We start from the raw sequence: 61,702 nt of genomic DNA on the forward strand, positions 1-61,702 counted from the left end.
AGAGATTACCCTGTGGTATTCTCCAGGCTTTTCTCCTTTTGGGCAATTTGTATTCATTAGCATCCCTATCAGAGAGAGGACCAGGAAAGTGCTGGCATCCCCAAGAGTCCCTTCTCCTGGTCCTGACAGTCCTGTGGGGGAGGAGGGATGGCTCAGTGGTTAAGAACACTTGCTGTTCTTACAGAGGACCCATATTCAGGTCTCAGCATACACATCAGGAGGCTTACAACTACTGGCAACACCAGTTCCAAGGGATTCAACATCCTCTTCTGGTTCTGGCTTCCTTGGGCTCTGCACATGTGTGGTGCACATACATATAAGCAGGCACACATATACATATAACAAATATGTATAAATACAATAAATAAAAATAAAAAATAAATTAGAAGTTTTAAAGAAGAGGGTGGAAGACTGGAATGAATGCTTAAAATGAGATTTCAGAAGTTCCCCACTGTATTTTCCTCCCTTCTGCTTTTTGCCTGTTTCTATCAGCACAAGTGACCCAGAACTGGCTCTATGGCCTTGTCCCCGCCAGCTGCAGGAAGACATGGTGTTGGCTTCTGATTCCGCCAGATCTCTTTGCGGGACTTGTGGAGTCTGATGGTGCAATCAACTGTTTCCCACACTGAAGAGTGAGAAAGCCAACACAAAAACTCCAATAGGCCATCTGCCCCTCTATACCCCAGAAGGATACATGCAGTGACCCCGGTGGAGTTACCTGAAAATCTCAAGGAGACAAAACCAGGGGTTTTGGTGAAACCATGGCAGGGGAGGTGTCATAAATAGGGGACTCCAGGAGGTGACAAAATAAATTGCTTTAATGGGAGGCTTCCTGAGATGGCTGTCAGCCAATCAACGTCCCTGTGGTAGGGTTTCTTGGGGGATGCACTGGCTGAGTCCCAGGCCCACAGGAAGCTAGGCCATCACAATGACACTATGTCCATCCCTCTAGGCATCCAGAGGTGTGTCTTAACATCAGAGAGCAAAGCTAGCTGGCAGTCTGTCCAAAGTACATCATCCCTGTGTGTCCAGGCTGCATGGGGCAAAGAGCTTCATTTCCCACGTCAGGTGTTTTGCCATGGGAAAGAGAGAGGGGGCAAGTCACTTTTGAAATTTCAACTCTGACCTTTACAAAGAAAACTAATAGACACTTTAGTATTATATACAGATAATGTGGAAGGGAAATTGCACTTAATTACAGTAGTTTATAGTTTACACCCATTGGACAAATTTTACTTCTTTGAAAGAAATCTTGAGATTATCTGGGAAGGGGGCAGGAGGAGTTCGTCAGTATTTACAGTGTCTGGCTCAGTTCAAAAGCATACATCCTCCTTATCTCGTTTCAGTAACAGATTCAAGTTTTTGCATCAGTTTGTTCGATGAAAGATCTCAGCATAGACTCAACCACTTTCTGGGTTCCTGTTGCACTGTTTCATGCCGCCCTCCTCTGGGACAAACAAGAGCACTTGGCATCTTGGGAGAAGCATTATGACAATACTGCAGAGAAAGGAAGCTGGGTTTCCAGCTGCACTTCCTGAGAGCGGGTTGTCCAAGGTGCCAGCTGGACGTCAGGTAAGCAGGGACCTCTCCTGGGCTCCCAGGTGCTGCTGGTCATGTCTCCGGGCTTTTCCATGACAGCTGCCCAGAGAATGATGGTGTGGAAAATAGGGTCCTTGTTGCTGCGCACAAAGTGAATGAGATGTGGACATCACCAGGCTTGCAGTGGACACTGCAGAGAGAGAGAGAGAGAGAAAGGATAGAGTCAGCTCTGTGTACACAGACCATTAGTTTAGCTTCTGTAAGGCAGCTGACACTCAACATAGGTAGCAAAGAACTAGGGGCTGGGGAAAGGAATGGAGTAGACTCTAAGCTCTACAGTATTGATTCAGAAGCATGCTCCCTTTGGGAAAAGCTTAGAGCCCACTTTCTTGAGCAGTTCTGAAGAAAGAAGTCCAATGCTGGGGATCCTGAAGCAGCCCTAACTTGCTGACCTTAACCCTGAAGCTGGGCTCCTCATTCTGTGAGAATGGTCTTTATAGAGTGCTCAGGGCAGTTCCAAAGCAGCTGAGTGGGAAGCTCTGGGCCTATTGCAAAAGTAGGTATCTTCATAAGAGCTCTAAGAACAAGGATGCCTACATCATTGTTTCCAAACTTGAACTGAGCTATGGATTAGTATCCTGTTAAAATGTGGATTCTGAGCCATTTCTGGTTCTTGGGACTAGGGTAGGCCTAGAAGTTTTCCAAAAATTTTTACATTTATTTATTTACATTTACTTTTTAGTGTGCATGTGTGTGTGTTCATGTGCCCATGCATGTGCATGGTATACATGTGGAGGCTGGAAGACAACTTGAGGGAGTTGGTTCGTTCCTTCTACCATGTGAGTTCTGGGGATCAAACTCAGGTCATCAGGCTTGGCAGCAAGTGCTTTCACTTGCTGTGCCATTGCTGTGGCCTGGGGAGTCTGCATTTCTAAGAACTTTCCAGGCTGGGCTGATAATGTTCAGGTGGAGCAGCAAGGCTACAAAGCAAGCGGGGGGAAAAAAAGTTCCTTTACTCAAACTTTCCATCAGGGAAAGGGCTTTGGAAATTGTAAGAGGATTTCTCAAAGGTTGTAAATATTAGGAAAAGATACCTGGAGGACCAGGAAAAGAAGCCAACAACTGAGGGCCTTTGATGCCATACATCTGGGGTAGACCAGGTAGATCCCAGAATGCCTGGAGCCACCACCCTCTGAGAGGAACCACAGCACCTATGGGGAGCAGCCTCTCCTTCCAGAGTCCCAGGCCCAACTCACTCAACTGCTATAGAACACCAATACTCTCCTTTTCATCTCCAGTCACTTTCCCCTCATCCCACCCCTTCACTTTTGTTGACGTTAAAGTTTTCCTTTTGGCCTAGTGGCTTATTCTCTCAAGACACGCCCTTCAAACACACATGCATATGTGCACATACACATACAAGCCTAGTACCACACCACAGCCCTATTATTCCATTATTTCCTCACTAATCAGTGCTCTCAACCATAACCCCATATGAAATCATCATTATGTCCATTTTACAGATTAGGACAACAAGGTTCAGAGTGAGCTAGTGACAGTCCAAAGGTTCAGAGCTGGGAAGACTGGGAAGCCAGAAACTCAGGTCAGTTCTGAGAGACCTTCCAGCACGTGTCTGGGGCAGAGAGCCTTCGACTTAGCCTTTGTTCTTGGTCAAGTTACTCTGTGCCTCAGTTTCTTCTCCTATAAAAGGGAGCTAATGGTGAGTTTGGCTAGGTTAATACATGTGAAGTCCTTTGCAAGGTGTCGGGCAGTCATTATTAATAGCGTCCAGCACAGGTTTCCTTCCTCTGACCATGCTGCCCTTGAGGGCTCCTAATCGTGGGCCTGAGCTATATATTTGTGTGAGGAGACAGGTTTCTGATCCTCCTGCATTCTTGAGGCCCTGGTCAGGGTCCTGTGATGCCCTTTGCCTCCTCTTCGTGCCTCTGCCCACCCCCACTCTCCAGTCTCTTTGCTTCCCACTATCAGGTTTTTTTCCCCCAATTTTCAGATTTCAGGTGGAAGAGAGAGAAAATGGCTTGTGACCTTGCGGGTTTCAATAGAAGAGCAAACAAGAAGAGCAGATAAGGAGACGCCAGTGAGATTCTATGACCTGTCATTAGGGCTGGGCTTCCCAGCTATCAAATGTTTGCTCACATAATAAAATGGTGGCTGAGCCCTAAATGTTGTCAAAGGAACTAGAGTTATTTGCTCCCTTCAGAATCTAAACATAAACATCTGATAACAGGTGCACTGTGGTCTGGGGACACCCAACCCCATAGGACCAGGCCAGAGGATCACTGTGTGACCCTCTTTCCAAAAAGCATGGTAGCTAAGAGAACTTGTTATACAATGGCAATAGTTAGTGTACTAAAGTCCCACTAAGTGTGGGTACCATGCTCAGGGCTTTGCACACACTGCATTCAGTTCTTCCATCTACCTTTTCATGTGTGTGTGTGTGTGTGTGTGTGTGTGTGTGTGTGTGTGTGTGTGTGTGTGTGTGTGTATGATGTGTATGTATGAGTGTGGGCATGTGTATACCATGGTGTGCATGTGGAGGTCAGAGGACAATTTGTGGAGCTCGGTTATCCCCTTCCACCATGTGAATTCCAGGGATTGAACTCAGGTCATTGGGCTTGGTGGCATATGCCTTTACCTGCTGAGCAAACTTGCTGGTCCCCATCTTCCTTTTGAGATAGGCAGCTGTTATCCATTCATTATCAGGTACCTGTTACATGCCCAGGGCATGTAGTTGTGAACAAGACTTGCCTGGAACTTCACAGTTTGTATTCTAATGAGTTTTGAACAGTAAGCCACTAACCAGTACAGTCACCAACTCTTAGGTGGAGATGAATACTCTGGGGAAACAAGCATGGTAGGCGCTTAGGCTGACTTGAGGGGAAAGGGGGTAATTTAGAGAGGTAGTGACATTTGAGTTGAATGAAATGAAGGCGCAAGCCATGAAGGTGTTCCAGGCAGAAAAGGGCAAATCCAAGCACTGGGCGTGATCACCTGCTGGCTGTGAGCCCTCGAGCTTGGTGAGAGAGAAATGGAACGAGAAGCAGCGGTCTGATCACGCAGGGCCTGGAAAGTCTCTGTGTAGTTTGGCTGCATTGGAAAGCTCTGGGGAGTTTTGAAGGAACGTGGGTCGTTTGTCTCTTGATCACGCTGGCTATTGCAAACAGATCATAGTGTTGGATGCAAGAGTGGAAACAGGAATGGAGGGCCACTGAAGGAGATTAGCTAGAATCGGAGCAGTCTGAGCTTGGACAAGGATGGTACCCATGGGGAAGGGGAAGAGTGTCAGCTATAGAATGCATTCTGAAGGGCTCGGAGCAGAACTTGACTGACAGGAGAAAAGAATTGAGATAACTCATGTCAACAGAGGCAGTAGTTTTGGAAATGAGGAAGCCCAAGGAGAAAGGAATTTGCGTAGGGAGAAATTGGGGGAACTGAAGAATTCTTATTTTAGGCAGATTCAACTTGAGAGGCATCCTAGACATAGTGGGGGACATGTATGTGTCTTACCAAAGATATAATGCATTTGTCAATGTACCCTTAGTGGACAGGACAGTCCTGGAGACAGATTACAGGTGCCATCGGTGTATGCACTTGACCCAAAGTCAGGGGATTGGAGGCAAACGCTCAAGCGTGAGCATAGATGAGACCAAAGGAGGAACCCTGGGCTTCCCAGTGCTCTAATGTTGGGAAGATGAGTTTCCAGCTAAAGACAGGAGAAGGAGTGTCCAGTACCATGGGATGATTTGGCATCCTAAAATTCACAGAGAGAGGGATAGGCTGTATCACAGCATTGGAAAGCATCCATGGGACTCAGCAACATGGGGGCACCAGAGAGTTGGACACAGAGGAGTGTGAGGCTGGAAGCCAGTCTGCATTGGTCTCAACACGGAACTGAGGGTGAGGAAAGAGAGATGATGGGTGAGTATAGACGACTCACTTCTATTGTTAACTTCCATGAGGTTAATTGTAGTTCTATTAACTGAAAGTAGTAATTATAATTACACTTTTTCAGGGGAGGAAAGTACAGTCTACACAGACTATAAGTAACTCACCCAGGAACTCACAACAACAAACCTTGTGCACTTAACCACGATCTAAGATCATCTCCTCTGTCTTTTGAGTGGGACCATGGGGGAAAGAAATGTCGTTGGCCATTTATAAACCTTCTCAAGCTCTGGAGACACTCAGGGTTGCTAGCAAGAGAGCCCAAGTGTGACTGATCCATCTTCCATGGACTGGGTGTTCCCTGAGTCAAACCCTGATGGAATGTTCTCCAAGTCTTCTTGCAGCCAGCCCTTGCCATGATCCTATGGAAGAGGTTTCATCACCTTCATTTTATAGGAAGGAAACTGAGGCTTGGCGTATTTCTCTGAGGTCATACAGGTAGAGGGTGGTAGAATTTTGAGTCTGGATCTGCCTAACTCCCAGGCTTGTGCTCCTAAACATCAGACCACTTTGCTCCCCCACCCCCTCAGTGAGGAAGGTTGGAAAAGAGGGTACACCTGCAGGGGATTCATGGTGAGGTTGCCCACCTTCTTCTTGTCAGCACCTCTGGCTAGTGAGTGTTCTGGGGGCCTCTCTTGACCTCTCTATAAACTAGGAAGTGAAATGGTGAATATAGAGAGAGTTGTGGAAACAGGACTCAGCTCACAGCCTGCCCACACTTGTTCTCACCGAGGTTACTGTTTGCTGCAAGTCGTTTCCAGACCTGTGGAGCACTGCTATGCAGGAGCTCAGACACAAACCCACTCAGAATGCAGCTCACAGCACCCAAGAGTAGAAGAGGAAGGGGCAAATTCTCTGGAAAGGAAAGAAGGCAGGAGTTGCAGAAGGATTCCTGGCAGCCCGAGGTTCTTGAAATAAGAACCTAGAGGCCCCTGGAGCAGGCCTGTCTTAGCAACAATAAGTACTGGAATCAGATAGCTACAAGTTCACATTCTATATTTAGCCTTAAACCTGCATAACCTTGGGTCATTATTATGGGCACTTAAGCATGCATAGATACAGGAAGCTCAGTGTGGTGGCACATGCCTGCAATTCCAGCTCTTGGGAGGCAGGAGGATCACTACAAATTGGATGCCAGCCTGGTCTGTACAGTGAGTTCCAGGCCAGCCAGAGATCCTTCCTCTTGGGTCTAGGTTCTGGATGGCTGTTTGCTTTCTGCTAACACATAAGTAAGTCAGTCTCTCTCTCTCTCTCTCTCTCTCTCTCTCTCTCTCTCTCTCCCTCCCTCCCTCCCTCCCTCTCCCTCTCTCCAATCTTCCAGGAAAACAGCAAGTTGAACCACAGGGCTAAGCTACCCAAGGACCTTTCCCCATGTTAGAGCCTCAATTTTCTGCTCTGTAAACCAGGCAGAAAAATATCTATCTTGCAGGACTGGAGGGTTAGCCAGGCAGTGTATGATATAAAAGCAGCTGGAATGCTGCTTGGAAAATTGAAGATACTCAGTAAACATCAGTTCTGAATCCCTTCCCCCATTTATTCATCCATCCATCCATCTACCCATCCACCAACTTAATGAACATCTACCCTGATCCAAGCATCTAGCAAACCACAAAGGGTTTGGGTCCTCTGGGTGGCTCCTGAGCCACTTGCTGTTTTCCTGGTGGGAGAGAGAGTACCTGTGTGTTAGCAGAAAGGGAAACGGTGATCTGGGGCCTAGACCCAAGGGTCTGCTTGAGAGATGGTCCTAATCTTGAGACATGGTACTGTCAGGACCTCCTTTGACCACGCATAGACCAAGCACTGAGGTGAAGACTGAAGGAGAAGATGAAAGATGGTCTCATAAAGGGTCACAGACGGATAGAAGGACAGGGAGGGAGCTCCACTCTATTTGACTGTGTCTCTGATACCTTGTTAGGTACTTTCGATGTTCTGTCAGACAGGGTAGGGGTTTTCCCACTTATAAAGGAAGCAACCATCTCACAGTGGGAAATAACTGTCCAAGATCACACAGCAGAAAGTGGTGGAATCAGTGCTAGATCAGGTCTCTCAGTTTTTCCTATCACTATACAATGCCTCTAAAATAGCATTGTCCAGGGTGTGTCCCATGACCTGAGCATGGTGTACACTAATTGCCTAGTTCAATGCACACATCAACATATGAAATGTTCTGAGAAGCCTTGTCCAGCAGGCTCTGTTTAAGCCAGAAGTTCTCCCTAACATATTTGACCAGGGATTCCTTCTCTCCCTTATCCCATATACCCCTGATACCTAGTGTGCTGCTTAGTTTTTGTCAACTTGACACAAACCAGAGTCACCTGGGAAGAGGGAACCTCTATTGAGGACTTTCTTCCATCGGATGAGTCTGTGGGTATGTCTGTACGGTATTTTCTTGATTGCTAATTGGTGTAGGAAGGCCCATCCCTGGGCAGGTGGGCTTGGGCTGTATGGGCAGGTGGGCCTGGGCTGTATAAGAAGCTGAGCAAGTCAGGGGAGCAAGTCAGGAAAGCAGTGTTCCTCCACAGTCTGTGCTTCTGCTCCTGCCTGCAGGCTTCTGCCTTGAGTTCTTTCCTTGGCTTCCCTCAGTGATGAATGTGATCTGGACATGTAAGTCAAATAAACCCTTTCTCCACCAAGTTACTTTTGGTGATGATGTTTATCACGGCATCAGAGAAACCAAACTAGAACACCTAGCAATGGTTTTGAAATCCTTCTTGGAAAATAATACTTTAAAACAAAGGAAAAAATAACCAGAATTGCCATCTGATGCCTTAGGAACAGAGTCCGTAGAGATTGTTTTTGCTCGGGGTAAACGAGGTGGCACTTTCAATCTCATTTACTTCATTCTGAGCTTTTCTATCTTCTCTTTTGGTTTATAGAAAGTTTTCTGATTGGAACTTAGTGTGTGTTTAATTTTTACTCTGGTTTCTGATCACTTACAACAACAAAAGCATTGGAATTACCATGGGAAGTTTTCAGGATGGATTATTAGAAGGGAGGCATTTAAATGGAAAGAGTTCAGAATTTGGAGTCAAAAACCAAAGTTTGAAGCTAAGCTTATCTGAGTGACGTTGGACAGGCCACTCTCCGAGTTTCAGTTTATTTCTTTGAACTTAGAAGGCTGCAGTTAAATAAAAATGATTATTATGTTCATGAGAGAGAGGTATACAGTGTTACATGAGGACTTTTGTCTTGGTATTTGAGACAGCGCATTGCTATGTAGCCCAGGCTAGCCTCAAACTCTCAATCCTCTTGCCTCAGTCTCCTGTGTCCTGAGACTACAGCAATGTGTCTGACTGTGGTTTTCTTTTTAATTCTTACTAAGTATAATAATGATCTTCATCACTGCAGAAACAAAGGTCTTGTCAAACTGTTGAGATATTCTGGGATACAGACAGCTTCATAATAGGCCTACAAAGCTGCTTATGTGGCTTCAAGGTCGACTGGCCACTCTGTCCAGTGGAAAGGAGAGCTACGTAGGGACTGGTGGCAGCATCTCATGGAGCATCTTGAAACAGTCTGATTAAGAGACCATTTCCTGAATCCAGAGGATTCGTTTCAACAAGCAAGCATCAAAGTCAACGTGGGAAAGACATGAATAATTAATCACAGCCCTGTCTAGGACTGCCCAAGCAGCAGATGGATTGATAAACCTTTCAAAGAGGAAGGTATTCCCAAGGAGGGCTGCTGCGCCTGGCTGCCCCCCGATTGAGATTGGTGAGCACAGATAAATGTTTTGCCTGCTTGCTACAAAGAGTGGGTAATGGCACAGGAGTCAGGAGTGGACAGGCAGGGCAACGGAGGGTTGTCTTTTAATCTTCTATTGGGTGAGAACAGAGTGGCAGAGCAGGTCCCACAGACTCCTCCCTCTGCCTCCAATCCCAGAGCCCAGATATCCATGCTTGAATGTGGTTAGCACCCAAGATGTGCCAGGTATTTAATGAACACAATCTCTCTGAATCCTCAAAATAAACAGATGTTAAGACTATCATTTTAAAGCTGAAGAACTGAAAGCTCGGGGAGAGCAAGAAAATGGCAGAACGGAGAATAGAGCCTGCCCCATCTCATTTGGGAGTCAGAGGAAAAATGGGGTAAAGGAAAGAACTGAGACTTGAGCCCATGAGAGAGTCTGTTCAGAAGCCAGTGGCACTGGATGAGGTGTGACTTTTGGGGCTAGAGGAGGGAGGGGGGAAGACCATCAACAAGACCAAACCTTGATGAGTGCCTCTGACATGAAGTTCAAGGTTGTTGCCTCCTTATCTTGAAATCGATAAAGGCCAAACAGTTCCCACACTGCACAGACCCCTGCTGCTAAAAGGTCTTATTGTGTTACTCTGGAATTGACATCCGTGTTCAGACATCTTGTCCTGTTTTCTAGTTCTCGGTGTTCAATTGAAGTCCAGCTGCCTGAGCTTCAGCCATGTGCCCTCACTGTCAGCTGCTTGCTTTGATTATTCTATTACCTCTTGGCAAGGTGGGAATTACTCATCAACTGAGCTGGTGACTAAGCCTCTGGATTCCCCTGCTTTCTGTACATCAGGAAGTTGATTTTTAAGTTTCTTGATAAGCCACAGAGTGAGCACAGACCCCTAAAGAGATCACATTGTTTACTGGGGAGTCTCTAAGGGTTAGCAGAACTGGGTCATTTTCAAGGCTTACAGCATCTGGGACTGGCAGGTGTCCTGGACTGGTAGGATCAGTCCCAGGACCCCTGACTCGCCATTGTCTTTCTCCACTGACCACCTTTGCAAAGCATGCAGTTCACCAGACAGTCTGACCTCCCAGTCCCATCCTGGAAAAACCCTTTCCAAGGATCATCAATCATCCCACTTGGGAATGCTCAGTCTGAATATCGAAGAGCTCTGTGTCATTCAGACTCCAGAAAACCAGCCAACTTCAGCCCGCATTTGATGCTCTTGTTGGGGAGCAATAAGTCCTATCTGTTTTGCCCTGTGAGCTCAGGGATTCTTTTAGCTTTGCAGGAGAGCCTCATAAGAACAGAGCCATGGCTGAGTGTATATATGATCATTGTACCTTTGGCACCCTCAGTGGTGTGAGCCTGCCTCTCTCTCTCTCTCTCTCTCTCTCTCTCTCTCTCTCTCTCGAGCCTCATAAGAACAGAGAAACAGCGGAGTGTATATATGATCATTGTACCTTTGGCACCCTCAATGGTGTGAGCCTGCCTCTCTCTCTCTCTCTCTCTCTCTCTCTCTCTCTCACACACACACACACACACACACACACACACACACACCTGGCCCCATCCTGCTGGCATTACCTGTTTACTGGAAGACATGTTGGTGAGGGTACTGATGCTGCTGGTATCTGTGACCACCATTGCAGATGGAAACCGGGAGGTATGAGAATACTGGGGGGGTTCCTGCTTATGTGCGTACACTGGAGAGACAGAAGGAAGACAAACTCACGATGTATATAACAGCCACAATCCCACCCCATGAACCACACCATAGCTCCTGCTTTCCTCGGGTGGTGGTGGTTTTATTTGGGAAGGCAACGTGATGTGGAGAAATCCTAGTTTCTTAATCAAGGTACTTAATCTCATTTGCCTCACATGTAAAATGAGGCTGATCTCTGTTGTAGGAGTAGGAAAATAATCATGTTTAAATTACTTTGAAATAGGTATTATAGCTTTGTGGACACTTCTAGTTCCCTGACTTCTGACAAAATATTAGGAACCTAGGCATCAACTAGTGAATCTTGTGCATATGTGTTACACTTATTGGCCAACAAGAAACATCTGCCTAGGCACATGCTGTTTCTGCCATGACTCAAATATTTGTTAGGTTTCCTCTCAGAGGTGTAGACGATTGACAACCGTGATTAGATGTATATGTAATTGACTGTATAATTCTGGGAAATTCCAGTTTTCACTAATGTGATATCATAGCCTTATGATATCACAGAAGTATGAAAGATAAATAAAAGGAGACGACTCAAATAGGACCTCTGGGAGCATACGACTCAATATTTAGTTTTTCTAGTACTTGTTCACTACATCTGGAACCTCGTGGTTCATGTTAGCTATCCATAAGAATCATGTACCTTCTAGGTCACATGACTAGCTAATGAAAGCACGTGGTTGCTTGGCCACGAGGGAGGGACCAACCTGTTCTCAAAACACAGATCCTACCAAGGAGTCCTCGAGTATAGAATGGAGGTGAAGGTCACTAGCTGCTGGTTATTTCCTGGTCCAGGCCCCCCCGGGCTCACTCTTCATGGCTAGTCAGGCCTGCTGGGTCTGAGTAACCCCATAGGTCATGGTGACCACTGTCTGATTGTCCCACCCGAGCCTATGAGGCAAGTAAGGAGCATGTTGCCAGACTTTGGAGGAAGGAGAATAAGGTACATGTGGGTCTCAGACCCTACTACAGGCTGTGGCAGAATTTTAAAAGCCAAGGATATGTGATCGGAATGTGAGATGTTGCCCAGAAACCAGCTCTGCAGGCCTGAGGCAGGACTGAGCCCTGAGGATAGAAGACTGAACTTGGCTGTTCAGCTTCAGACTTGCAGCTTTGTCCAGGCAGCTGGGGGAGCAACTCAAATCCCCTTTGTCCTCCTTGCTTCCGAAGAATCACTTAGTGAACAAAAACTTGCATTTCTGTAATGTTTTACGCACATAAAATGCAGGTCATCCATATTTTTATTTCATTTTCATAATTACTCTATAAGCATAAGATTCCTATTTTATGCTTGAAAAGACGGAGACTTGGAAAAGCTACGTAAGCTGCCAGCAGCAACATAGCTATCTGATTTAAGGCTAGCCTAGGCTGGACATTTCCTGAAATCAGCAAGATGTCCATCCTTTATATGATTCCTTCCCAAACTTGAAAAAGGGGTTTCAGCCAGGCGTAGCCAGAAAAGTGGAAACCCAGGGATCAGGATGGAGGGTGGGATAGGTAGACTTAGGGGAGACATAGAAACTAAATATGGGGGTCCTCTGTGCAGGAGACAGAGACCCTGACGCTCCTCAAGCTGATGGTGGGCAGGTGATATTTTCTAGCTAGGCTGTGAACAGGTACACATATATGTGTGGGCATGTCTGCATACATGTCTGTGCAGGCCAGAGGATGACCTTAGGTTTCATTCCTCGGGAGCCATCCATGTCATTTTTTTTTTTTTTTTTTTGAGACAGGGTCTCTCATTTGCCTGGACTCGCCAAGTAGGTTAAGCTGGCTGAGCAGTGAGTCCCAGGGATCCACCTGTCTACACCTCCCCAGTGCTGGCATTGCAGGCACATAACCCAATACCCAGATACTTCACATGGGTTCTGGGGATCCAAACTCAAGTCCTCATGCTTGCATGAGAGCCATCTCCCTAGCCCTTGGGGTTTTTTGTTTGTTTGTTTGTTTTTTGCTGTTGTTGTTATTTGGTTTTTGGTTTGGTGCTTTTTTGTGTGCTAAGGATTGATCCTAGGGCTTCATACTTGTAGGGTGAGGGTTTGATCGCTGAACTATATCTCCAGCCTGAGGTTCATGTTTTCTGATTCGAGATTTCTAGGGTACATACAATGGGGACATGAGGGCTCTTGAAGATTCTTCTTGAAGATTCTTCTATTTCAGAGATGCAAATAGAATACAGATTGTATGCCACTTCTGATCATTTGGTGACAGCTGCTAAGTTGAAGCTTTGGGAAAGATGCAGTGGGTAACTGGTGAGATTTCCAGGGTGCTGGGATAGGAAATTGCAGTGTGTGTCTACATGCTACTGCTAAGTCCCCTTTGCATACAAGCTTATGCTGTCCTCTGCAAACTTCCTCTGGAATCTTTGGGCTGGGTAAGGGGACTAGAAAAGCAAGAATAACACATAAGAGCTGAGCCTGAGAATTGCCTTGGTTGATTATAAATAGGAAAAAGTGACCAAACCAATAACCTCCCAAGAAACTTCCAACCCCCTCATGCCTGTGTCCTTACTGTGGGAGTTCTGTAGCTGAGTCACTGCAGCCATGAAGGGCTGCTGGGCCATGTGGCTGCCTGGGCTCTGCTGCATGAGGGGCTGCTGATGAGGACTGTGCAGCTGCTGGGAGAACTGGACGGGCTGTAGGGCTGCCAGGCTGCTGGCCACACTGTTGATGACTGGGACACTCTGGGCTTGGGAGGTGTTGAGGCCTGTGGGAACAAAAGTGAAAGGTCAGAGTTGATGCCAGGATGAGAAGTGACCTGGCAGCAGCAGTGGTGAATGGAGCACCTGCTCAGTTGTGCCTGTCACTGGGCTGAGCCTTCCTGTCACTGGAAAAGATCTCATGGGAAGTGACGTTACAGACAAGGAAACTGAGACCTGGAGAGATGAATTTCTGAAGTCTCAGTCTCCCAAAGTCTTCCTATGATCTCACAAGTTTAGCTCTCTTGAGGTCACCAGAGCCCTGGGACAGCTGACTCTATTTGCCAGCTTTACCCATGCTGGAGAAGCCTGTCCTGGTGTCCTCTGGCAGAGATAAGGGTATCACCACTCTAGGGCATAGATTATTGCCCAGATCTGCTTTTCCAGTAGAGGGCAGCAATGAAGAGACCCCCCCCACACACACACACACTTCAATTCAAACTAAGAGCTGGCTCTCCTCATCCACTCTAGGTGCTTCTTGGGAGGGTAAGGTAGGATGGGAGTGGAGCACAGAGGATCAGGAGAGAAGACACCCCAATCTCTTTCCCAGAACTGTCAATGTTTCTTCTAGTTTTATGAGAAGTCAGAGGAAGAATGGGACAACGAGGAAGATCCAGAAAAAGACCTGTTGTAGGTAAATGCAGAGTGGAGATCTAGGTCTAGAGAGCCTTTCTTGAAAGAGAGAGGGCTTCTTAAGCAGGATTGTGGGAAATCTTCAAGAGTGATAACACAAAGATCTCAACAATTGTCTACTGGAGCTTTAGCTGATACTGTTATCAGAAACCTAGAAGGTGAGCCCTTGAGGAGAAAGGAAGGGCGGATGACCCTCCTCTTCCTGGCTCCTCTGGGTGGGGGTTGGGGAAGACCCTCTGATCACCCTCAGAATATCACTAGCTCCACTTCCTGAGGGACACAGTTTCTCCCTAAGTCTGTATCTCAATCGATACCCTGATATCCTATTTCCCTTTCCCGCCTCTTTCTCATGATGGCTTCTGGGTCCCTTGGACTCTCCATAGATTTGCTGTTTTTCCAGAAGCCCATGCCTACTACTCTATTTGGGAAATCTCTACCCAGAAAAGAATATTAACCTGTCTAGACTGGATGACATTTGAGGGCACAGTTCAGAAACGTGTCTGAGCTTTAGAGCCATCTGAGGGATCTCTTTAAGAAATATGCATTCCTGGACCCCACCCAAGACTTAATGAGTCAAAACCTGCAGAGGTGGGGCCCAGGAACTCATTTTGTACAGTCTTTGATCCTGGCTTGCCTCTGTTCCAGGACTGAGACTCTCTGATGTCATCCTAGCTCCCCCAGTGTGTGACTTGTGGCCTTTTTGTCCAGCAGATGTGAAGAGAATGAGGGCTTGGCACTGACAAGCCATCTGACCAGAGCCTTTCAGTCTTGAGGGAAGGCCCCTGGATACAGCTATGTGTGGACCCCACTCTCCCTTGGGGGAGGACACTGGGTCTCAGTCAAGCTTCCTTGGTGATCCTTACCCTTCTTCACGCTCTGTCTACCCAAGTGCACAATGCACACATGTGCCTAAGGTCAGTGTGCAACCTGTCCACCCACTACAGGAGACACTGTAAGGAAGCAGAGATGCATGGGAACAGGGATTAGGAAGAACAAATTTGAAAAATATGCAATGGCCCTAGGGAAAGTTTTAGTTCAGCTAGGACCTAGAATAATATATTTAACTTTATTAGTTAAAGTTTGATATGGGATGAAAGAAAGTGGGGCAGTTTATGTTTCACTTTGAAGAAATACGGTAGTAGGTATATTACTTTTTTTCTATTTTATGTATATGAGTGTTTGCCCTGCATGTATGGAAATGTACCATGTATGTGCAATGCTCATGGAAGCCATAAGAGGGCATCAGATTTCTTGGAACTGAAGTTACAGATGGTTGTTAACTGCCATGTGTGTGCTGGGATCTGAACCCAGGTCCTCTGCCAGAGCAACCAGTGTGTCCTCAACCACTGAGCCATCTCTCCAGCCCCTCACCCCACCCCACAAGCCTTTCCTTTCTTTTTTCTTATCCTTTGTGTGTGTATGTGTGCATGTTTTGAGACAGGGTCTCCCTATGAAGTTTTGGTTGGCCTGGAACTCACCAGGTAGACCAGGCTGGCCTCGAACTTTCAGTGATTCTCCTGCCTCTCGCTCAGAAGTGCTGCGATTGCGGTGCTAACAAGCACCAAGTGCGCAGGCCTTTTTTAAAAAAAGTTTTGCTGTGAGTGAGGTTCCCACTATTTATTCCAGTGTGGCCCTGAATCTGAAATCTTCCTGCCTCAACTAAGTTTATAGATATGTCATGATGGCCAGCCTTAAAGACCTTTTAATGAAATCTTTTTTAAAAAAAAATTATTCTCTCTCTCTCTCTCTCTCTCTCTCTCTCTCTCTCTCTCTCACTTGATGTGAGTGAGGATCAGAGGAAAACTTTCAAGAGTCAGCTCTCTCCTTCCACCTGGTTTTAGGCATCTATCTTTTTTAAATTTTATTTTTATTTTATGTGTATGAGTGTTTTGCTTGCATGTATGTAAATGTACCTGTGCCATGCAAAGCCTGTGGAGGTCAAAAGAGAGCTTTGCATCCCCTGGAGCTGGAGTTTTGGACAGTTGTTAGCTCCCATGTGGGGAACTGAACCCAGAACCTCTCTGCAAGAGCAGCCACTGCTCTTAACCACTGAGCCATCTTTCCAGCCCCTAGGCATCCTATTTATTCTCTACCCAAACCCTGGTATTAGTTTGGTTACCACAGTCCATGTTCCAGAAGCTTCAGTGCAATACAAGTAAATATAATATCATTTTTAATGTTGTGAATCTTTTAAAGGTTTTTTAAATTCCCATTTTCTGCAAAATATAGAGTATGTTAATATTCCCAGCAGCTAAGGACAGGATGAGAGCCACACAAATCATTCAGGAAATTTGTATGCTTTCAATGGTCCCTACCCTGTCCTGCCTCCAAAGGGAGCACAAGTCATTCTCTTTAGAAATGATTCCAGTTCTTGGGAGGATGGAAGGAAAACAAAATACAGGAACAAAACAAAGAAAGAATCAATGTGGGCACTGGACACAGGAAGGCCAAGGGGACCCCAGAGCAATATGAAGTTGAACAAACGATGCCAGGTATACCATCATTTAGGTGCCTCCTGGGTCATCAGGAAGATTTCCAAACGTCACAAAGATAGCTCTGAAAACAATGACTTGGCCTGAGCTGTCACAGGGAAGCTGAAACTATACTAGATGCCCATCAATACCCAAACCCTCAGCTATCTGCTGTCACAGCCCGCTTTACCTGCTTTAGCCTGTCCATGGCTAGAAATGGCCCACCTGTGATGGGCAAGGCTGGTGCAGAACAAGAGCCTCCTTTAGCTAGAAGGACTGGATCCATCTCCTGTCTCCAGGTGGGTGCTAAACAACCTATTTCTCTTTAAAGTTGTGAAAGCTGAGATACTTCGGCAGTGCCCCTCTGGGTCTTCTGTGTTTTTAGCACTAGCCAAGGAAGACTTGACATAAAATTCCTTGTTTACAGGAAAAATGTCATGTCTTGCTCCATCTTTAACAGTACCAAGACTTTCCCAGAAAATCTGCTACATATGTGGAGATAGGAATGAACATGGGACAAAAGTATAAGCTACATAGAATGCATAGTCCTGCTTTACAGACTACAAACACATCTGTATTCAATGCCACTGGATAGCTCCGACAACTCATTTTATAGATGAGAAAACTGAACCCCATTAAGGTTCAGTGATTTGGCTGAGGCTGTATAACTAGTAAATTGTGAACCAGATTCAAATCCATTAGAAAAATCTCTCTTGTTTTAGGTAAAATGGTCCAAACATTGTAGAGAGAGAGGAAAAAAAGAACTAAAGAAGTTTCAAATCTACGTCTGTGGTCTCTACGAACAAGGCAGAGGCAGGAAGATTGCTGCAAATTTGAGGCCAGCCTGATCTACACAGCAACTTCCAGGCCAGTAGGGCTACACAGTGAGACCCTGTCTCAACTACCAGACCCTAAAGAAAACCTACAGGTGCAAAAGAGAATCACACAGATGCCTTCTTTCTTTTTTCTATCATGTTGACTTGTTTTTTATTCGTTTCCCTGCTCCCAGATTTTCTGACCAAGAGCAGAACTTACTTTGTGCAATGGCCATGACTCCAGACAGGGGGGTCATGATGAGGTTTTGAGATTGCTGGGGGTTGTGGTGGGAGAGGCTATGGATATTCGTCAAGGTGCTGACTGGGGGCAGTCCTCCTCCTGAGGCTGATATCTGCTGGAGAGGAAAAACAAGAGCAATGTGAGAGGCAAAGCTGCAAAGGGAAGTTTCTAGAATGGTGTGACGTAGCCATTCATTCATCCACTAAACAGCACAGATTAAGCACCACTGAAGGCAGACACTGCTCTAGATGCTGAGGAGACAGCAGTGACACAGCAGGACTCTGCCCTCATGGCCCTTGTTTGTTGCTTATCTTTGAGCTGCCAGCATGCTTCAGAAATTCTTCCATTCACACACATTACATGATTGTCATCTGCTCACTCTTTGTGTGCCCTTGGTCCTGCTTTCCTGCCTCTTACGTTATGCTAGAGATCTATGACTGCTACCTCAAACATGTCTGATCTCTCTGATCTAGGAAGCTAAGCAGGGTCAGAGATATGTGACTGCTAAAAATGATACTGAGGAAATGCCCTAGGACTCCCAAATGAGAATAGACTAGGAACTGGAAAGGGGTACAGAGAAGCATCCCCAATACCTGTTCATGCATCAGCTCACAAACCTCACTACAGTCCCAGAGGAGAGACTTTGGTCGTGCCCATTTCCCAGATGAAAAACTGAGGCTAAGAGTAGCTATGTATATTGCCCGAGAAAACTAGGAAATGGTAACTTGCTACTCAAGCCCAGGGCAGTCTGACTCTAGACCCCAAGTTCTTATCTGTTATGTAGAACACCTTTCTCCTCTTCCCACACTAATTAATTACATTAAGGCACACCAGGATTTGTCTACCTTTTCCAAATCTTTGCTATGCATTACAAATTGTTCTCCATCCCTTCTTCCATCCCTCAATTCTTTCTACTTCCTTCCCTCCCTCCCTCCCTCCCTACCCCCTCCCTCCTTCTCTCTCATCCTTCTTTTTTATTGTCAAGGATCCAATACTGTTAATGATAAAACTACTAAACAAGCTGGGTGTGGTGACACACGAGCTTAATCCCAGAAGGGGCAGAGGCAAGTGAATCTCTCTGAGGTCAAGGCCAGCCTGGTCTATATAGCAAATTCCAGGTCAGCAGAGGCTACAGGAAGACCCTGTCTCAAAAAAACAACCTTCCGCAAAACAAAATACAAACAACAACAACAAAAAACCCCAATAAACCCCAACAATTTAACTAAACAGATTCATAAGGGAATGTTATCAATTCTTGTATATTTGTTTTGCACATGACTGCCAAATCGAAATCTTCCATTTATTCCTACTGCTATCTTTTCCTAATTTTTCATTTTTTCAAGTGTGTAATTGTATTATGAGCATCAGATACCAGCAGGGGCTTTTCCTTGTTTGAACAAATATGCCTAGATGCCTACTGGTTGGCACTTTCTGAATATTATTAAAAAGTAACTACTATTTTGACCCCAATATTATCAGAAATATTTCTAATGTTTCCCCATTACTTATAATGATATATCAAATCAGTTTTCTATACACACTTTTTCATGATAAAGAAGTTTGCTAGTCACAGTTTTAAAATAGTTTCTAAAATTTTTTTCTCAAGAAAAAACCATCTTTGCTCATTCTAAACAAACCCAGACATTGCTGAGTGTCAGGACCCCTGGGGAGGTGCTATGGGATGGAGGCCTGTCCCTCAGCTTCCCTTCTTCATTTTTCTACTTCTTACAACTCTTCAGATACAGGATTCGCTGTAGTATCTGGTATGACACTACTTTCTACCTTGCCTTTCTGGTCAATCTCAAGTTTCCAAGGTTAACTTGGAAAAAAAAGGAAACGTGGGGGAGGATTGAACAGGTTTGTTTGTGTTTTTAAAATGAGCGACAAGAAATGAGTTAGAGGTCACATGACCAATAAGGAATTTTGACCACATCAAACAAGAGAAAACCAGCCTGTTTGCTGGGCTAGTTTTCTCAAAATGTCAGAGTCATTAAAAAAAAAAAAAAAAAAATCTGTGACCTGCCCTGGGACCAAACCCCCTGGGTAATATGGTCTTTTGGAGAAAGTCACTGGGGCCACAGGTCACCTCTGAGCCACTTCAACATTGAGTTTTGATGATGCAAACAGGAATGTGGATGTCAACAATAAAAATGATTGAAATATGTACGACTTTCGTGTTTGTAATAATCACTTTCCCAGAATCTCTCAATCCATAATGACACAAACAGGGTAGGCATTATGATCAATGTTCCCATGTTTCATATTAAAAAACTGACCTTCAAGAGACATATAGATCGCAAGTGAAGGAGTCCGAGTTCAAATCAGTTTCGTCTACTTACTGTGCTTGACAACCTTGGTCAAGAGACTTCCCACTCTAAGAGGTATCCAGTACCTTCCACTGGCTTCCAGGATGGATGGAAGCCAGAGAGTTGCCAGAGACCCTGTGATGACCCTTAACACAACAATCTGGAGAGCCTGGATTATACAGTACCTTTGCTAAGCTAGTTCCTTTTCGTGCCTATGACCTGTGTGGTTGGTACTATCATCCCTGTTTTACAGAGAAGGGAGCTGAAGTTCAGAGAAGTTAAAAAATTTACTCAAGTATAGCACTGAGGTTGAAAGCAGTTGATCTGCCTCGTAGGCCTGACTTAATGCCGGGAACGTTATACATGAGTTAAAAATGAATCAGTATACAAGATTGCAAACTTAAACTGGCCATACCATTTTTGGTGTGGGGGAGCAACAGTGCAACGAAGAGTTTAAATGGCATTATTTACAAAACCAATCCTGAGGGAAGACTAAAAGACACGTCCCATGGAAAGTTAGCATGCAGAGTCTGTCATTCTTAGAAAGGGCTTCCTTCCAAAACAAGGGAGCTAGCTGTAAGCAATCATCACAGCAATCCTATGACAAAAACATTATCCCCACCCATTTTACAGGTGAAAACACTGAGGTTAAGCAATTCTTTCATATGACTGTTGGTAAATGATGGACATGTGGATTTCCTTGCTCAAATTCCTTTTTTTTAAAAAATTGTGTATATGTGTTTGTGTGTGTGCACATACATGCCATAGTATGTGTGCGGTCAGAGGACAATGTCAGATGTCAGTTCTTGCCTTCTACTTTGTTTGTGACAGCGTCTCCTGGTGTTTGCCACAGCAAACACTAGACTAGCCAGGCTAACTAGTCTGAGAGCTTCCAGGGAAATATCTTGTCCCCCTCCTCCCATCTCCCTACTGCACAATTGTGACCAGCTTCACATGGGTTCTGGGGATCCAAATTGGGTTCTCCTGCTTGTGCGGCAAGCACTGTACCCATTGGTCTATCTCCACAGCTCCCACCATGGTCCTTTTAAACCATACTCCACTCTTGTATTGGTAGACCAAGATGTGGGATGCACTTGTTATATATTAACAGAGAACAGACTTGAATTCAGGCATCCAGCGATAGTGACATAACATATGAACCAGGGTGTTGGAGACAGGTGAAAAAGCTGGTCCCTGCAAACAAGCTTCCAGATGTTTGCTAACACTGAGGTGTGTTGTTTTGGTCAATCATCAATCCAGTAATACACTGCCCAGTTCGGACAGTGCAGAAGGTAGCTTGCCCCTTAGGAGGAGGAACAGGGGAATGCTCAGAATGACTTCAAGAATCTTTAAGCAATAAGAACTAAATTATATTGGAATTATATTTTATTTTTACAGTGTTTGGGGCTTCATGCCTGCCAGGCAAGCACATCTATTACCAAGCTACAGCCCCAGCCTAGGACATAAGAGTTTTTAACCCCATGAGGAGTGAAGGCCTCTTCTAAAAGGCTTCCTTTTCCGGGGAAAGCCTGGATCATGCTGAACTCTGATTTGCTTGGGTTTTTACATGACTGTTAAGAAATCATCAAGACCCCTCCACAAGGTAGCAGACACAAATTGTTCTTAGGGAAGAAGGATCTTTCTTCAGGGCTGGGGAGGATTGTAAGAGGGTGTCAAAATGCTGCCCACCAGGTCGCTCTTTGATTTCTGTTTTCGAAGACTACCACAAGTGAGACCAGCTCAGGTCTCCTGAAACTAGAGTTGGCCAGACCAGTACTCCCCTCAGGAACTACACTTTGTTTTCCCTCCAGGGAGCTGGAGACTTGATCACCTGTGACTCACTGTTCCTGTGTTGCCCACACAGCACACACACCAAGGTCTAAAACAGCATCTGCTCCCAGCCGCCTTCCTCCCACTCCAGCCCCCACTGTCCTCAGGGTCAGACACCTTGCACCTTTCGGGAATGTGTGTGTGGCTCCACCTTCAGCGTGGAAGTCAGGAAGCTGCAGCCCCTCCTTCCCCTGAAACAGAGCATGACCCAGAGAATAAAGTTTTCCATTCCTCACCCTCACTGTGATGTGGCAATGCTCCTGGACTCTCACAAGATCTCCGCCCCTTGCCCTTGTGTAGCTGAAGCCACCATGGGGGAGAAGGACTTGAAGGGAGGGTAAAAGAGGTTGTGTGGGGTTCAGGGATGGTTGGAGTGACAGTAATCAGTGTGCGCTAATACAAGGATGAAATTGTCAAAGAACAAATTCAATAAAAGTTATAAAAAAAGTTAGAACCCTGAAAATTCAAATGAGTCTTACTGAGCAGGCTAAATGTGCATCTGGGTGTGGGGCTGTGGTTACGGGTATAAAAAGCTTCATTTAGTGAGAATGATATTGACATTAAAGTAACAGCACTGCCATTCATGGGATATTTACAATGCTGAGTATTTTCACACGTGTTATCACACTCCCCAACAACCCTCTTGTTGTTACCCTTGTTTTATAGATGAGGAAGAGAGATCTAAGGTAGTTTAGTAACTTACCCAAGGCTACACCACTACAAAGTGCTGGGGCTGAGATTTGAGCACAGGTAATACCTTCAAAGCCCGCGTTTCCTACTCTAAGCACCACCCCACTACCCTGCCACGTGCGTCTTTCCCCTCAGTTCAGGAAGCTTCTCCTATCTCCCACCATCCACTTCATTCTAATGCTGTCCTTCACCAGCACCGAAGGATTTAGAAAATGGGGTTAGGGGAGCCCGTTTCAAAGTGAGGTGCTCTCAGCCTTAAAAAAAAGAAACTGGCTCTGGAGACCTTGGAGGGGAGGGATGAATGTACATTTTATCAACACAAATGTCATTGGCAGCCCCAAAACAAACAGCGTCCCACCCGGCTTGCTCCTTTATGAGGCATTCAATCAATAAAATGAGAGCAAGAGCTCTGTCAGATTTATTGGCTGGGTTCAAACCGAACACCTCTTCTACCCGCCAAAGGCTGGGTCACCAGCCTACTTTTCCGTTCCAGCTCTGGACAGCCCCCATTTCCCCGGTGGGGCTACAATGGTTCATTGTTTGAGGCAGGCCTTGTGAGAATTTGTGTTTGTTTTGCCTCTTATCTTATCAGCTCCAGAGCTACAATGGCCCAGGTGTACTCACCATTTTACCATCAGGTGAGAGGAGACTGTGGCCCGGGTCCAGGCTGGCTGGGGAGACTTGCTGTAAAACAGACTGGCTGGTCACCATGGCACTGTTGCCATGGTGACTGATTGTTGAAGAGGAAGTGACCTCATTGCTTCCCTGCTGGCTATACCGCACTCCTGCAAAACAACATGAACCCGACAGGGAACATTAGTTTCACTAACACCCCCCGGCCCCCATCTGACTCAGAGCCTCTTGTTTTCAAGGGTAAATGACAAGAAAACAAAAGTTGCCTTCTCCTCCCCTGATCACTCACAGGAAATATCAGTTGTCTTCCTCTATTTTAATTGTGGAATATAAGATCCCTGAGGGTAGGACATTTTGATCTGCTTTTTTGTTCCTTGTACCCCTGTGCTTTGGCACTTAGTAGGCACTCAATCAACTTCTGTTAGAGGAAGGATGGATGGGTGGATGGGTGGATGGATGGATGGATGGATGGATGGATGAATATGTGGAAGGATGGATGGGTGGAAGGATGGATATAGAGGTGATAAATAGAAAGTGAGATCGATGTCAGATGCCTACATGATACATAAATGGATGGATGATATAGATGGATAGATGAATATGTGGAAGGATGGATGGGTGGAAGGATGGATGGATGGATGGATGGGTGGAAGGATGGATGGGTGGAAGGATGGATGGATTGATGGATGGATGGATGAATATGTGGAAGGATGGATGGGTGGAAGGATGCATGGATGGGTAGTTGGATGGATGAATGTATGAAAGGATAGATGGATGGATGGGTGGAAGGTAGATGAAATGATTCTGCTTGTTACTGCTTCAGCAGTTATTTTAGGAAGTAGAGACTGATACTGGTCTTCTCTCCCTGGCTAGAGTTCTTTTTTGTTGTTGTTTTGTTTTGTTTTTGAGATAGGGTCTCACTTGGAGTATTCCTTTTATTTGCTTAAATGCCTCTTGGCTCTGTGGGGTCGCAAAGTATGAATAGACCATTTGACAAAGAGGCACTTATCCAGTAGTGCTTGTAAGAGCTATAGCTTAGGCATCAGTTCTGCATACCACTTTTTGGCCAAGCCTCAAAGTGAAGGACATAGACAGAGTAGGGCAAAGATGGGGCTGCAGCTAGTAGTCCTTAGCTATGGAACTCATATTCTTCTGATGGGGACCCTTTTGGCTGTCTTTGGGGCACAGGGGAGGGCACTTGTGTGGAGGAGGAGCAGGCAGCACACAAAAGTGGGAAGTGTTACAGAACCACTGCAGTTTGGTCTGCAAGGGACAGGAGAATCAAGCATGTTTAAAAGCCTCACTGTTCTGACCTTGTCTCTTGCTTAGGAATCAAAAGGGAGGCCTGCTCTCAGGAAAGGGAGAGTATGGGACAGAGACCACTGAAGGAAGTGGAAGAACAAAGAAACTGGGGCTGGTTGGCAGAAACACCTTGAGGTGCTCATGAAACACATAAGGTTGAGGGGAGCATCCCAACTCCAGTGTCTCATCCCAGGGAATTTTTTTTTGTTGTTTTGGAACTGACAAAAGGGTTTGGGGGTCCTGTCCCATAGGATGCTCAAGACATAGGATCATTTGGAGAAGTGGGCTGTATTCCTCATGCCCAGGTTCCCAGACTGAGCCAACCTGCCTCTTTGCTCCCATCAGAGTCCCACATTCCAGGGGAGGTTACAAAGTCCCCTCCAGAGTTAGGCAAGCTGCCATGGTCAGCAGACTCCCATTCTGTAAGCTGCCGCTTTCAAGAGAAGACTCAAGTTAGTTTTCCCAGGATCCTCCTAAGGCTCACATAAGAGCTAAGAGGGCTGGCGAACAAACAAGAACAAACGTTAGAGCAGATTTCTAACCTCCAAGGTCAGCCTGTATGGCTATGAAGTGCCTGATGGGTTTTCTGTTTTTCTTTTTTGAGTGTGTGTGTGTGTGTGGTGTGAACATGCACATGTTTATGGTGTGTGGCTCTGTGTGCATGTTCAGCTGCATGTGTATGAGTCAGAGGACAACACTGGATGTCATTCCTTAGGTTCCATCCACCATATTTTTTGAGACAGGGTCTCTCAGGCAGCACCAGTGATCCACCTGTCTCTGCTTCCCCAGATCTGGGATTACAAAAGCGTGCTACCTGGCTTTTTCTTTTTCTCTTTTTCTTTTTGAGACAGGGTCTTCCTGTAGCACCAGCTGGCCTGGAACTTGCTATGTAGACTGGGTTGGCCACCATCTCACAGAGATCAGCCTGCCTCTGCCTTCCTGGGTACTAGGATTAAAGGTGTGCACCACCATGCCTGGCAGCTTTTTCTTTTTTCTTGGGTTCTGGGGTATCAAACATAGGTCCTCATGCTTGCAAGGCAAACACTTTACTGACTGAGTTATAACTCTATTCCTCAATGGACTTTTTCTATTGGCCGCTTCCCCATCCTTTGATTCAAAGGGCCATTTGACACTGGAATTCAGTAGTTATTGGTCTAGGACAGTGCATTTTTGAGGAATGACAGAGTCCTTGAAAAGAAAAGATGGAAAAGGCTTCTACCTCTCTAAATCAGCCTAGTCCCATCTGTCTTCCTCTGCACTGTTTGCAGCCCTCTAAGGCTCCCATTTACCACCCTTATCTCCATCCTTTTGGATAATTTGGTCCTTTTGATCCACTCACATTGGCCCCTGAGTTCCCAGCAGGATCCTCCAGGAAGAAAGAGATTTGAGAGTCTAAAGGTGTAAGACTCTACAAAGGCAGAGGCACACCAACGAAAAGAGTGAGGTGGCCTTCCGACCAATGGAAGAATTTCCTAGCACGGAGGAGCAATGGGAAGATGTTAGAGTTTAAAACCAGACACAGGTAGGTTCAAATCCTACCTTGGCTCTCAAAGAATGTGTGATCCTGGGGACACTGCCTTCTCCCTCTGCACCATAACTTCCTGTCATGGCATGGACAAAACATTCCTCCACAGGAGGATTGGAGACAACATCTCTATAGCTTCTAGCATAATGTCAAACACCAGTCAACTGAGGGTGGAGACGCTGTGGGGGGTGGGGGGCGGGGGGGCGCAGGTAATGGCAAAGACCCCAAGATATGGGTCATAAGATTCTTGAATTCTGGGACTCAAAACTTGGAGTCAGAGTCTAAGCATTGACAGGACATTTCCAAGGAGAATAGTTTCCAATATTCACAGATTTGGTCCCCAGGAAGCAACTGGGCAGGAGGCCTGGCTACTGCTCTGCTGGCTTTCCCTTTGGAAGCATCTGGACTTCACCCCGTGTTTCACCTGCATTTTCTGACTCCCTGACCAGCTATTTGCCTCCCTAAGATGCCCTGCTCCTGAGAGAATGGTGATAACGCTGGGAGTCAGGTGTGCGCTCACCTCCCAGCCTGTCCCCATCATTGATTCCTTCTCAAGTCAAACTGTCTCTGGATTTAGTCTATTTAATTTGGCTGAAGGGAAAGGGCCAGCCCTCTGATGATCACAGGGAGGCTTCTCCCCTACCACGGGCCACACAATTATTTATTTAAAAATAATTAACTAAGGATATCCATAGGAAACAAAAGCTTTCTTCACAAGGGGGCATGACAGGAAAGTCCAGAGTCATTTCTTTGAAGCTGGGGCATTAGAGCCCAAGGCGGCTGCAGCTTGCACACTTTTTCTAACACTGATAGGTCTCTAGACTTTCCCTTTCAACTGGCTGAGGAATAGAGTCTTGGCTGGGATCCCTGTTTCAGTCATAGCTTTACTATCTAGTTACTGGGTGAGCTCCAGCTTCCTTATCTAGAAACCTGAGGTTGGCCTGCTGTGGAGAGGGGCTGCTGTCGCTGTAGCATGCGGAGAGCTAAGCAGAAGGATGCTCATCAGCCCTGGGTCCACCTGCATCCTTCCCACTCACGTTCCCCTCACTGACTTGACAATCACTGCCCCTGTGTGCTGCTGTAAGTGGCCAGTCATCTTATGGGGAACTGCATATCATAAGATTGTGCACGTCTCACACCGTAAACACATGATTTCATTAGAGCAAGAAGAGTCCTAGTCTGTGTGGATCTCAGGAATTCAGAAGAGCACTTGAAGTGACAACGCTGAATGTGAGCGGAGCGTGTGGGCTTTGGAGCTAGATGACCTGGGCTTAAATCTTAGCGCCACCATGCAAAGCTGTATGGCCTTGGGGAGGTTAACCTTCCCTGAGCTTCAGTTTCCTTCATTGTTAACAATATCCAACCCTTAGGTCCCTGGGGAAAAAAAAAAACCCACAGTAAATTAATGGATGTGAAAGTACCCAGGCCATGCTTGGCATACAAAAGTTACTCCAAATGTATTTTCTTCTTCTTTCAGACTATCTTCATTAAAGATCTTTGTAGGACAGCTGAAGTCTCAGAGCTTTACTGATCACCTATCAATCTCCCAGACACTGTGCTAGGGAACCTACACTAAGCAGGGGATGGCATCTTCTCTTCTCCCTTCAGCACTGCAGACTCTAGACATGGAGGTATGAGGAGGGCTCTGGGTTAACCTTGACTCACTGAAGACCTTGGGTTAATTACCACAGAGGGCCCATAGGAGAAATGGCCGTGGAGGATTGTGGCCACATGCCCTCTACTTCCTGGTTCAAGCCACTAAATGGCCGTGTCCCCATCATGGATCTTATGAGCCACAGAAAGTGGGTCCAACAGCCAAAGACATTCAAGTGCAGCCTAGAGACCTCCCTGAGGCCCAAGAGGCCACTCCTCCCTGTTCCCAGGCCTCAGCTCCATAGGCCTGAATTCCCAACAGCAGATGGGACAGGCAGGCCATCTGGTTTCCACTCAGTAAGCGTGACCAAAAGTGTCAAAAGCATGGAACAGGGGCTAGAGAGATTGTTCGGCACTTAAGAGCACTGGCTGCTCTTGCAGAAGACCTGGGTTTGGTTCCCAGCAACCACATGGCCGCTAACAACCATCTATAACTTTAGTTCTAGGGGATCTGATGCCCTCTTCTGGTCTCCATGGGCCTTGTACGCACATGGTGCACTTCCATACATGCAGGCAAAACACTCATACACAAAAAATTAACATATATTTTTAAAAATTTTAAATTTTTTTTAAAAAGCATAAAAGTTTGTATGAGCCCAAGGGGGCAGTAGCCCTGGCCTTGCCTTCCTATGCCATCCTCAGGGTGTGCTTCACTGGTTGCCTCCTGGGATTTCTGCGTGTGTGTGTGTGTGTGTGTGTGTGTGTGTGTATGCACATGTATGTTCATGTGTGGGGGTGGAGGCCAGATGACAACCTTGAGTGGTGTTCCTCAGGTACCATTCACCTTTTTAATTTTTAAAAATTTTTTGTTGTTCTTTTACCTTTTTTATTTGGAGATAGGATCTCTCACTGGTCTGGAACTCACCAAATAGGCAAGACTGGCCAGTGAGCAAACCCCAGGGATCCATCTGTCTCTGCTTCCCCAGTACTGGGATTATAAGCCTGTACCACCATGCCTACTTTATTTGGCGGGGGGCAGGGTTCTGGGGATCAAACTCAGGTCCTCCTACTTGCCAGGCAGCGCTTCACTGACTTGAGTTACCTCCCCAGTCCCTCTGCTTGGAAACTTCTAATAGCTCCTTACTACTTTCTGAAGTCTCAACATCAGGGAGTGGCAAAATGGGGCCTTCCTACCTGCAGTCTGCCTTATTTACATCATCCCTCACCACAGTCCTCCACATCAGATGGCTCTGCCATTACCTTTGTGCCTTGTCTATGCTGTTCCCTCTGCCTGGACAGATCTCCATGTCATATTTCTGGGAAGATGTCCTTGATTCTCCCTGCTAGTTAGTGGCCCCACCCTTTGTGTTTAGAAAGGCTCTAAAGGCTTTCACAGCAGGAATTCATCACCCTGTATGCAGAGATGTTTGGTTTTCTCTCCCTCTTAAAGGAAGAGGTGACTTTTACTAATTTTTGCATCCTCAGCCCAACAGAGCACCTGGCACTGAGCCTATTTGCTGAATGAAGGAATGAGATTTCATCTGCGCTGAAGACCCATAATCCAGATCAAGAGACAGGTAGAAAGAGAATAATACAGTCAGTTCTGTATTGAAAGAGTGAATCTATTCCATGTCTGTTGCTAGGGGACAGTCTAAGGGTCATGTGGATTTCACAGTTGAGAAATACCAGGTGAATTCAGAAATTTGCCTGCAGCTGAATGGGACCACATGGGAATATAATAAGCAGCCCTATGCATGCACATACACTCCTTGAACATCTGCCTGCCACCTCCATCACTCATGTTCTATAAACCACATCCATGCCCATCAGGAGTCATAACATTTCTTTCGATTGCAGACAACCCTCTGCCCACTTCACAGCAATGACCTGCTACCCTTCCAACGCCCCCTTCTTTAGACAAACTTCAGGGCCTTTCCAAGTTCAATCTGCATTTATTATTGGTCAGCACTTGGGTACTTTTTAAAGTAGGTGTAAAACACTACTGTTTTGATGAGATGCTTATCTTTTAAAAATGTATCACTGATGGGGCTGGAGAGATGGCTCAGCAGTTTAGAGCACTGACTGCTCTTGCAGAGGACCCGGGCTTGATTCCCAGCACCCACATGGTGGCTAACAACCATCCATAACTCCAGTTGCAGGGGATCCAGTGACTTCTTTTGACCTCCGCAGGCATTGCATGACACAGGTACACTTACACACATGCAGGCAATACACACACACACACATACACACATATGTATATGTATAAATGTATCACTGATGGTGCTTTTAACCCATTTTCCATACAAACCTGTGACTTTTCTTGTGCAACTTACCTAAGTATGGTGGGTTTTTTTTTTACACACAAAATACCTTTTATTATGAACAAAATAAAACCTCCATGTAAGTGCTGTTTGTAAGATCCACTAATATCCTTTTATATATTTTTTTAATTTTTAAAATTATTTTTATCTTATGTGAGTGAATTGCCTGCATGTATGTAAGTGTGCCATGTGGTGCAATGCCTGTGGAGGTCAGAAAAGGGTGTCAGATCCTCTGGAACTGGAGTTAAGAACAGTTGTTAGGCACTATGTGGGTGCCGGGAACTGAACCCAAATCTTCTGAGAAAACAGCCAGTTCTCTTAACCACTTAGCCATCTCTCTAGCCCCTGACGTCCTTTTTTACAAAAAGATTTTAGTTTTTAATTATGTGTGTATGTATCTATGTATGAGTTTGTGCACATGAGTGCAGGTGCCTGTGGAGGGCAGAAGAGGGCGTAGATCCCCTGGAGTTGAAGCTACAGGTTGTTGGTTGTAAGCAGCATGACATGGGTGCTAGAAAACAAACCTGGGTCCTCTGCAAGAGTAGGATGCGTTCTTAACTGCTGAGCCATCTCTCTAGTCACTTGATGTCTTGTTTTTAAATATGCTGATATAATGGCTTTCTATTTGAATTCTGTCAGTATTTCAGGTTTTATCTGAGGCACTGAATATAACTGCATGTTGTTACATCAAGCAATTATAACCATATCAATACTTGACAAGACAGATAATACTTGGATACTGGACATATCCAATTAAAATTTCAGTTTTAGTTTTCCTTCATCAAAGAAGTTATTTTATTCAAGTTCCTGAAACAAACTTGAGGAGCTATTTTGGTTCCGAACTATAGAAGTAGGACCAAATTAAAGTATGAAAATGAATAGCTCCCACATAATGGGAGCTGCGATCAATGCAGACATTCCAATGACACCTCTGTCCCCTGTGTCACTTTTCACATTTTAAGAGTCTATCAGGCCAAACCCTTGGCTGCCTCTGCCCTGCTCTTCCCCTTTTCTTTCTGTCTCTTGGCCTTCAGCTTTTTTCTCTGCCGCTGGTTCATGCACACTCGGTACTGTCCATGCTCATCTAGAAGAGTCTTTGTGCTTCTCTTAATCTGTCTCCATTTTCATATCATCCTTTTCATCTTCCACCACACACTGCATTTTCTCTTGGCAGTGTTTGGGGACCACCACGGTTGCAATCTCTTGAACATCTTTCAATAAAACATCACCATCTACTCTGAGAATATTTCTAAGTCTGTTGAGCTCCTTGGGGCATTCCTTTTTCTCTTTTCAGCATGCACCTTCCTTTTCCACTTATTCTGTAAACTTTGGGCCATGGTTTACCTGAGAAAGCATGCACCATGCGCACCACACCGCCTGGAAGCTCAGTATGGTGGTTTTTTAAGATGCTGTATTGTTTTATACAAAACCAGCTGTGCACTTGTGTTCAAAGACAGATACAACCACCTTACAGAAAGACCCAGAGAATTTCTGCTCAGGATGTCATTGACTACAAACATCTGTCAGAACCTGTTTCAGGGGCTTCCACTCTTGCTCAAAGAGTCCTGGCTATTCCAGCCCATCTAAGAGGCTCAAAAAACAACAACTGGAGAGACGGTTTAGCGGTTAAGAGCACCAGCTGCTCTTTCAGAGGACCTGGCTTTGATTCCCAGCACCCACATAGCGCTAACAACCATCTGTAACTCCAGTGAATCTGATCCTCTCTTCTGACCTCTGCTGGCATTGCACAACATGGGTGCGCTTACATTCATGTGGGTAATGCACCCATACACATAAAATAAAAATAATTATAAATAAAATATTCTTAAAAACCAGCAATGGTCCCAGTTCCACAATTCTGGAAATCAACAGAGTATCAGTCTATAGACATTGTAACCTAGTGTTCTTCCTCTCTCTCTCTCTGTCCTCTGTCTCTCTCCCTCCTCTTTGCTTTTTGCTTCTGTCCTTAAGAAAAGTGACTCTCTCTATCTCTCTGTCTCTTTTTCTGTTTCTCTCCCTGTCTATCTCTCTCTTTGAGCTCCCTAATAATTCTGGATCAGCCAACTTTTTCTTTTTCTTTTTCTTTTTTTTTTTGAGACAGGGTCTCTCTGTAGCCCCAGCTGGCCTGGAACTCACTAGGTAGACCAGGCTGGCCTCGAACTCACAGAGATTCACCTGCCTCTGCCTCCCAAGTGCTGGGATTAAAGGTGTGGGCCACCGTGCCTGGTAAGATCAGCCAACTTTTGAGGCTTTTTTTCTCCCTCTGTGTAAAATAGACATATGGATCTCCTTCTTCTGGTGCTAGAATGATGGGTTAATAAAATAATGTCAGAGAAGCCCAGAGCTTTGCTGCAAGACAAAATGCTGGGTGAACAGAAGAGTAATGCCGCTGGAAATCATGTCCGGAATTGCTCTTGTATAAGAAGTGGTGAGGGCGGGGGTGGGAGGGGGCACGACACACCTCTTGGGTAATGTGAGCTCAGCTTGTCCTTCACAGAGTCTTTGGCACTGAAGCCTAGGGTTTCTCTTCCCTGGGGTCTGTGAGCTGTACCCAGAACCTGGTGGGATGCCTTCACCTATGACATTTCCAAGCCAGCTCCCATCCCCGATAATGCAGGAATGTTCCTCTGGTTGGTGGATCTATGCCAGCTGGAGTGAGCGTCCCAGTCACCAACAGAGTAAACATTACTCAACTGGCCAGCGCTCTGTCACACACATTCTTCCCCTGTGTTCCTAACCTCATGCAGAGCACAGCCCAAATCCATTGGATCTGAATTGAAAACTAGAAATTTGAACTTGGGCAGGAGGGAGCATGCGAAGGATAAAGTTCTTTCAAAATGAACCAGTTATGTCCATAAATTACAAGTAGACACAACTTTATTTCCTATGAAGCCCCAGTCTTGTACTGGGAGTGGAAGGGGAGGGATTAAACCAGTCTGATGACTGGGCCCTGATAGCTCTGCCCTCCTTCTAAGCACCAGTCACTTTTCTTGAGGACAGAGGCAGAGAGATGATTAAGGTGAATTTCTGAGATATTCATGTGGGTTTAAAAGAATGTAATTCCTCGGCTTGACATCAGGGACTCCGGAAATGAAAGCTGTAAGTGAGGGAGCACTGCCGCTGCCTTGGTTCGTTCATTTGTAACATGAGACTTTTACCAATTCTCAATGTTTCCTCCTAAGGATAAAGATTCATGTGTGCAAAGAATTTAGGAGATTAAAAATCTGAAGGTCTGGAAAGAAAGACCTGATGCAAGATGAAAGCAGTTTAAACCCTGGCAGGTTTCAATTCTAGATCCCAGAGGCCTAGTTAGGAGGTAGGAGCCCAGTTCATAAGAAGAGAAACACAGACAGGCCTGCAGGGACGGCAAACATTCTTGACTCAAGGAGTAAAAAGTTGAGTGATACTTCAGAAAAGCCCACAAACTGGTTTTCTTATAAAATTCAAAGCAAATGTAACCAAGGGAAAAAGAAGAAAGAAAGGAAGGAAGAAAGAAAGAAGAAAGGAAGGAAGGATGGAAGGAAGGAAGGGAGAGGGAGGGAGGGAGGGAGGGAGGGAAGGGAAAGAAACAGAGAGAGGAAGACAGAAAGAGGGAGGGGATGGGGAGACAGGAAGAAGAAGGAATGAATGAACAAAGGAAGATGTTTTGAGGAGTCAGTGTAAGAGCTAGAAAGGCATAAAGTAAAGACTGAACAGTTGTCCCACAGCAGAGCCTTGGACGTTGAATAATATCCATAGTAGTCTTCCTTCTGAGATGCTAATGAGAATGACATTAAGGAGAACACTCACTGAGCTCTTCCAATGGGCCAAACATCACTCTCAGAACATCACATGCTCCAACTCCTTCCATCCCCACATGGGAGATTACTAGCTTGCCTCAGGCCACACAGCTAAGTGTAGAGGAGCCAGGCTCAGAACCCAGGGGTCCGCCTGCAGATTTCCTTATGCTGGCCAACCCCTCTGGGAGGGAGGGAGGGAGGGAGGAAGGAAGGAAGGAAGGAAGGAAGGAAGGAAGGAAGGAAGGAAGGAAGGAAGGAAGGAAGAAAGCAGTCTTCCATTTAAAGCATCTTGGCTGAGAACAGGTGCTAATGTGCATGCTGCCTCCAGAGATATTGTACATGCAGGAGGGAGAAGAGGGACAGACCCCATGTTCTTCCCTGAGTTGGCCTTAGGTACATTTCCCATGTCCTTGCTAAAGAGTGGGCTTTTATAGGCAAACATCAGGTGATTTGCAAATCACTTCAGCCTGGAGACCAAGGCTGTAGCCTCAAGAGCCCGCCTGACATTGGAGAACTCCAGCAGTCTTCACCCAGGTGTCTGCTTCTCGGTGTGCCACAGATGCCTATGTGACAGAGTGTGTTTAAGCTACCTCTTGCCAGGGCTCACCTAGCAAGTCTGATATTCTGAAACGGACCCTTCTTCCCAATCCCCAAATGGACTCTAGATAGTTAAATCACCTCATCATAACCCACAAATACTTTGAAATTATTTTATGGGTTTGTGTACTTGTTTCTTGGTAGCATCTCTCATGGACTGTATACCCACTGAGGGCAGGACCTCCCGTCCCCTTGTCTCCTCAGCAGCTTGCATATAGAGCCTGACCTGTGCTAGGCATTCAAGTATTTACTGAATGAGTCCATGAGAATGAATGACCTACATTTCAACTTTGACTGAGGGCTCCAAACCCACTTCAGTTGTTGCATGGTGGAGAAGCCTCTGTGCTATACATGTATCTTCTAACTTTCCTGTTTTTCTGAAGTGAGGAGAGAGATTTTATTTATTTATAATTTATAATTTATTTATTTAATTTTGAGGAAGCGAAAAAAGGAGAAAGGAATGGGAAGGAGAGGTTAAAACACAATCAAAATAGAGGAAACATTACTGAGAGACTTGAGCAATTTCATGTCTAAAGGGATCAGACAGCATGGAGGGGTATGAGTGTCCCATAAACACTTAAGTTCTCACACAGGGCTTCATTCTGTGCTGAAATGGTCAGCGAGAGGCCTATGCATCCTTTAGTATGCTTTCACTAGCACAGACTGACTGTTTCTAAAGATTTGGGGCTGCAGGCGGGAACCCCAAGTTTATACTCACCATGCTAGAACCCATTTTTTTGTATACTTGATTTTTGAGGTAAGGAAAAGGGTCGGTTAATGAGCATTTACTATGGTAACGTGAGTAACCAAATACACTTTTCTCTAAAGAAACTAGGGTTAAAAAAAAACAACAAAAACTAAGAAGGGTTAATGGTGGACCTGTGGGGTAGACAGTGACCTGCTGCAGTCTGGCTCCTGGGGTCTGGTCTTTTCCAAGAGGCTGCTTTTGCAGGCAGAGATAATATGGCTGCAACAAAGCCTCCCAGGCTTGGTTGACAGGGAAAATGGTGATGCTTCTAGTGGGTCTGGGCAATGGGAGAAAGGCTATAAAGCCATCAGAAGACTGAGCCACTGGGCATCCACACAAAGTAAGGTCCTATAAACAGACATCTGTATTGTGACTGAAGGGCTAATAAAATTGCTTTAGAAAAAGAGAGGTTTTCCACTGTGACCTATTCATAAGAAATGCCCTACTGGGAGGTGATGCCCAGGGACAAGCTCCTTTGAGGTCTGACAAGTGTCAGACCTGCCTCCTGGCCAGACCTCTGCCTCTTCATTACCATCACTGAAGGCAGCTTCATCATCATCATTATCACCATCGTCATCACCATCATTATGACAGATAGCTACTGGTCACCCAGCAGGCCCAAGGATGGATGCTGACTTCAGGGAGTGCCAGGGGTTGGACACTGAGACTCTGACAGGTGGTGGATGACTGGCTTCCATTCTGTTAAGAGAAGAGGAGCACCAGGCAAATGTTCAGGGAGCACCACCAGAGAACTGATGGCCGCTCAGAGCCTGGCAGTTTAGCCTCTGTCTCTTCTGGTGGCTCAGATTTGCAGAGTCTAGATCCCAGGTCACTCAGTGGAAACTCTGGAAGAGACAGTTTCATTTCCTTACCTCAGGAGTATTGATTGGTAAGAGATTATAAAAGGAACTAAACTAGGAGACCATGAACCTAACTAGTGCAACTAAATAAGTGATTTAAATTAGTAGAAACCAAGCTAGTAGAACATTGGAGAGAAGTTCCTGGTAGCATTTAACACTGTAAGAGGTGGAATGGCACAACATTGCTTCCAGAAAAAGATAGCTGGGTTTTAAATAACATATACAGAGGCCATATAAAAATGAGTTTTTATGTTCAGTACAGCTCTAAAATGGAAAGGAGAACTTGCCAGAGCATTTATGCATGAAGCATTTAGACAGGAAGTTCTATATAACAGATACATTCATTCCACAATTAAATGGAATGGCTGGAGAGACAGTGGTGAAGAATTCAGCAGGGGCTTAGCTGTGGTGCAGCTCACAATTCTACTACTCTAAACATATGCATAGTGAGCTAGCTGCTTAGAGTCCAGGGCTTTTGTTCACGGTAGGAGCAGGGCTTAGCTGTCTGTGTTTTGATTTGATAGAAATGGGTGCAAGTCTTGTTTTTTTACTTGGTAGTAGGATTCTAGGCAACAAAGAAGATAGGTTGCTTGTTTCTGTTTCTACCATGCCTGGAGATCAATGAAGCACTTACTTTGTGCTCACTGTGAAAACTGCAGGTGTTGTTTAGAGGGTTTCTGTTCTTGCTGAACAAGGGCTCAATGGAGCTTCATTGCCAGCCGAGCCCAACAGGTGCCAACCAGGAAGAGGCATTCTGCCATAGACAGGGAGCGAAGGCATGGGCATGCAGGCTGCCACTCAAAGGCCCCTAAAGTGTTAACCACCAGCAGTTATAGGCGTCTCATTTATACCCGGTATAAATCTATTTATTGTGACTGGCCCCGCCAAATCTGCTGGTGTTATAAAGCTCTAATGGTCCCTAATAAAGGTAGAAGGCTTCTAACAGCACCACAGCTCCTGAACTGGAGAGGGAGTGAGGGAGAGAAAAACAGAGGGAGGGAGACAGATGATGAGCTTAACAATAAAGTATCACAATAGTAAATTTCTCTCTGTGCTTCAAGCAGCAGAGTCTGGGGCCTCAAGACTGGAAGTAGCACACAGTTGCCATGTAATGACACATCAGAGCTGAGAGGGCGTCCTCTAACGCTCCCATCTGCCAGACTCCCCAAGAAGTTAAATGATTTGCCCAATATCACTCCTGTTTGTTAGTGCCTCTGGCCCCCTGCATCCAAGTCCAGGCCTTCTGGCCCCAGTATCTCCTCCTCCAGCTGCATGAAGTACCATCACATCACTGTCAATTACTCAGAACTTCCTGCTCTATCTAGCCTAGTGACAGCCAATCCCAGCTGTGCATCCAAATGTCTTAGGGCACTTGTAATTTTCTACACCCAAGTTAACACTGAACCCCAATAATTTTGATTCTTTAGGTACAGATGGGTGGAACAATTGTGGCTATTTAAAAAATTTTTTTGATTTATTATTTTTATTTTATGTGTATGCTTCACCTGTATGCAAATACATCCCTGTTGTGCAGTGCAATGCCTGCGGAAGCCAGAAGAGGAAGTCAGATCCCCTGGAACGGGAGTTAAGGATGGTTGTTAGCTACCATATGAGTGCTAGGAACTGAGCCTGGGTCTTCTGCAAGAACAGCCAGTGCTCTTAACTCCTGAGCTATCTCTCCATCTCGCCAGCCTATCTCCACACCCCCCCCACCCCGTGCCTATTTTTAACGAGCTCCCCAGAAGACTCTTATGTGCTCTAGGAAGGAGACTGAGAAACCCAGATCTTGCTAGTGCTTAGGTATCATGGCTTTGGGATGTCTCAAATGAAATCTTTGTTCAGCTTGAAACTGCAAAGCCACACCCTCAAGAACCCAAGAAGATCCAAAGTCCACCCTGATCCTAACACCATGAAAGTTTCTGAGTTAGCTCAAGAGCACTACAAGGTCAATGAACCTTCACTGTCAAGCAATGAGATACTCTGTGTGCATTATCACCTTTAAGCCTCACAACAGCTCTGTGGAGATAGGTATCAGGATCTCTGCTTTATAGATGAAGTAACAGAGGTCCAAAGAAGTTAAGGAACTTATTTGAGAACACACTGTCAGGTAGTGATAGACCACAGTTCAGACAAAGTATGTTTTGGGTACAATGCCTTGCTTCCAGGTGCATCCATAACAGTGTGGTCCTAAGGAGGGATTGTCTATAAGCAACAAACCTCACTGCACTCACATGACATGGACTCCCCATGGGAAAGTCATTAAGTGCCCAAGCCCATCTCTATAATGTTCCTCCAACATTGGAAGTGTAAGACCTGAGAGGCTTGGTTCTTGAGTGGTAGAAGGATGGAGTCCTCACCTGCTGGGCACTCTACAGTAGCTAAAGTCACTGGCTGTGCTATTGTGGAGGCTGCTGGGTCAGAGCAGAGGGGAAGGGAGAGCATGCTCCCAGGGTGAGGGAAGTGGCTTCCAGAAAGGCAGCTCTCTGGAGTGTTTTCCAGGCTTCCTGTGCACACTGGGGGACTGAGCTCACTCTCTGTTTCTTGTGTTCGTCTGCCTGAAGTTGGAGGCAGTTCCCCTTCTAGGAACAAAGGGCAGCGAGCCTCTGCCAGGAAAGTACCACACTCTATCCAGCAGCTTCCCCAGCAGCCTAATTACTAACAAGCAATACGTACAAGTGGGGTCCTCACATTTCCTTTTATTAAAGAAGAAAAATGCCCTGCCAGGGATAGGAGATTCATGGTCATCTGCGGCGCCTGACCTCCTGTTCCATGACACGAGCACTTCCCCAACACCAATCTGTGCACCTCACAGCTGCTTCTCACTGTGGGTTGTACTTACTGCCTTATGACACTGGACACACCTTATGTATGTCACAGAAAAATCCTAGGGAAAACAGAAACAGAAACTGTCACATAGCCACTATGTGACAAGAAGCCAGCCTGAGTCTGCTCTGGATACCAAGATGAGTGTCTAGTTGGAAATATTCAAATTCTCTCAAAATCATGATTGAATATGATTGAATGAGACCTCCAACAGAGACAAGAAAGGGAAAAAAACCTCAAATAACAACAGAAACAACAAAAATCCCCAAATAACAAACAACAAAAGCTAGTCTTGCCAAGGGGTGACAGTAGCCATCATTGATGAGAGCTTGCTATGTCTAGGTGCTTTACCTATGTACATATGTATCATACCATTTAATCCTCCAGTATTTGTAGAAGTGGGTGTCCCCATTTTATACACCAAGAAAACTGAGGCTCAGATTCTAGGAACTTGCCCATGGTCACACAGCAATAAATGGCCAAGGTACGGGTTAGATCTCCATAGCCCATTTTGTTGTTGTGTCCACTGGATTTAGAACAGCCTCTTTCAGGCATGTTAAGTGAGATTGGTAGTGGTGAGTCAAAGCCAAGTTGGGAGACAGAGGAGATTAGTTGATAACTGAGTAGCTCCAAGATGTCCACTACTCAACAGTGAGGCCCCCTGAACTATCCTCTTCACTAGCACCAAAATGCTGAAACTCAGACCTCACCCCTACCCATAAAAATCAGTCTTGACACACATCCAAGTAATAGGCATGTCCTTTAACACTGAGAGACTTTAGAGTTAGTTCTCAGACTTGACCTGCACATTGGGCTTATCTGGAAAGTTTTAGCAACTACCGATGCCTGGCTTGACTCCCCAAGGCCTTAACAGGGCTTGGCTGCAGACCTTAAGAATATTGTTGTATGTGGGGCTGGAGAGATGGCATAGCAGTTAAGAACACTGGTTGTTCTTGCAGAAGACCTGGGTTTGAATCCCAGCACCTACATGGCAGCTAACAACTGTTCATAACTCTAGTCTCAGGGGATCTGACAGCCTCTTCTGTCCTCCACAGGCATTGCACAGCACGGGTGCACTTACTTACATGCAGGCAATACACGCATACACATAAAAATAACAAATAAAATTAAAAAAAAGAATATTGTTGTGTGTGTGTATGTATGTGGTGGGGGTAGTATGCAGGGGTTTTGCTGGCCCAAGCAGCCTGGTTTTCTATGATGTGTGAACTAAGAATGGTTTTTACATTTTTAGATGGCTGAAAAAAAATGGAGAATATATATGAAATATAAATTTCAGTCATAAATAAAGAGTATTGAAAGATAACTACACTCATTCATCCAGATATAGTCTGCAACTGCTTCTGCACTACAAAGGCAGGACTGTGCCTGTGACTGAGACCATGTAGGGTGAAAAGCCTAAAATGTTTACTTTTTGACTCTTCATTGAAAAAGTTAGCTGACTCTGTTCTAGGGTGAACAGCCCAGAATGATAACCAGGACCGAATGCTTCATTTGACCTTATTTTGGGTTATGTTAAATATATGCTTGTGTGTATGTATAAAACATACATATGTATACGTGTGCACACTGTGTGTATATGTATAAAACATACATATGTATACGTGTGCACACTATGTGTGTATGTATAAAACATACATATGTATATATGTGCGCACTATGTGTGTATATGTACACCATACACGTATACACACCCCACCTTGCTCCCTAGTTGTATTTTTACTTCCCGTTGAAAAGTGGGTAAAGGGATAAGGCCAGATCTTGTGCCTTCCATTAAGCAGGCAGCTTCAAAAGCCCTTGCACAGATCTCTGCCTCTCTCCACACTTCCAGTGCTTAATTCTCTCCAAGTTCCTGTCACTTGCCATCAAACATTTTACAAACAGATCCCAAGAGCACTTCTTCCATAAGCTACAGGCTGGCACTCTGTGCTTGCAGGCGGCTGCTTCCTTCCTCCTCAGGAGACTGGAGGTGGCAAGGAGTTCTTGATCCTCTAAGGGTCCTTCAGAGGGGATTAGGCATGACCAGTGGGCTGTCTCAGGTGATAGGAGCTCATTACTGGCTGGGGGTCCCTTTGTGCTGAGGTCGGAGCCTTACCAGCCAGCAGCCTGGTGTCTTTGTATGCAGACCAGGGCTGGTCCCCTATCAGCGAAAGGCCAACAGCAGAATGCCTTGAAGGCTAGGCTTCCTAATCTCATTAATATCTTGATTGTCCTTCCCAATCTAGTGGGAGTTGATGGGGTGGTACCCATAAGATAAAATGACCTTCAAATTGAAAAGATAAAATGACAGTCAGATAAAATCCCTAAGAAGCTGCACACTGGAGCCATGTCTACCTCCCAACCTCTATAGCAGCCCAGGATGCAAGGTGGGATGGATTGTCTGTCTTCCAAACTGAAATGATCTCCTACTTAGGACAATGGGGCCCATTTACTCTGGGAATCTTTGCTACTGAGATGAATATTTTTACAACTGCCCTCATAAACCCCCTCCTCTTGTCTGCTGCCTAGGGAGGGGGCGGAGCTCCCAGAGGTGAGCTGAGGTGCCTGCCCTGTCTCAGAGGCCCCATTAAGTTGTTAAGGCTTTTAGTGCCCCAGACAGGGCCGAATGCAAGGGCAGTTCAAATCTCCACACAGATGGTGATGGGCTTGTGGAAGAGGGGGCCTTCAGCTCTCCCCAGATAATCTACCTTGCTCAGAGACAACAGTTGGGAAAAAAAAAAAAAAAAACCACAGTAAATTCTCTGCTATTCCAAAGCCTCTGTCATTTAGATGGGAACAGCAAGAATCTAGAAGACTGGCCTGGGGTGTGTGTGTGTGTGTGTGTGTGTGTGTGTGTTCTCGTGATTGAAAATTCTTAATGTATGCATAGAACAAAGCCAGATGGACAGTGTTATACAGCTCAAAACTAGTCCCCACTGATTATTAACTATGAACTTGGGCAAATTATTTACATTCTAAACATCTTACTTCCCTTGATTGTCAAATGGGGGGATATCGATACAGATAGTACCTCTTCTAGGTTTGTTGGGAAGGTTAAATGAGACTAAGCACATAGGTACTTAGCCCAGGGCTTGGCACCAAGGAAGTACTCAATCAGCACAGGCTCTTGTAATTCCTCACTTTCAGTCACTATCATGCCACTGAGTATGTTTGGGGTTTCCTTGTGTCAGGGAGAGAACAGGCACAGGTACCCTGCCCAGGAATCTGCTTTGTCTAAGTCACAGGGTTAGATTCCTACAAACTACTCAGGAGGAGGTAAGACGGGGGATGAGAGGGATAGGAGGCAGGACTCTATGTTTTTAAGTTCTGACTCATGTCAGGGAAGCCAAGTCTGCTGGACTGGGAGAGGAAGGCAGAGTTGAAAGGCCAGGGCAAGAGTGGCAGCCATAGAAACAATACCCACTCTTAGGCTGTGGTTCAGGAGTCCCAGAAAGGGAGGTGTTGTTTCTCTACCTCACTGTCTTTACTGCAGAGCAAATCCCCACATCCTTCTGAAAAGCTGGTACAAGAGCAAGGATGTGTGTGGGAGAGCAAAGGTTGAGGGAGACCTTGTGTCCCTCCCTTGCTTCCTCTGGGCTGTGTTTAGGGGACTTAAGAATAGAGAAAAGTGTACAAAGGGCAAAGCCACCTAGATCAGGCCGTAGATAACAGGTTTGGGCCAAGGCTAGCCCAGCTCCCATCCCACGCCAACTTCCTCCTCCTCTGAGCCAATCAATACAAGCACCAGTCTCCAACCAGCTCCTTTTTCTTGCCACAGTCCTGCCCTCTGACCTTTTGGGGGCCTTTTCCTTGATTCAGCACCAGAATGGAGGTAGAGGCCATCACTCCGTGCTTGCTCAATGGCTCCAGAATGGGTTGTCAGAGGGGTGTGTGTGGCTATAACCAGGGACAGCTCCTGCTGGCCAGAGCTGGAATGGGGAGGGGAACAGATAAAGGCCTTCTAGGCTGAAGATAAATGGCTGCCTGCAGCCTGCTACAGTAACTGTAGGCCCCCAAGAAGAGCAGACAAAGGATGCCCCTATGACACTCACTGGAAAGATGAAGGCCCATCAGCCACAGCCAGGCTGGTTCAAAGCCCTAGCTTAATTGTCAATTAAGCATGCATAAGGGAGACAAAGCCATGACAACCCCTGACTGCATGCTGCTGTGTGATTGTAAAGGCGAGGAGGGGCACTGCTGAAAACAGCTGATTCTGCTGACTGTGTTTGTAGGGCACCTTGTAACCAACCAGCCACTGACAGAGGCAAAGTGCTCCTCCTGCCACCCCTATTGTGTGGGACATTCCAGGACCAGGGTCACACTCTGGTCACCATGGGCAAGTGGGGCACAGGCGGTGAGCACAGCTGAGAGGGGCTAGAACAGGGAAAGGAAGCTCTGCCTTTCCAAGAAGAGGGTTCTGGGAAAGATTCTGCTCTTAGCTGCTGCTAGTCCTCCTTACTCAGGTACTGGGATTTGGAGAGGAAACAAGGTACAGAGTAGGGGGCATGGGCCTTGGAGTCTTGTCTCTTCTCAGCTCGGCCTTAGAGGCTGCCTTAGAGATATAGCCCAGCAGGTAAAAGTGTAAGCATGAGGACCAGAGTTCAGAGTCCCAGCATCCATGGGCATAGGGACTGCCTGTGATTCCAGCATGTAAGATGTGGGGACGGGCTCCCTGGAGTAAGCTGGCTACCTAGAGGAGTAGAATCCCCAAGCTCTGGGTTCGAGTGAGAGACCCTGCCTTAATATATAAGATGGGGAGCAATTGAGGAAAACACTCGACATCAACATCTAGCCTACACACACACACACACACACACACACACACACATGCATGTGTTCCTGCACCCTCCCTCCCCATGTGTGTCCACACATATGTGAATATGCATGCACACGTGCATGCATGACACACACATACACATACACACAATGGAAAAAAAAGAGAGATGAGATTGCCATTGCCGACTCAAGTGTTGGTTTCCCCTCTGCAACACAACTCTTCTGTCTTCTGCAGTCAGCTGTGTTTGGGGCATGGTCAGGGACTGAGGAGGCCCCAGATGGGAAGTGCCTTCCTGAGTGCGCTGTCTGCTAGCTCTGGGGACATCAACTAAGAGCCATCTTAGCAGCCTGAGACAGGGATCTAGGATTCCAGTTCTAACTTTCCAGGATACAGTAACCACTTCTCTTCCAGTTCCAAGGTCAGGACACATCTCATTACCTCTTAGGAATAATGCTCAAGTGTGTGAAATTAAAGAAAAAAAATTTTTTTCCACTGCCTGCCTTTTTTCCCATCATTCCTGTTTATGACAGCAATGATCTTAACATGTTTGTTGGGAAAGGTGGTGCTTATGCATCCACCCAATTAATCTTCACATGCACCCTATGGGGTAGATACTCCCAGCTAGGTCCATCTGACACATGGGAAACTCTGAGAAGTTATGTGAATTAGCCACATGTGTTACCTGCCTGCTTAGAAATGAGGTTTCAAATTATACCCAGAGAGCCAGAGTGTGGTGGTGCACACATTTAATTCCAGCACCCAGGAGGCAGCGCAGGTGGATCTCTGTGAGATCAAGGTCAGTCTGATCTACATAGTGAGTTCCAGGCCAGTTGGGGATACAGGGAGACCCTGGCTCAAAATAACAAAACAAAAATTAAAAAAAAAACAAAACTACACCCAGAGAATCCAGTCTCTGGGCTTGGGGTCAAGGACTGTCTTGATGATCCCTGAGTTAAAACTAAGGCAGAAGGAACCAAAAAAATATCCACAGTGTCCTGTAAGTGTCCTCCAGAGACAGCTGCAGGGTCTTTCCCTGTCTAGAAAAGCCTATGAAGCCCCCAGAGTTAATCCTGATCCCCAGCTGGTTCTGGGGGCTACATGCTGGTAAGAGATCTTCCCCACTGGATAATAGGTTCTGAGAATTCAGGGCTACTTGTTTCCAGCACTTTCTATTTCTTCTCTCCTCCTCCTCCTTTTTCTTTTCTTTTTCTTTTAACCAACAAACACAACAAAACATGCTGGCTGGGAATGCATTCCACCTCTGAGCTATACCCCAGACTAGCCCTAGTATATTTCCAGGCTGGTTAGCACTCACTGCATGTTTATGTTGCAGTATCAACAGACCCGATATCTAACCATTCTGTAGAGTTTTGACAAATCACTATCTCTTTCTGGGCCTCAGTTTCTTTCTTTGAAGTCCTGGGTTTTATCCTTCCATAATTTTTGAAAGGTCCAGACTTCTGGAGGCATCCCAGTGGGATATATCCATCCTAGATGTCCATGGAGGCTCTCACCCCTGCCCCTACCCTGTTTCCAATACCTGCTCCCTGGACCTGTAGCCTTAGCTCTCTGCCGATCTAGCTAGGGCTCAGAGAGCCTAAGCTAACAACCCTGCAGTGACCTCAGCACAACCCCAGCTTGTCAGAATCTGCTGGGCCTTTGTTTGGCTTCCAGGCTCCCTGACTTTGGTGTGGAGATCACAGGTCCCAGCACAATGGCCATTGTCTTTTCAACAATACTCCTTGACGTGACCACGCCCCCCCCCACAGCTCCCAGATTCAGCTTCAGGGATCACCATGGTGGGCAAATGCTCCAGCCCTGCTCAGAATGGGCCACACGCCATCCACCACTTCCCGCTAAACCCTGCTTTGTATTGCTGTAAGGAGGTTAAGTGACTCCCTCCATGCTCAGGCTAGCCTTTGCCACAGTGCTTCTCTGCCTCTCACAAATAAGCACAACTTTCTTCCCCAGGTGGTGGAGCCCCTTCTTGCCATCAGAGCAGGACCCAGAGAAACCCAACCCAATCCCAGAATTCAATCTGATCACTCTCCAGTTCCAGACACCGTATCACCTGTGGGTGGCAGGCTTGGAACTAATGTTTTCATACTGCCCAGCTGGTGGCTCACCCAACATGTGGGTCAGTTCCCAGCTCTTGGGCCTCTCCCTTCAAAAGAGGCACCTGGCAGGTGAGGGGTGGAACAGGTTTCAGAAGGTCTGGAGGTTCCAACAGTGGCTGGCTTTCCCTTCTTAAGTTTTCCCCCAGTGCAGGAGGCAGTGGTATGTTTGGTATTCATGGGACCAAACAGATGCCTATAAGAACATCATTTCTGGCAAGTGAGCTTTCTTGGGAGAATTAAGACCCAGGAGAAGAAGACTTGACTGACACAGTGCTCACTATCCTTCTCACCTGAGGATATAGGCTTCTGTTCTGACAAACTCGAACCCCATAGCAGAGACATTCTGATCCAAGCTAGGCCTGGCACACAGTACAAACTGTCAGTTTTAGACAACTCATCACACAAGGTATGACTGACCCCACCCTAACCCTGGCAGAGCACAGCAGAGGCTGGTACCCAAGTGGCCCTTTGCTAATAGCTACTCGTCTCTCCTTCTGCTTGAGCTGGAGAGAGTGCCAGGGCAGGACATGGCCAGGCATGGCAGAGGATGGTCAGGATGTTGCTCTCCATCACATGTGATTCCCACTGTGACCCCTTCTGCCTGCAGCGTTGACCTGGCATCTCAACAAGGCAGCTTTCTCAGGGAATAATCTGAGCAGCTGAGTCAGCAGCCACACAGAGAGTACAGGGACAGAGAAGAAAAGGACAAAGGGGTCCCTGGGGGCCAAGTTGTCCCATATTCCTCAGTAGCTGAATAAGGAGTGGGAGGAAACCTGACCAGAGCCACACACTCTTTCTCAAGAATATTCTGACATTCCCTGTGGCCATCATATGGCGTTTGCTCCTCTGAAATGTCTTGAACAGGATGAAATTAGTGGGGAGGCCTGACCTCTGCTTACCTGACAGCTTGTTTGGAGGAGAGGTGCTGGTCTGGTGGTGAGGGGAGCCATGGGTGAGGAGGGGGTTCAGGTTGTGTGTCTGATTGGAGCTATAGGCATCCATGGCCAACTTCTGCCTGAATGCTTCCTCTTTCCGGCGGTTTGCAAACCAGTTGTAGACACGGACTTCTGTGACCAAGTTGGAGCCCAGGCCATGGGCTTTGGATGGGGAGACACCTCGTTGCAAACATTCTGCCCTGCAATGGAGAAAGAAGACATGGTGAATGAGAGTGGCTGGAGGTTTGTTGGTGCTGGGCCCTAAGCACACAGCTGTAGCAGAGGCTGAATGTCATTGGAGGCTGAGGAAAAGTCTGTCCTGACAAAGGCCACCCATATAGTATCTGTGAAAGGACCAGAGGGAAGCTTTAGTGTAGGCCCAGAGCAAGCTGTGCTGCCTAGAAGGCAGAATATAGGCCTCTATGTGACTCCTGATTAGACAGCAAGTCTGGAACCAGCAGTTCCAGAAGAAGGTCCAGTGATCCCGCCTCTTGATGCCTCATTTCGCCCTTCTTCCTACCTCACAAAAGGCAGAGTCCTTTGCTGGCTCTGTCTGAGTCTCTTCCGGGCACTATGAAAGACATCTGGGCTTTGGATACCCCAAAAGGGTACCAGGGAAGCCAGAGTCCTCATGCACACTCTGGGCCTATGGTGGGACATAAAGGAGGCAGCCAGAGGTGTCTGGTGGCTGTTTATGAGTGCTGATGAAACCCACAACCTGGTATGAGCCATGTTCTTACACTCAGTGATGAGGCTCCTTAGCAGCCTAAGGACACAGTACCACACTCAGGCTGCTTACCCACCTGGCCTCCCTGGCTTCATCCTTCCACTGCCCAAGCCAGCCTAACTCAGAGAAAGAGCAAGGCCCTCTGAAGCCTCAGTCAGAGCAGAGAGCAGATGTTTTAGAGTCAATACTGGAATCAAAGAGACTAGATAAAGAATGAAACCAAAAGTATTCTTTAAGGATTTCCAGTGCTTGCTTTAAAAAAAAAAAAAAAAAAAAAAAAAAGATACGTAGTTAAGGTACAAAAAGAACTCTGTGAGTCAGTGGTGTGGGCAGAGCAAGCTGAAGAGATCTGACTGATTCTTATTCTCCTGCCAAGTTTTTTTCATTTCCTTGTTTGTTTGCTTGAGACAGGGTCTCACTCTCAAGCTCAGGTTGGCCTCAAACTCTCCATCCTCCTGCCTCTGTCTCCCAAGTGCTGGGATTAAAGGCATGTGCCACTGTGCCCAGCCCACGTTTCCTCCTGGTCTACTAAGGATACAATTGGTAGAGACCAGAGCCAGATTCTGTGGCTGAGGAGCAGTTTGATGTTGGCCTGTTGGGAGGTGAAACACATGATTTTTACTTCACTGACATCAGAATTTACATCAGAGTTTTCCAGAATATCTTCTTTCGAAAAATAGCTCATGGGAATAATAATTTAATCTTTCAAAGAAGAGAGATTGGTTACATGATGAACAATCAACAATGCTCAGGTTTCTTGACTACAGAACTTCTCAGAGTTTTGTTTTTTTTAACATTTATTGTTTTACTTGGGAGGGAGCATGCCACAGCGTACATGTGGAGGTCAAAGTGTAATTTGTAGGAACTGTTCTTTCCCTCTACTATGTGGGTACCCAGGATCAAGCTCAGGTTGTCAGGCTTGGTAGCAAGTGCCTTTAACCCTCTGAGCCATCTCTCCAGACCTTCTCAGAGCTTTTAATATATGAATATATCCTATGACTCCCTATGAGGAAATGCTCCTATGATGCTTCTCAAACCTATTCATCAATAAATTGAATTTGGAGTTCTGCAGAATGCTTTGGGAAACCCTGATTTAGTTACACTTAGCTGGATAACCAATGTCTCAGTATCCCAGGATGGTGGGGGATGGATCTCAGGTCCATGTGCTTGCCTGCCTGCCTGCCTGCCTGCTCAAGTGGGCTTCTGGTGTTGTTACCTGTTGCACTCCTCCACTAAGGCCTCCCTCTCTTCCTTGCTGGGATTCTTTTGCCGGTCGTAGGCCTGGTACAAGATTTGCTGGGATGCGGGCCCCCATTTGAAGCGGTTGCGGCGCATCTTCTTGTTGGTGGGCTCAGAGCAGGTGTCATCTGACTGCCCAGGCCCCTGGCTCTGTTGACTGAACTCTGGAAAGAGAAACAGCAGCTGATCCTGACTGCTTTTGTCTGTCATATTTCCAGAGCTCTGGACTGTCTGGTTGAACTCTGAAAAGAGAAAGGAGTAGATTTGATAGGGCCTGTAGCCTTCACTCTGCAGACAGACAGACGGACAGATGGACAGACAGATGGACGGATGGACGGACAGACAGACGACCCCTTAATTCCTCTCCCTTAAGCTTCGTGATCTGCTCTGATGTCGTGTGGGCATCCTGAGGGGACACATTGTGACAGGTCCCTTACTGCTTATCTCAGGTACCTCAGCAAAGCCATCCTTTCTTGGACAGAGCTTAGAAGTAGCCAAGTCAATGTTTTGAGAAAATTAATTATTTCCTTTTGGTTCACTGGCCTGACATGAAGCAATGTGCTTGATCCTGAACACTTGTACTCTAATGACAAGTGAATGAGCTCAATCAAGTCTCAGGGCAGGAGGAAAACTGTTCAAAGGTGCAATTTACACTTGCCAAGCATATTCAGAGGCTATACACAGCCCTCTCTACCCTTCCTCTCTCTTCATCTATCCTGGGAACTTTCAATCTAATGTTAGGTCCTTTGAAAATCACAAAGCCCCATTTAAAATCATGCTTTGAAATAAATATACCTGGAGGTATATTTATTTGTATCCAAAAGAGAGGATGCTCCTTAGATTTCAAGTGTGATTGCAAAGGGCAATGGCGTATGCGCACGCGCGCGCGCACGCGCGTGTGTGTGTGTGTGTGTGTGTGTGTGTGTGTGTGTGTCAATCTAATGTTAGTTCCTTTGAAAATCACAAAGCCCCATTTAAAATCATGCTTTGAAATAAATATACCTGGAGGTATATTTATTTGTATCCAAAAGAGAGGGTGCTCCTTAGATTTCAAGTGTGATTGCAAAGGGCAATGGCGTATGCGCGCGCGCGCGTGTGTGTGTGTGTGTGTGTATGTGTGTGTGTATGTGTGTGTGTGTTCAGGGGTCTTTTATGAGGGAAAACACTCAAGATCTGCCCATATAATTTGAAAGATGACAAGTGCGGAGTCCCAAACACAGGACCTCTCTAAGGAACGCCACTGAAAGAGTTGGAGAACAATACACGTATGTGGAATGAAACTCCCTGTCTGTCCACTTTCCAGGCTCAGATACAGTGACCTTCAATCCATTCTATTGACCCAATGAGAGAAAGACAGCAGGCTGGCTCCATGGTGATATGTTCTTGGCCTCTGGTTTGAATGGGATTTGATATTCACTTTGCTGAAGAAGATGGCTTTGTTGTCTTTCTCATATCTGCATGGAGCAGGGTTCACAGAGGTGATCAACTCCATTTTACAGGTGAACAGACATAGAGGTCAAGCACTCTGCTGAGCAGGACGTGCCACAAATACATTTCCTAGCCCCTGTGTCCTCACATTCTAGACCTTGATATTTTCCTGTGATTTTCACAGCAGTAGGTCCATAACCTCCAGAGCTCCATGGTAATGAGTCTGGGTGTGCCATAATTTTTAAATGATAACTTGGATGACTGGATCCCAGTTCCTCACTACTTAATCTTTGAACCTCTTCCACAAACCCTTTTTAGTGGTCTTCCAGTCTATACACCTGAGATTTTAGGACCCATCTTGGGATTCATTTCCATTTGGCCCATCACAAGGATGCAGTGGGCTTCTAACCAGTCGGGACTGAAGATCCCAGCTACAGATGGGGCTGGGCTTTTGTTTAACCAACGACAGCCAGCCAGTTCAGGAGTGATCTCCCTGGTGGGTGGATGAAATGTCACTGAAACCTTTGATTTGGGCCTCACCCACTTGGGGTGTTCCTTAGGCCACCTTAGGGCTATGTTTGCATTGGTGCCCAGACACAGTCTCTGTTAAACGTAATAGCACAAAGTCAGTGGCTCCATGGGATAATGCGGGGCCCCAGACATGTGCTTACTTCCCTGATTACTCAGGTTTGCCAACCTGCAGAGAGGGGCTGGCTGAAATCTCAAGGGGCACTAGCCAGTACTGAAGATCATCCAACTCTAGTTGGGATGTGATGAAGGCCCTAATTCCTCTGAGAGACATTTCAAGATGTTCTCACACCTTGCATACTTGGTTTTCACAGCACCTCTTTATGTGCAGTTACTTGAGGGGCAAGTGAAGGTGCAAGAAGTTCCCTGCTCAAGGGAAGAGGATTGCTCAATGTCCTCTCTCCTCCCTGTGGACCCTGCACTGCACCTGGAGAATCACCCATGAGTAATAGCCAAAGCCAGGGTGGATAACCCTAAGTACCTAGGATTAATTTGAGATTTGTCATGGGAAGGGAGCAGATGTCACAGCCCAGGTAGTGAACCATCTCCATGGTGAGGTTTTGGTACCACACCCTCTAAATGTATCCCTTCATCTGATTCTCACAGCCTCTCCAGGGGGAAAGTATCATCATTTCTACTGTACAGAGGAAGAACAAACTGAGGTTCAGAGTGGTTCGGTGACTTGTCCAAAGTTCTATGAGCCTGGCATAGAAGCCAAGATGTAAATTCAGCCTGTAGACTCTAACTTCCTAGTCAGTAGCTTTTGAGTCACCCAGACATATTTCCAAGCTCCCCAAATCTGACTTCTGTGGAGGAGCCTTTGGTGCCTGCTAAACCCTGGTATAGGGGCTGCCTCAGTCTCCCACTTGCCCCTCAAGGAGGCAGCAGCTTGCACAAGGTCTGAACCTATGCATTCATGGATCAGTCAGGACTCTGCCTACAGGTGTGCAGAGTATCCATCCAGGCTCTACCAACCTTAGGGGCTTGGCCTCAGTCCTACTCAGTAGTTGAAGAACTAGATCTCCCCTTCACTTCCTTTAGGATTAAGTGGAACAGAGAATGTTTGATGCCCATTTGAAAAAAGACATTGAGAAGCTATCTTCAGCAACCTTACCCTAGGCTTGGGAGCTACTCTAAAAGCTTCTATGTGTATAGACAAGTTCTTGAATACTACCATTTATTAGTTTTAGTTTTTCATGAAAATTTATAGTCATGTATCACCATATTTTTATCTCTTCCTCTTTCTACTCACCCCATTCACTTGGTCTCTTTTTTTTATTTATCTCCCTAACTTTTACCCCATGATGGTGTGTCTTTTACTTGTCCTTCAAGACTTGAGTCAAATGTTACCTCCTCTAGGAAGCCCTCTAGGATTTCTCCATGTACTTTTGCAATTCTGCTGCTCCTTGCATGTGCCTTTATAAGAGCTCTTAGAAAGCAGCCTTCATTAATTACTCAAGCATCTCAGCTCCCTCAGTGGAGTGTAAGTTCCTGGAGACAAGGACCTGTATACCCCACAGCATAGCAGAGAGCTTGGGACATAATAGGTGTATATATGATGTTTACAGAAGGGAGAATATTTCATAAGCTCGTTGTCTCCTGTGTCTCTAAACCAATAACAACAATAACACTGATGGCAAAAATATCCCTCGCAGACTCTACCGTCCACTTTGTAAATTGTCCTTTCTCAAGCAAACTGAGACTCTTTCTGGGACTTATGCCTTGTTAGAAGGTCCAGGGTCTCCTGTGTCCCTTGCCCTTCCTGAGGGGACTCAGTAAATATAACCCAGACTGTTAGGTTGGTTCCAAGGGTTGTCTGGCTTTTGGAGCATTATTATTAATTTTTTTTGGGGGGGCTGTGCAGGAACCACAGTTGCTTCATGTCAGGAGCTTAGACCCTTACAATCATTTACTATGAATGGGGGTGTGGTCAACCCATACTTTAAAGGGTTGCCTCCTTTAAGCAGCAAACAGTCTCATTTGGCTTCTACTCTGTCCATGCAATGGCCCAACTCAAGAGTTAACAACCACAGCCTGAGACAAGGGTCCCAAACCTCCTTCCACTGTGAAGGCTTTTCCAGCCCAGGGTACAACAAACACAGATACAGTCATCTTGGAGCTGTGTTCCGGGGAACGAAAACACAAGAACAATTTTTAAAGGGACAAATATTAAGAGGGAAAAATATTCCTACCCAGAAAGTGGCAGAAATTAGTAACCTGACAAAGAGGAGATTCATAGTCCAGAGAAGAGTGTGGGGAATGTGGCGAATGGGTACCGTTCTCCTGGGAGAGGGGCTGGGTCCACATAGTTTAGGAGAGGGGCTGGGTCCACATAGTTCAGTGTACTGCCACAGAAAAACTTCCCCAAATGTAAAAAGCTCACTGCTCACACTGCTGTGATTCCAGAGCGGTTCAAACTCCCCTAAATTTCAAAGCCCAAGTCTCTCAGAGTTCTTGGGTAAAAGAAATCTTGGGACAGGAAAAAGACTTTGGGATGAGAACTGGGAGGGCACGAATTGGGTCAGCAAACTGCCACGTGGCATTCTACATTGAATAATGTGCTATAAACACCATTATGGGGATACTTGGTAAAATCTGAGTGGAATCTAAAGATTAGATGGAAGCAGTATTTCTACGGTAATTTGGTAATTTAGGTGGTTGCACAGAGTTCATAGAATGGCCTTGTTTGTGCAGCGTACAAAGTATTGGGGGATGCATTATATAGGCAACTTGCTCCAAAATAGTTCAAAATTGTTTCCCTTATTTTTCTTGTGTAATTTATTTCAAACTAGAAATAATTATTTGAAATTAAATATATTTGTAAACACAACAGAATTGTTGGATCAAAGTTCCAAATGAAGGAACTTTAACTGTCTTGCCTCAGATGGAAATGACATCTTCACTAGACAGTCACTCACAGCTGACTTCTAATCTTGGTAAATGTGAGTAGGCACTTTAAATTGCATCAGGACTTAGCCTTACCCCCCTCCCCTTTCCAATGAACAGGGTCAGGCTCTGATTATCTCTATCTACACAAATACCTTAGTTGCTTATACTTTCTCTAGAGGAATGGAAAAAAACAGTAATGGTGACCGATATTGTTGACCTCTTTGTAATGTCTTCTTGAGAAACTGACCTATGATCATATGTCAAGGGATGGCAAAGAAAAAGATGTTGGAAAGAAGCTTTTAAAAAAATATATTCAGAGTCCACTGCCTATACTATAGAGGGGCTTTTCAGAGCAACTGGCTGGGTAGCAAGGGGCTGTGAGAGATGAAATGACACAAGCCAATTCGCTGGGCAACTGCTATGAAAGCCAGATCCACCTGCCAGCTTCTTTATATTTGCCAATTACTTTTGAAGGCCTTCTTGATGGAGGGGAAACTGAGGCAGTCCATGGGGTCAGAATGAGGGAGGGCAAAAGTCATTGCAGGTGGAGGCAGGGACTGGGTTAAAACACTTACGTCGGAGGATCTCTCGTTGCTTTCTGACGTACCAGGTGTACAGGGCGGCGCGCTTCTGCGTCTTCATGGGGGTGCCCTTGTTGAGGTGTTGGGAGAGGTGGGATTGGTTCAGGCCTGTGACATCAACCACCTCCCTCTGAGGGATGTTGTGTTGTTGCATGTAGCCCTTGATCATTTTGGCAGCCCTCCAAGGGTCCTCACTAGACAGATAAGCAGATGATTAGGGTACTGGTAGGCAATGTCCATGGAAAATATTCGTGTGCTGGGGGGATTCTACCTATACTCCATGCAAAACTGATCTTTTCACATATTTCTCCAAGCTACAACCTTGAGAGAGGTGTGGGGTCAAAATAAAACCTAAATGGGAGAGGAGCAGAAAGCTTCTGTTTTAGAGAAGAATGCTCTTCAGGTCTCTCTCTCTCTCTCTCTCTCTCTCTCTCTCTCTCTCTCTCTCACACACACACTTTCAGAGGAGGAACGTTTCTTGCTTTATTCTATTTTCCTTCTTCCCCTTGAATTTCAAGAGACAAAAAGCAAGGGTTCTATTGGAAAGTGGAATTCACTTTTCGCTTTTCAGAATTCACTCCATTTCAGTTTAAACCTCTCTCACATTATCTTCTTTCTGAAATGGAGTCTGCTAAAATAGAGGTGGGACCTGTGTGTTCACTCCATGGAAAGCAAGGAGGAATCACAAGAATTTCTTTAAAGTGTGCCTATATATCAAAAAGAATTGTTTCTGTTTAGTGTTTTCTGAAATCTCCAGCAATCAGCTAAAGATATTTTATAAGCACTTTCCTAGTTTTGATTCCTTTTTTTAGTCAAATATTCAATTGCTTTTGAAGTTTTAGGAAAGTGTTCCAAAATGTGATGACAGTGTTCTCTGAGGATGAAGAATCACAACACTCGAAAGGCAAATAGAATGTAAAAAAAAAAATTATTCACAACCCCGCCTCCCAAATAAAACCTAATGAGGAAGAGGAAGAATAGTTTTAGTTTCAGAGTAAGACATTAACGATCCCAAATGCCCAGTTTGCTGTATGCTGACATTTCTCTGATAGGTGAAGGAATGTGGAAAGTGACACTTCCCGTACATTTCAAGTTTGGGTAAAGAATATGGCCATATTTTTCATTTCCTGTAAACAGAGGCATGCAAGACACAACAATGTCGTTGAGGCTTACTTAAAATATTTTCAACTTTGCTGATATCTTTCCTTGCTTACTAAAGAAATGACTTAAAATGAGAACTATCATTGAAATGAAGAGATTAAGAAAACAGTTCACAGCACAGAAAAATATCAAAGAAGCAATGCATACATGTTTGCTATTTGCGTAATCATGCTTAACACAGAATATCCCTTTACTATATGTTGCTCTCTATAACCATAAATATATTAGCTTGGTAGAACATGAAAAAACAAAGGGAAAATTGGGTTCAGATGAAACAATAAAAATTGGTGTTAAAGAGAGACAAAATTAGATACAGTAATAAAACAATTATTTCTCAATGGTGCTTATATGTCAGATAAAATTAATTTGTTTAATGTACTTAAAATCTCCAACAATCAAAGGAAATATTTTATAGCCATTTGAATTGTGGTTAACTTTGCAAGCCTTTACTATTGAATTTGTGAAAACCCAGACTTTGAAAGATGTTTTTGAGACATGTAAACTTTTCAAGATTAATTATATGTAAGTTAATGAATTTCTCAAGCATTTATAAAGGCACTTCCAAGTAAAACAGTATAATGAAGCAACGAGAACAAAAGGAGTGTCAGGCCTGGAGAATCCACTTTGAGCAAGAGAAAAATAGGCAGTAAACATTTTAGACATATCCGTGTAAATACCAGGAATCATTTAAAAGCTTATTTCTGGCCAACATTTCCACAGATATTTTTAGGGTGGAAAAACATTTCTAGAAGGTACGAACAATAGCTTCAAAAGTTAGAAAAAACGTATTTGGATTTTAAAAGTTAATACTGTATCGCTTTAACAGCTCCTTTGGCCATTTTTCCTTTGTTTAAATTCTTCACCTATGTTATTTTGCTTGCGTAAGAAACCTAGCGAAATAGCATAATGTTCTAAGTGTGAATGGTTCTGTGAAGAGGGAATTAGCTCAACAATCCGGATGATTAAAAAAAAAAAAAGACACCCCTCCCCGTCGCCCCCACCACACACAATATCGAAATAAAACCTTCAAGACCCACAATTAAAAGACTAGAATTGTTAAATGGCGTAGTTACACCTTTTTACCTTTTGGACTCTAGAATTCCCATATATTCCCAGAAAAGGCTCGGAGACCGAGTTATGTGTTATTTGGAAATTCAGCTCAGGTGTTCCCCGCTTGGATAAACGCGCAGATGCCGAGCTGCGCGGGGCCTTTGTGCTCTGAGTGCAGGTGTCAAACGCCGGACCCAGGCCGCGACGCCGGCCGCCCAGCGCGCGCCTTCCGCGACAAGGACTCCGCTGCCCCAGCAGAGAAGCCCTGGGCCGGGCACCGCGCGTGGCGGTCGGGGAGTCTCGGCCGCCAACTTTCCCTTGCGCCCCGGGGTGCGCCAGCCTCGAGGCGGCAGGGCCGGCAGCTGGGGACCTGGAGGCGCGCAGTCCCCAACGTTCCTTTCCGGCCTGGGTCCTTCTAGAAGGGGTGAAGGCGTCCAGGCGCTCCCCAAAGGGACCTCCACCACAAACCTTTCTTTTCTGTCGGACTTAGAGGGGAACAGGGTGGGTATAAAAAGGGAGTGCCTGCTGCAGCCGGCTGTGCAGTGACCTGGGAAGTGCTAGCAATTTCTTGAAAAATGACTTTAATAAAGTCGGACACTCCTGGGCTGGGGGAGGGAAAGCGGCACCCGCTTGTGAAAGGGACAAAAGCCTCAGGGTGTGTCCTGCATCCCCACCCCAGCGAGAGTCTGGGCTCCCCACCTTCTAATCCTCCTACTCCCCCTATACAGGGCTGAGGTCCGGAGACCCCCGGGCCCGGCCTGGCTCTCCACTCGCGGGGCCTGCGGAGGTCGTGTCGGTATCCCTGGGGGTCGGTGGGTGGCGTGGGGACCCGAGGGCGCGCCCCGTGGCGGGGTGCGTGTGGCCGCGAGCGCCTAGCGAGCACCCCCGCGTCAGCGTTTTGATTTCCTTCGCTTTCTAAGCCGCGTTTACAACTTCACCAATGAATAACCCGCCTCTCTTTTCAACTTAATCACGCTCTTTGTGTATCTTTCTGTTGATGATTTATAGGAATAAATTAATAACACCCCAACTCCACGTGCTGCAGGTTATGTTACATCTCGGCTGCGTCCAGCCGGGCGTGGGGGACCCGGGCGCCCTAGGCCTACCAAGGTTTTCTAAGTCCTGGGCGGACTGCAGCTGGGATGCAGGGCCTAGGCCCCAGGTGGCTGGTGGCGGGAGCCGGTGGGTGCATCCAGCACAGATGAACCTCCCGGCCGCAGTGGCGCCCCAGCCCCTCCCAGGGACTCTGGGCTCCTTAACCCTCTGCGCCGGACACCATCCAGCCCCTAAAACCCGGTCGGGGAGAAATCACTGCCACCCGGCGAAACAGCGCAAGATTCTGAATTTACAGCAAAAACATTGGGTGGGGGGTGGAGGGGATACAAATCTAGAAGTTCTCCAAATTGTCTCGTTAGAAGACAAGCGGCCGGGTCCCCAAAGCGCAAATTCAAATGCAAGGTCATTTCCCAGTGCAAACCCGCGCTGCGGGAGGGGAGCAGAGGCCGCCCCGAAGCCCAGGAACGACTTTACTCTTGGACTCTGAAACTTGGAAACTGTGGGGCTTAAGTGTGGGAGGCCACGCAAGGGGCTCCTTCCTAAAGCCGAGTGGCCCCGGAGCGACGTGCTCTAAGGGAACTGCTCAGCTCCTTGGGTAATTAGTAACTAGCTGTCAAAGCGCAAATCTGTGCTAGAGGACCAGCAACCGATCCCCGCCGGGCGAGAGGCGGCCAACTTGCCCGAATTCGCGGAGGGGCGCAGGGGTGTCGCCGGCGACACGCTTACACGCCCACCGGTCCCAGATGGAGACCAGACCCTCTGTGAAGGGAGTCAGACTCATGGACCCAACCTATTCTCCCTTGCTTGTATTCGTGGTTTCTTTTGCCCAGTGCGGGACCACTTTGCCCCTAGAACAAACTTTCCACTTTGCAAATAAAATCCAAACTTTGCGCGGGCCCTGGAGACGCTAGCACCCAACTTAAGAACTTGACTTCCAGGCCCCAGCCCCTGGCGCTGCCTGGCACTCTGCAGAGAACCTCGTGTCCCGGGGAGAAATGCTCGGCCTGAGGTTTGGGAAGCGGGTGGGGGCACAAGCCTCGTGTCCCGGGGAATCGCAACTGTTTTCACTGCTCCCGCTGGCCCCTCCAGTGTTGTGACCTCCGGGCCAAAGTCTCCGCACCTTTGGTTCTCCCCGAGGAGCCTGGATCCCACGGGGAAGGCGCTTGGGTTCTGGGAGCCGGCCTAGGCGCAGGCTGTTGCAGCCTAGTGTCCCTGGGTCGCCCAGCAGAGCAATAGGAAGGGTCCATTTGTTGGGAGGGGAGCGAAGCGCCCCCCAAGGGGACTTCTTAGGTGGGCCAGGGCTGGGGGGAGAGCAGTCGGCACCGGTTGCCTCCGGCTCCTGGCCCGGGGCTGCAGGGGCTTCTGCGCGCAGCCGGCACCTCGGTCTCTGCCTACCTGAGCATCCGGTCCACCTCCGCCCGCTGCTCCGCGGCCTCTTCGGTGTTGAGCGCCTGCAGCTCCTTGAGGATCGGAGGGGTGTCATAGTCGTCGCCGTCCTCCGAACCCTCGTCCCCGGACAAACGGCCCTTGGTGTGGCCATTGGTGAGAGTATGGAAGACCGGCTTGGTGTCGAGATCCGTCCCGCTCCCGGGGGACAAGGGCAGCGTCTCCAGCTTCACCCCGAAGTTCGGGGACGGCAACAACTCCTCCAAGGCCTGAACCAGCACTTCCTTGGTGACCCCGGAGCTCAGCAGGGCGCTCAGGAGTTCTTGCTGGAGCGACGTGAGCTTGGACACCATTTTCCAAGGACGGAAAAAGAAGGGGGTAAAGGGATGGGTGTGTGAGAGAGGAGGGTGGAGGGGAGTTTCACAAGCGAACCCCGAGTCCTGGAACCCCTCCACCCTTTAGCTTAGACACCTGTTACTCCCCGGGGTCCCGGAGTCCCCTCCGAGAGGAGTCTGCAAACTTCTAACTTGCCATGATCGCCACCATTAGGCCATATAAGATATGCAAATGAGTGGGAAGGGCCGGGCTTTCGGCAAGATGCAAATGGTGGTGGGGAGGGGGAAAAACCGAGAGAGAGGGAGCGCCTAAGGGGCAGTCCAACCGAGCGGAAGACTGGGCCCGGAGCAGGACTGGCCAGGGCCCATTGTACTCACGCTGGGGGGCTGCAGACCTTCTCTACCGGTTCAGTTTATCAGCCAAACTTTAGGTGACCTTTGGACTTGTTAAGCGAGTGGCTTGCTGCCTAGGCGGGGGGGCCTTTCCATTGGCAGCGGGTTCGACTTTAGACCAGAAAGAAGAAACTGCGCTTCGGGGGTTCAGGTGAGAGAGCTGGAGAAAGTTGGGGTGCCCTGGAAGAGAGGAGTGGAGGATGATGAGAACAGAGAGAGACTCCAAGGTGTGGGTAGACGGTAAACTTGGCGATCCAGCAGACTGGAGGAGCAACCGAAACTTGAGAGTGGGCAGCGAGACCAGGAAAGTGGTCCAGGCCGGGTGATGGCGGGGTGGAGAGACTCCATTTAGTCGAAGTAGAAGTAGCTACTTCAGTCACCTCTTCCCAGGCCCTAGGCGGTCACCAGCCAGGCCTGGTGGTTTGGATTTGCAGGACTGCCAGCCCAGATAGCGTAGGTAGAGTGCTGGAGGTAGGCAAAACTCTGGGAAGGAGGCACCAACTCATTTAAGGGAGCTCCCCAGCCGCCCGGCTGCACTAGCTTGCAGCCAGGCCTAGCCATCGGGGATCTGGACACCTGGGGCGCTGCTCTCCAGCTTCAACCCGGAACATCAAAGCGCCTCTTCTCAGGCAAAACGACAGCTTCGGCGACTCCTTCCTAGCAGTGAATGCGAAGCCTTGGCCTGTGGTTGCTGGACTGCCTTCTGTTACTCCAGGCCCATTCTTGCGGGTTTGTTCTCAGGTCTAGGACGATAGCGGTGCGGGGAGCCAGAGACGCGCTCTGCAAATACCAGGTCACCTCGGTTAGTGGGCCGTGGCGAGAGTCTTGCCCGCCACGTAGAGAAAGTACTCGCAAAGCCACTGAATGAAGGAAAGTTTTTTGTTTTTGTTTTTTTAATCCAGGCCTTGCGCGGTTCAGCACCACAGGAGTTTCTGCCACATCTCCCCTGGGACCGGGAGGGGAGGGAAGGAGACACAGGCTGCACCCAGACCTCCAGGCTGAGACCTAGCCTGCGGAAAAGTCAGGGACGGGGTCTCCTTAGATCCTAGCTTTGAGGACCACGGTCGAGGCCACACCCTCATCTTTTCAGCCTGGGTTTCCTCATTGGTGAAAATTTATACTAACGTCCACGATGTTGCAGACCTTGAAAAAGACCTTTGCAGTCTGAGAAGGCAGGAGGCCAGTTCCCAGTGGGAAAATCTAGCTCTTTGGAAGCTTAGGGTTCTCAGAACCAGGGAGATTAAAGTGAGCAAAGGAAGACAAAAATTCAGAACCACCGGGAGAACTGCAAAGGAGCTTCTAAGCACATTCTCCTACTGCTGCCTTCACCTCAAAGATAATTAGGAGGAAGTTCTGGTTAGGTCAGAGATAGAGAAAATTTTTAACAAGAAAGAAGAGGGTCTGACAGCTCTCCAATCTCCCATCTCCTGGTGTGCCAAGGCTGATGACTTGAGGCAGGCTAAGAGTGTAGACACTTCTTTGAAAGACAGGGTGGGTTACAAGGTACCTGGGTCACCTGTGCTGGGGGTCCTGGAGAAAGAAGGGGGTGGGTTATTCCTGGGGCCCTATGGATGCTTTACATCTGTCACTATCTCTCTTTCCCTGAGAAAGGGGTCATAAATTCACAAAATGGGGGCCCTTTATTTCACCTTGCTTTCTAGTTTGTTGACATATGGCAGACTCTTGCCTCTTGTAACTGTGCCCAGTAGAACTCTCTCTGCCTCCCCAGCTCCACTCAAGCAGGATAATGAAGTGCTCAGAGCAAATGTCCCTGGAGAAGACCTTCTTTTTCCCCTCTGTCTCTTACTTGCTTTCACGATAGAAACAGCAAGTGTAATGGTCAGTTTCTGTGTAAGCTGGGAAAACCCATTAAAAAGCCAATCATCACTTCCCTTTTAATTGCATAGCTTTGTAGTTCTAACTGCTGCGCGCCACCAGACTCCCAAGTCTCTTTCTCAAAACTCAGGTGTTAGGATCCATTCTTCCTCCAACCCCAGCCACATGGAGTGCAGGAAACGGTTTCTGTGAGTGTGCAGGTATGCACTCAGATAACCTGGCTATTCATATCCAGCAACTTCTTGTAATTCTTTTACTCAGACCTACCTTGTATTTGCCACTTTGTGCAATATAAGTGCTTACAAAGTAGTCACATCTAGAGATCTGTGAGCAGATTCAATAGCTATCCTTTGCTATGGAAAATTTTTTAAAAATACAAATAAAACAGCAGGTAATCCTTTAGGGTTTAGGTCATAGATACTAACAAAATGAATGAACTATGTCGTGAGACTCTTCAGTAAAACCCCTTCCTAAGAG

At 46.5% G+C, this 61,702-nt stretch overlaps 1 protein-coding gene and 1 pseudogene across 6 annotated transcripts; both read right to left on the bottom strand.

Annotated features, from left to right (window-relative positions):
• Window positions 1-799: 799 nt before the first annotated feature.
• Window positions 800-59,204, bottom strand: Hnf1b (HNF1 homeobox B). 6 transcript variants are annotated; one of them, XM_008848110.2, is made up of 9 exons: window positions 58,671-59,204; window positions 54,003-54,202; window positions 48,560-48,824; window positions 46,581-46,816; window positions 23,231-23,391; window positions 17,760-17,892; window positions 13,434-13,628; window positions 10,781-10,899; window positions 800-1,729 (listed from the first exon to the last, which is right to left on the bottom strand). In XM_008848110.2, the coding sequence occupies exons 1-9, from the start codon at window positions 59,012-59,014 to the stop codon at window positions 1,709-1,711; spliced, it is 1,674 nt and encodes a 557-aa protein (XP_008846332.1). In that variant the 5' UTR covers window positions 59,015-59,204; the 3' UTR covers window positions 800-1,708. The 6 variants fall into 6 exon arrangements, with proteins under 6 accessions (XP_008846332.1, XP_008846331.1, XP_008846335.1 ...); XM_008848109.3 differs by having other exon boundaries at window positions 801-1,729; window positions 17,760-17,895; window positions 58,671-59,014; XM_008848112.3 differs by having other exon boundaries at window positions 1,205-1,729; window positions 48,560-48,746; window positions 58,671-59,185.
• On the bottom strand, window positions 30,952-31,320 carry LOC103746036 (annotated as a pseudogene).
• Window positions 59,205-61,702: the final 2,498 nt, after the last annotated feature.

Source organism: Nannospalax galili, unplaced genomic scaffold (assembly GCF_000622305.1).
Source record: "Nannospalax galili isolate Female #2095 unplaced genomic scaffold, S.galili_v1.0 scaffold363, whole genome shotgun sequence".
NCBI classification, from domain to species: Eukaryota; Metazoa; Chordata; class Mammalia; order Rodentia; family Spalacidae; genus Nannospalax; species Nannospalax galili.

What these genes read in the sequence shown, in the direction of transcription:
- Hnf1b (XM_008848109.3), bottom strand. Translation starts at nt 59,014, where the DNA reads ATGGTGTCCAAGCTCACGTCGCTCCAGCAAGAACTCCTGAGCGCCCTG. An exon ending in AGTCATGGCCATTGCACAAA is followed by an intron (nt 13,629 to 17,759) that starts GTAAGTTCTGCT and finishes TTGTTCCCACAG; the next exon opens with GCCTCAACACCTCCCAAGCC. An exon ending in TCAGCTACAGAACTCCCACA is followed by an intron (nt 10,900 to 13,433) that starts GTAAGGACACAG and finishes CTGTCTCTCCAG; the next exon opens with TGTACGCACATAAGCAGGAA.